The following is a 71,680-nucleotide window of genomic DNA, read 5'->3' as shown; positions in this document are numbered from 1 at the left end:
TCGCCGAAGTCGAGGATCGGTAGGATAGTCAGTTTTACTAGGGTAAGCTTGGCAGCGTGAGTGAAGGAGGCTTTGTTGCGGAATAGAAAGCCGACTCTTGATTTGATTTTCGATTGGAGATGTTTGATATGAGTCTGGAAGGAGAGTTTGCAGTCTAGCCAGACACCTAGGTACTTATAGATGTCCACATATTCAAGGTCGGAACCATCCAGGGTGGTGATGCTAGTCGGGCATGCGGGTGCAGGCAGCGATCGGTTGAAAAGCATGCATTTGGTGTCCAATGACGGGCCGAAAGTATACAGAATGGTGTCGTCTGCGTAGAGGTGGATCAGGGAATCGCCCCCAGCAAGAGCAACATCATTGATATATACAGAGAAAAGAGTCGGCCCGAGAATTGAACCCTGTGGCACCCCCATAGAGACTGCCAAAGGACTGGACAGCATGCCCTCCAATTTGACACACTGAACTCTGTCTGCAAAGTAATTGGTGAACCAGGCACGGCAGTCATCCGAAAAACCGAGGCTACTGAGTCTGCCGATAAGAATATGGTGATTGACAGAGTCGAAAGCCTTGGCAAGGTCGATGAAGACGGCTGCACAGTACTGTCTTTTATCGATGGCGGTTATGATATTGTTTAGTACCTTGAGTGTGGCTGAGGTGCACCCGTGACCGGCTCGGAAACCAGATTGCACAGCGGAGAGGTACGGTGGGATTCGAGATGGTCAGTGACCTGTTTGTTGACTTGGCTTTTGAAGACCTTAGATAGGCAGGGCAGGATGGATATAGGTCTGTAACAGTTTGGGTCCACGGTGCCTCCCCCTTTGAAGAGGGGGATGACTGCGGCAGCTTTCCAATCCTTGGGGATCTCAGACGATATAAAAGAGAGGTTGAACAGGCTGGTAATAGGGGTTGCGACAATGGCGGCGGATAGTTTCAGAAATAGAGGGTCCAGATTGTCAAACCCAGCTGATTTATACGGGTCCAGGTTTTGCAGCTCTTTCAGAACATCTGCTATCTGGATTTGGTTAAAGGAGAACCTGGAGAGGCTTGGGCGAGGAGCTGCGGGGGGGCGGAGCTGTTGGCCGAGGTTGGATTAGCCAGGCGGAAGTCATGGCCAGCCGTTGAGAAATGCTTGTTGAAGTTTTCGTTAATCATGGATTTATCGGTGGTGACCGTGTTACCTAGCCTCAGTGCAGTGGGCAGCTGGGAGGAGGTGCTCTTGTTCTCCATGGACTTCACAGTGTCCCAGAACGTTTTGGAGTTGGAGCTACAGGATGCAAACTTCTGCCTGAAGAAGCTGGCCTTAGCTTTCCTGACTGACTGCGTGTATTGGTTCCTGACTTCCCTGAACATTTGCATATCGCAGGGACTATTCGATGCTATTGCAGTCTGCCACAGGATGTTTTTGGGCTGGTCGAGGGCAGTCAGGTCTGGAGTGAACCAAGGGCTGTATCTGTTCTTAGTTCTGCATTTTTTGAACGGAGCATGCTTATCTAAAATTGTGAGGAAGTTACTTTTAAAGAATGACCAGGCATCCTCAACTGACGGGATGAGGTCAATGTCCTTCCAGGATACCCGGGCCAGGTCGATTAGAAAGGCATGCTCACAGAAGTGTTTTAGGGAGCGTTTGACAGTGATGAGGGGTGGTCGTTTGACTGCGGCTCCGTGGCGGATACAGGCGATGAGGCAGTGATCGCTGAGATCCTGGTTGAAGACAGCGGAGGTGTATTTGGAGGGCCAGTTGGTCAGGATGACGTCTATGAGGGTGCCCTTGTTTACAGAGTTAGGGTTGTACCTGGTGGGTTCCTTGATGATTTGTGTGAGATTGAGGGCATCTAGCTTAGATTGTAGGACTGCCGGGGTGTTAAGCATATCCCAGTTTAGGTCACCTAACAGAACAAACTCTGAAGCTAGATGGGGGGCGATCAATTCACAAATGGTGTCCAGGGCACAGCTGGGAGCTGAGGGGGTCGGTAGCAGGCGGCAACAGTGAGAGACTTATTTCTGGAGAGAGTAATTTTCAAAATTAGTAGTTCGAACTGTTTGGGTATGGACCTGGAAAGTATGACATTACTTTGCAGGCTATCTCTGCAGTAGACTGCAAATCCTCCCCCTTTGGCAGTTCTATCTTGACGGAAGATGTTATAGTTGGGTATGGAAATCTCAGAATTTTGGTGGCCTTCCTGAGCCAGGATTCAGACACGGCAAGGACATCAGGGTTAGCAGAGTGTGCTAAAGCAGTGAGTAAAACAAACTTAGGGAGGAGGCTTCTGATGTTGACATGCATGAAACCAAGGCTTTTTCGATCACAGAAGTCAACAAATGAGGGTGCCTGGGGACATGCAGGGCCTGGGTTTACCACCACATCACACGCGGAACAGAGAAGGAGTAGTATGAGGGTGCGGCTAAAGGCTATCAAAACTGGTCGCCTAGAGCGTTGGGGACAGAGAATAAGAGGAGCAGGTTTCTGGGCATGGTAGAATATATTCAGGGCATAATGCGCAGACAGGGGTATGGTGGGGTGCGGGTACAGCGGAGGTAAGCCCAGGCACTGGGTGATGATGAGAGAGGTTGTATCTCTGGACATGCTGGTTGTAATGGGTGAGGTCACCGCATGTGGGGAGGTGGGACAAAGGAGGTATCAGGGGTATGAAGAGTGGAACTAGGGGCTCCATTGTGAACTAAAACAATGATAACTAACCTGAGCAACAGTATACAAGGCATATTGACATTTGAGAGAGACATACAGCGAGGCATACAGTAATCACAGGTGTTGAATTGGGAAAGCTAGCTAAAAACAGTAGGTGAGACAACAACAGCTAATCAGCTAGCACAACAACAGCAGGTAAAATGGCGTTGACTAGGCAACGGGGCCGACAGATAAAACAAGCAGAATGGAGTACCGTGATTAATGGACAGTCCAGCGTGCATCAGCTATGTAGCCAAGTGATCAGTGTCCAGGGGGCAGCGGTGGATGGGGCAGGGAAGCTGGACTGGCGAGTGTTATCCAGGTTAAAAAACTAACAATGACTAAATAGCTTGTAGCTAGTTAGCTGGTTAGCTTCTGGGGGTTCTTGAGTGTGTTCTAAAAATGTTAAATAATAGCGATTCCGTATCACATTGGGTGAGGCAGGTTTCCGGAAGGTATAAACAAATTAAAAATCGGAAAGAGATAGAAAGTACACATGGGTCCAGTGAGTGTTTGGGACGCGGCGATGCAGACGGTTAGCAGGCCTGTGCTAACGAGCTAACAGTTAGCAGGCCGGGGTAAACAAGGTAGCAGTTAGCGGACCAGGGCTAAACAAGCTAGCAGTTAGCAGGCCGGGGTAAACAAGGTAGCAGTTAGCGGACCAGGGCTAAACAAGCTAGCAGTTAGCAGGCCGAATTAGCAAGCAAGGAGATAGCAAGGGCTAGAGAGTTAGCCTTTGGGGGACGTCGGGATGGGGTGAGTCTGTTTATTCCTCTTCATGCGGTGACATCGATAGACCGGTCGTGGGCCCGGGTATTGTAGCCCAGGAGTATGCTACGGTGGTAAGCACATGTGCTCTGGCCGGGCTAGCTTCAAGCTAAGTGGGTGGAAACGCTAGCCAGGAGTAATCATCCGGAGTTGCGGTTTAGCTAGATAGCTAGTTGTGAAGATCCAGCTGAAAAATGTTCCGTTTGCGGTGGGAATCCGGTGATAAAAAATAAATAGGTCCGTTATGCTCTGGTTAGCGTCGCGTTGTTCGAACTGGCGAGAGCTTTCCGAGCTAAAGGTTAGCTTATGACCGGTTAGCTGAAGACCGCTAGCATAGCTGGTGGTTAGCTGGCTAGCTTCAGTTGAGGGGTTCCGGTTCCGAAGTAAATATAAATACTTTAGGAAAAAGTAGCTACATTGGGTGAGGCGGGTTGCAGGAGAGTATTTGGAAGCTTAGGTTAAGCAAAATGTTTTTAAAATGTTTTGCTAAAGATAAGGCTGGCTGGGAAAAACTACTGAGGCTGGCTGGGGAACTAAAAGAAACAATATATACAAGGGAACTCTGTTATATGAGGCTGGCTGGGGAACTTGTTACTGTTAAACTACTGAGGCTGGCTGGGGAACTCTGTTATCTTGGATCTACTAAGGCTGGCTGGGAACTCTGTTAAACTACTGAGGCTGGCTGGGGAACTCTGCTAATCTACTAAGGCTGGCTGGGGAACTCTGCTAATCTACTAAGGCTGGCTGGGGAACTCTGCTAATCTACTAAGGCTGGCTGGGGAACTCTGCTAATCTACTAAGGCTGGCTGGGGAACTCTGTTAAACTACTGAGGCTGGCTGGGGAACTCTGTTAAACTACTGAGGCTGGCTGGGGAACTCTGTTAAACTACTAAGGCTGGCTGGGGAACTCTGTTAAACTACTGAGGCTGGCTGGGGAACTCTGCTAATCTACTAAGGCTGGATGGGGAACTCTGTTAAACTACTAATGCTGGCTTAGGAACTCTGTTAAACTACTGAGGCTGGCAGGGGAACTCTGTTAAACTACTGAGGCTGGCTGGGGAACTCTGTTAAACTACTGAGGCTGGCTGGGGAACTCTGTTAAACTACTGAGGCTGGCTGGGGAACTCTGTTAAACTAGTGAGGCTGGCTGGGGAACTCTGCTAAACTACTAAGGCTGGCTGGGGAACTCTGCTAAACTACTGAGGTTGGCTGGGGAACTCTGTCAAACTACTAAGGCTGGCTGGGAACTCTGTTAAACTACTGAGGAGGTCTGGGGAACTCTGCTAATCTACTAAGGCTGGCTGGGAACTCTGTTAAACTATTAAGGCTGGCTGGGGAACTCTGTTAAACTACTGAGGCTGGCTGGGGAACTCTGTTAAACTATTAAGGCTGGCTGGGGAACTCTGTTAAACTACTGAGGCTGGCTGGGGAACTCTACTAAACTACTAAGGGCTTCTGCTAAACTACTGAGGCTGGCTGGGGAACTCTGAGGCACATAGACAGAGCAAGTCACAGGGGGAAGGTCCTTCCTCCCTGCTCATATACGCATGCATGCAGCACGCAGGCACGGATCACACACGCACGCGCTCACACAATGGCACCTTTAGACAGTCTGTCCCTCACCTTTCAGCTACACACAGTGAGTGTTAACCCTCTGTCATCAATCGCTGGTCTGTGCAGGATGACCAGGGCAATGGCCAGTGATAATTCTCTCACCAGGAGCCATCACAGCGTTGTGATACTAACCAGAAGATAAAAAGAATGTCAGAAGAAAAGTTAAGAAAAGGAAAAATCTCAACACCCCCACCTGCTGGAAATATGTAATTGCATCTTATGATTAAAAATGTTTTCGACAGACTCATCCTTAGAAGTTGCACTATAGTAGAGAAGCCAGAAATGTTTCAGCGGACTGTATTTCATCTAAGATTTGATGCTGTCATTCTGGGGTATTGCCTCAGATAACAGCCACATTACCACTGTAATTGTCTAAATAATGAATGCGATCACTGAAAGAGAAGAAAAAAATGCAACAACTTCTACATGTTAGTATGTCTGGTCAGCTCTCTGTGTGGGCTGTGAGGTGTGTAAACATGTTAGTATGTCTGGTCAGCTCTCTGTGTGGGCTGTAAGGTGTGTAAACATGTTAGTATGTCTGGTCAGCTCTCTGTGTGGGCTGTGAGGTGTGTAACATGTTAGTATGTCTGGTCAGCTCTCTGTGTGGGCTGTGAGGTGTGTAACATGTTAGTATGTCTGGTCAGCTCTCTGTGTGGGCTGTGAGGTGTGTAACATGTTAGTATGTCTGGTCAGCTCTCTGTGTGGGTTGTGAGGTGTGTAACATGGTAGTATGTCTGGTCAGCTCTCTGTGTGGGCTGTGAGGTGTGTAACATGTTAGTATGTCTGGTCAGCTCTCTGTGTGGGCTGTAAGGTGTGTAAACATGTTAGTATGTCTGGTCAGCTCTCTGTGTGGGCTGTGAGGTGTGTAACATGTTAGTATGTCTGGTCAGCTCTCTGTGTGGGCTGTGAGGTGTGTAACATGTTAGTATGTCTGGTCAGCTCTCTGTGTGGGCTGTGAGGTGTGTAACATGTTAGTATGTCTGGTCAGCTCTCTGTGTGGGTTGTGAGGTGTGTAACATGGTAGTATGTCTGGTCAGCTCTGTGTGGGGGCTGTGAGGTGTGTAACATGGTAGTATGTCTGGTCAGCTCTCTGTGTGGGCTGTAAGGTGTGTAAACATGTTAGTATGTCTGGTCAGCTCTCTGTGTGGGCTGTGAGGTGTGTAACATGTTAGTATGTCTGGTCAGCTCTCTGTGTGGGCTGTGAGGTGTGTAACATGTTAGTATGTCTGGTCAGCTCTCTGTGTGGGCTGTGAGGTGTGTAACATGTTAGTATGTCTGGTCAGCTCTCTGTGTGGGCTGTGAGGTGTGTAACATGGTAGTATGTCTGGTCAGCTCTCTGTGTGGGCTGTGAGGTGTGTAACATGTTAGTATGTCTGGTCAGCTCTCTGTGTGGGCTGTGAGGTGTGTAACATGTTAGTATGTCTGGTCAGCTCTCTGTGTGGGTTGTGAGGTGTGTAACATGTTAGTATGTTAGTATGTCTGGTCAGCTCTCTGTGTGGGCTGTGAGGTGTGTAACTGTGTAACATGGTAGTATGTCTGGTCAGCTCTCTGTGTGGGCTCTGAGGTGTGTAACATGTTAGTATGTCTGGTGAGCTCTCTGTGTGGGCTGTGAGGTGTGTAACATGTTAGTATGTCTGGTCAGCTCTCTGTGTGGGCTGTGAGGTGTGTAAACATGTTAGTATGTCTGGTCAGCTCTCTGTGTGGGCTGTGAGGTGTGTAACATGTTAGTATGTCTGGTCAGCTCTCTGTGTGGGCTGTGAGGTGTGTAACATGGTAGTATGTCTGGTCAGCTCTCTGTGTGGGCTGTGAGGTGTGTAACATGGTAGTATGTCTGGTCAGCTCTCTGTGTGGGTTGTGAGGTGTGTAACATGTTAGTATGTCTGGTCAGCTCTCTGTGTGGGCTGTGAGGTGTGTAACATGTTAGTATGTCTGGTCAGCTCTCTGTGTGGGCTGTGAGGTGTGTAACATGGTAGTATGTCTGGTCAGCTCTCTGTGTGGGCTGTGAGGTGTGTAACATGGTAGTATGTCTGGTCAGCTCTCTGTGTGGGCTGTGAGGTGTGTAACATGGTAGTATGTCTGGTCAGCTCTCTGTGTGGGCTGTGAGGTGTGTAACATGTTAGTATGTCTGGTCAGCTCTCTGTGTGGGCTGTGAGGTGTGTAACATGTTAGTATGTCTGGTCAGCTTTCTGTGTGGGCTCTGAGGTGTGTAACATGTTAGTATGTCTGGTCAGCTCTCTGTGTGGGTTGTGAGGTGTGCAACATGTTAGTATGTCTGGTCAGCTCTCTGTGTGGGCTGTGAGGTGTGTAACATGGTAGTATGTCTGGTCAGCTCTCTGTGTGGGCTGTGAGGTGTGTAACATGTTAGTATGTTTGGTGAGCTCTCTGTGTGGGCTGTGAGGTGTGTAACATGTTAGTATGTCTGGTCAGCTCTCTGTGTGGGCTGTGAGATGTGTAACATGTTAGTGTATCTGGTCAGCTCTCTGTGTGGGCTGTGAGGTGTGTAACATGTTAGTATGTCTGGTGAGCTCTCTGTGTGGGCTGTGAGGTGTGTAACATGTTAGTATGTCTGGTCAGCTCTCTGTGTGGGCTGTGAGGTGTGTAACATGTTAGTATGTCTGGTGAGCTCTCTGTGTGGGCTGTGAGGTGTGCAACATGTTAGTATGTCTGGTCAGCTCTCTGTGTGGGCTGTGAGGTATGTAACATGTTAGTATGTCTGGTCAGCTCTCTGTGTGGGCTGTGAGGTATGTAACATGTTAGTATGTCTGGTCAGCTCTCTGTGTGGGCTGTAAGGTGTGTAAACATGTTAGTATGTCTGGTCAGCTCTCTGTGTGGGCTGTGAGGTGTGTAACATGTTAGTATGTCTGGTCAGCTCTCTGTGTGGGTTGTGAGGTGTGTAACATGTTAGTATGTCTGGTCAGCTCTCTGTGTGGGTTGTGAGGTGTGTAACATGTTAGTATGTCTGGTCAGCTCTCTGTGTGGGCTGTGAGGTGTGTAACATGTTAGTATGTCTGGTCAGCTCTCTGTGTGGGCTGTGAGGTGTGTAACATGTTAGTATGTCTGGTGAGCTCTCTGTGTGGGCTGTGAGGTGTGTAACATGTTAGTATGTCTGGTCAGCTCTCTGTGTGGGCTGTGAGGTGTGTAACCAAGCAGAATCCCTGTCCTCTGTCAAATGGATGAACCCACTTAGCAAATTAGCAGCCTTGCCCCTATCTCTCCGGACACACACACACACACACACACACACACACACACACACACACACACACACACACACACACACACACACACACACACACACACACACACACACACACACATAGCGGCCGAGATGGCTAAAGGCCAGGCCTTGAGAGCCTCACAAGGGGGGATAGAAACATGTAGAGGCCTAAGCGGAGAGGGATGAGAAGAAAGAAAGTGGGGTGTGTAGGAGGGCAAGGCAGTATGGAGAGCCCTGGGAGCAGATGTAGAGGACAGGGGTCCCCATGGAGGGACCAGCCGTGGGGCAAATTAGACCAAACCAGCATCCAGTCGGTCAGTGGGACCCAGGCAGGGGGCAGTTTCTGCCCCTGGCATGCACCCTCTCATTGGGGTCACCTAGCAGGCTGCTACACCACCTCTCGTTCTTCTGAACATCTATTTATCCACTTTCAGGAGAACTCAACTATCCTTTATCGGACCAGACCACAGGATGTTGAAAACAACAACTGAAGGATCCAAAATGTTGTAGCCATGGGTTACCAGACTGTGACATCAGGGCTGATCAAATATTTAACAGAAAATCCACATCAACATACAACTGTGTGTGTGTGTGTGTGTGTGTGTGTGTGTGTGTGTGTGTGTGTGTGTGTGTGTGTGTGTGTGTGTGTGTGTGTGTGTGTGTGTGTGTGTGTGTGTGTGTGTGTGTGTGTGTGTGTGTGTGTGTGTGTGTGTGTGTGTGTGTGTGTGTGTGTGTGTGTGTGTGTGTGTGTGTGTGTGTGTGTGTGTGTGTAAGAGAGAGGTAGAGAGCTTCCCCGGCCCTGCTGCACAGACCCCAGTAGCCATAGGGAACACAACAGGGAGTAATGGCCGAGGAGGATCAGATTGATTAAGCCCCGCGATTTTAGGAGTGATACGGCAGATTAACCTGCTAATTCATGTTTAATTTGAAGGCAGATTTAGATCAAATGTGAGAAAGCCAAAGGCCTTCAGCTTGCTTTGTTCATTGGCTTCAATGTCTTGGGTCCTAGATTATAATCAGTGTCCAAAATGGCACCCTATTCCCTACAAAGTGCACTAACTTTGACCAGAGCCCAGGGCCTTGGTTAAAAGCAGTGCACTATGTAGGGAATAGGGTGCCATGTGGGACGGTCCCCAGCTGTTGGTTTTATGAACTGTATTATTATGACAGCGGATCATCTCACTAACAACTACAGGCCCCTGCACTGCTGCCTACACATCATTAGCCATCCATCTGTCAGGATACTAACAGGTTTGCACTAACGTGGCCAATCAATGCTCACTTCACTGCATTCCTATTCACCAGAGTCGGAGAAGGGGATACACAGCGCACGCACGCACACATGCACACACACACACACACACACTCACACACACACACACACAACACTCTGCAGACATGTACCCAGGGCATCGGAGGGGAGGTAGAGATAAAGGGCTGGTGCCAATAGTCAATTGGGGATTACAGAGAATGGAGGGATGGAGGGATGAAGGGATGGAGAACGTGTGAAAGCAGTGAAGTCACTCACACTACCCCAGAGGCACAGAGCCTCACACATGCAAGCAAGCACTCAGGCAGGAAAACACACTCAGGTCAAGTCACAGGAATATATGCCCAGTTGCACAGCACACACACCTACATACTGTATACCAATACACACATTCTGAATGGACATGACAATATGGACCTGGAAATGAAAATAGTGGAAAATAACTTCACCAGTTGAAACGGGTGAAAACTCCATACGGTCATTGGGAATAACTCTATGGCAGTGGGGACAATGGACTGCGGTGAATGATCTGCCTCCCTGTGTAACCCTATCTGAGGAGGGGGAACACACCAGTGGTTGGTTAATGGGAAGGTCATTTAGAGAGAATCCCCCAGGTAGGAGGCTTGTCCTGGCCCTGACACGGCTCGTTTGTCACAGTTCAATAACTGCCACTCCAGGGAGCCCCTGTGTGGAGGCTGTGTGTGTCTGTGGACCCATTGGCCTGGGTAGGACATGACTACACAGCTGATTTCTAGGGCTGCCTGGCCCTCCATTAGAGCCCTCACACGGGGTCCCACACGCAGATAGACCTGCTCACACGGACCCTGAGCTGCAGGAATCAGTAGCCATAGCTAATAGGCTGGATAAATGTCCATTCCCCTATTCATGCAGACTGGAAGGATTAAAAACTTTTGAGGATGATGTACACTGTTAGAAAATAAAACGTACCAAAAGGGTCCTTCAGGCTGTCCCCATGGGAGAACCCTTTTGGGTTCCATGTATAACCATCTGTAGAAAGGGTTCTCCCTGTAAGCAAAAGGGTTCTACCTCCAACCAAAAAAAGGATCCTTCAAAGGGTTCTCCTATGGCAGGGGTGGGCAAGCTTTTTGGCTCGAGGGCCACATTGGGATATTGAAATTCAACGGAGGCCCGCATTTTTTGTGGGACCAATTATTTGTTAAAATCCATTTGCGGGGGCCTACCGAGTGGTGCAGCAGTCTAAGGCACTGCATCGCTGTGCTTGAGGCATCACTACAGACCCGGGTTCAATCCCAGGCTGTGTCACAGCTGGCAGTGACTGGGAGACCCATGAGGCGGCGCACAATTGGCCCAGCATCGTCCTGGTTAGGAGAGGGTTTGGCAGGCCGAGATTTCCTTGTCCCATCACACACTAGCAACTCCTGTGGCGGGCCAGTCGCAAGCACGCTGACACGGTCGCCAAGTGTACGGTGTTTCTTCTGACACATTGGTGCGGCTGGCTTCTGGTTTAAGTGAGCAGTGTGTCAAGAAGCAGTGTGGCTTTGTTGGGTCATGTTTTGGAGGATGCACAGCTCTCGACCTTCGCCTCTCCCGAGTCCGTACAGGAGTTGCAGCGATGGGACAAGACTGTAACTACCAATTGAATACCATGAAATTGGGGAGAAAAAATGTTTACAAAAAATACATACATATTTGTTTTTGTAAATGTCTTGCGGGCCGGATTGAAGTGCCCATCGGGCCGGACACGGCCCGCAGGCCATACTTTGCCCCCCCCTTGTCCTATGGGGACAGCCGAATAACCATTTAAGGTTCTAGATAGCACCTTTTTTTCGAAGAGTGTATTGACGGGGCGAAGCTCCATCACTACAACCCTTGGGATTATTTAGGGTCCGATGACATTATTGGTAATAAATGAGTTGATGACAAACAATACAGAGTAGTTGAAAATGTTAACTTGCAAGTCCAATACCTCAGGCCTATCGTTCTGTCAGACAGAGTGCTATAATTATAGTGCTGAACTGTGTATTGTTCGGAATGCCCTCTGTAACCTGTCTCTCTCTCTCTGGGTAGATAACAGTAACTAGGTGATTCCCCTGCTAAGAGAGTGAGAGAACCTTCGGATTTTCACAGATCTTATTGATCAGGAGGACAGTGAGAGACTGAGACACCACACAGCTATCCTTTCTCACTCTGAAAATCAATAGGCTTTCATGTGTTTGTTCATCCATGTGTTACCATGTCCTCAGTCACACATGCCCAGGGCACAATTTCGACATAAAACTGAGATTTAGGTTTTGGGTCGATTTTCGGTCTAGTGGGATTTGGTGGACCTATACAGTATTTTATTGTCGGTTAATGCTTAGTGCCATGAGGAGAGCAGAAAAGGTCTGTGTCTCCCTCTTGTGGTCATATTGTGAAACATTAATTTATTGTAGCCCTAATCTGAATAAAATATGTTTATTTGCACTCCCTCTTTTAAATTAGAAAAACAATACTCCATATTCCAGTGTATAAATGCAACAAAAAAAAACAGTTATGGGGACCAGTACCTTAATGTGATACTATACCCATGGGCAAGTGGCGGCACTGAGAACAGTGCCAATGAAAAATGTGTCAAACGTATACATACATGCCTTACTATGTCCAGTCCATGGGGTGTCCATTCTGAAGGATGACGCAGTCATCTTGTCATAGGTACGAGCGTAGGCTAAGCCTATTTAGCAAGTCGTTGGAAAAAATACACATCAGATGACCAGAAAATAAATATCAACGCTCTCAATTCTTGGATCGAACCTCGACATCATTCTGCCTCTTGGTTTACCTCCCTTCCCGTTGATGGCATTTTACCTGCATGGTCCTTTTCAAGAACTTGAATATTTTTAACCACAACATGTAGGCCTAATGTTTAAAGTTGTACTGCTACGTTGTTTCAACTTTCAATGTGATGGTTTGTGTATCTCCCTGAGTACACCACTAGAGGTCGGTATTTGTTAGCTGTTAAAGTTCAGTTAGTTGTCTGATGTTCACATGATGGCTTTTACAAGCAGCAGTTAATTGGAAAGCACGTACTGTGTAGGCATGTCAAACATATTATTAAACATAAATAAAAACTATATTTATACAGATATTATTTATAATACATTTTAATGTATTTGTTTAACTTTTATTTAACTAGGCAAGTCATTTAATTTAAAACAAATTATTATTTACAATGACGGCCTACCCCGGCCAAACCCGGACGACGCTGGGCCAATTGTGCGCCACCCTATGGGAATCAGATCACGGTCAGATGTGATACACCCTGGATATAATCAAACCTATGGCTATTCTTCATGAACAAGGGCACAATCTGTGCCCAATATAGTATGTGAATCCGTTTTAGGTCTGAAATTCTATATGATCAATTATTCAAATAATAATCAAAACTGTAGTTATCTACATATCTCAGCAAGGGGCTGTGTCTGTGGATAGTGACATCACAGGGTACTTCTTCCTCATTCAAGCCCAATTCAAAGTTCAACAGTGATATTGCAGTTATAACGGCTGAGGTATTCTGGAGTTGTCCTTCATATATATATATATACTTTTTTTTGGATCTCAATAAGGAATCTGTTAAACTGAAGTGGTTTATGTTTTTTGTAAACGTTGATAAAGAGGATATTAACATTCAACTTTGAGGAAGTGCATGTATAACACAGAATGACTCCCTTGCTGTATAAAGATGCCTTTTGGGTAAGTTCCCTCAGTCTACTACCATTGTCTCTTGATGTCCTGCGTTGGTGTGTGTAACTAGATATAACTAGATAGTCTACTGATAACTCATTTAAAATCTCTCTATCTATCTATCTCTATATTAGTATTTTGTTCATTCTCAACCATTTACGGACTTGAAAGTGTAGTGAGCCTTTTAAAGCAAACAGCGTTAGGTTTCTAAAATGTGACAGTTGTCTGACAGAATATGATGTCCACAGTAATAACATGCCACTGAAATTTGGAACTGAACTGAGTGCTGTGGGAAAACTGGAAAGGTCTGGGTTCAACTCTTACTGCTAACCCCTTAGATATGCACTGTAGGATATGCACTGTAGGATAGGCACTGTAGGATATGCACTGTAGGATAGTCACTGTAAGATATGCACTGTAGGATAGGCACTGTAGGATAGGCACTGTAGGATATGCACTGTAGGATAGGCACTGTAAGATATGCACTGTAGGATATGCACTGTAGGATATGCACTGTAGGATAGGCACTGTAGGTTATGCACTGTAGGATAGGCACTGTAAGATATGCACTGTAGGATAGGCACTGTAGGATAGGCACTGTAAGATAGGCACTGTAGGATAGTCACTGTAGGATAGTCACTGTAGGATAGGCACTGTAGGATAGGCACTGTAGGATAGGCACTGTAGGATAGTCACTGTAGGATAGTCACTGTAGGATAGGCACTGTAGGATAGTCACTGTAGGATAGGCACTGTAGGATAGTCACTGTAGGATAGTCACTGTAGGATAGGCACTGTAGGATAGTCGCTGTAGGATAGTCACTGTAGGATAGTCACTGTAGAATAGGCACTGTAGGATAGTCACTGTAGGATAGGCACTGTAGGATAGGCACTGTAGGATAGGCACTGTAGGATAGTCACTGTAGGATAGTCACTGTAGGATAGGCACTGTAGGATAGGCACTGTAGGATAGTCACTGTAGGATAGGCACTGTAGGATAGTCACTGTAGGATACTGGTACTGTAGGATAGGCACTGTAGGATAGTCACTGTAGGATAGGCACTGTAGGATATGCACTGTAGGATAGGCACTGTAGGATAGGCACTGTAGGATAGGCACTGTAGGATAGTCACTGTAGGATAGGCACTGTAGGATAGTCACTGTAGGATAGGCACTGTAGGATAGTCACTGTAGGATAGTCACTGTAGGATAGGCACTGTAGGATAGTCACTGTAGGATAGGCACTGTAGGATAGTCACTGTAGGATAGTCACTGTAGGATAGGCACTGTAGGATAGTCACTGTAGGATAGGCACTGTAGGATAGGCACTGTAGGATAGGCACTGTAGGATAGTCACTGTAGGATAGTCACTGTAGGATAGTCACTGTAGGATAGTCACTGTAGGATAGGCACTGTAGGATAGGCACTGTTGGATAGGCACTGTAGAATAGGCACTGTAGGATAGGCACTGTAGGATAGTCACTGTAGGATAGGCACTGTAGGATAGTCACTGTAGGATAGGCACTGTAGGATAGGCACTGTAGGATAGTCACTGTAGGATAGTCACTGTAGGATAGTCACTGTAGGATAGGCACTGTAGGATAGGCACTGTAGGATAGTCACTGTAGGATAGGCACTGTAGGATAGGCACTGTAGGATAGTCACTGTAGGATAGTCACTGTAGGATAGTCACTGTAGGATAGGCACTGTAGGATAGGCACTGTAGGATAGTCACTGTAGGATAGTCACTGTAGGATAGGCACTGTAGGATAGGCACTGTAGGATAGGCACTGTAGGGTAGGCACTGTGCTTTCACCACAATTTCCACATCTGTTATATTCTGTTTAACTTGTGAGGTATCATAGTATTTTTGCACAGATGTTCCCTGAGGCGTTGGTTGCTATGGCTCCCTTCCTGCTCACGGTGGTTACGAATTTAGCCCTCTCATTGTCCAGATAGATTTGCATCCAAGGCAACAGTTGATAATCTACCTGTCATCTTCAGACACGAAAGAGAACATATTAAATGGTTTTCTATTATACTGTCTGCAACTAAAAGTTGTTCAAAGTGAATATTCTATGGTCCTCTGGACAGTCCTCTCGACAGTTATGTCTGTTTGTAAGTACTGTAACAAGTGATGACGCAATGCACATTTCAGTGAAACGTAATATCAATCTTAAATGCTTTGTGAATTTCACCAGGTTCATATACCATGTTGTAAAGACACTAGACCCCATTCTATGGGAACCAATCCCTAAACAAATTCCAACTTCTGTGGAATCTAACTGTTCAGTATGTGCCACTAAATACAGAGACAAACCACTGGGCAGTTTGAGTCAAACGTTTATTTTGTAACTATTGTTGTGTAACTGGATTACAACACATCTCTTTCTCTCTCTGTAGGGAGTTGATTTCACTAATCATCAGGGCTATGAGGTTCTGATTCAGAGGCTATGTGATGGCAGGCGGATGTGCAAAGATGTGGAGGAAGTGCTGAAGATGAGGTAGGGTTTCTCTGACGTCATTAGAACTTCTTACAAAATGCACGCAGGGATGGTCAGCAGTGATTGCACACCGAATCGGAATGTTCATACAACTCAAAGATTGGTCTACACTCTACAAAAAACGTCCCTTTAAGCCTGCCTGTTTGTCTGTCTACAGGGCCATGGCAGAAGAGAGGTATGGGAAGGATCTGGTGACAATAGCACGTAAAGCTGGGGGGCAGACAGAGATCAGGTAAATGGCTGGTTATGTACATAGAGATGATATGTTTGGAACATAATACCTACTATGCACAAGTTAGCCAAAATGCTGTCATAACAGATACAAATAACATTGGGGGCGTTGGCTCAAATCAAATGTAATGTTCTTTTTTTTTCTTTAAATAATTTGCAATAACCTGGCGTGGCGCACCTGCTACTTGCTTATATGCCACAACCACTTCACAGGCAATATAATAGGTAGTCAATAGAATAATAGTGGTATTTTTAGAACATAATAATGATAGTCAGGCTTCAATGCCATTAAGTCACACATTCTAGCCCTCGTGGAAACATTTCCAACAGAGAGAGAGAGAGAGAAAATGTGTGTGTGAGTGCATCCTCAATCCAGTTTCCTGTTCACACAGTTAATCTTTACACCATTGCTAATAAGCCAGTCATGTGACATGGTAAAGTTGGACGAAGAGAAGAGACCAGACAAGGAATCAGTGGTTAAGGATAAACATAATAATTTACTGAGAAACAGTAGCCGCAGGATCACAGTATACTTGAAGCAACAAACACTAAGTCTTGAAAACTCACTCAGGAAATAAATGCACACAGTAAACAATTCAAGCTTCTGCAAAGGACAACAGAAAACACACCTCTTAACAGGGAAATCGTTATCGCCTTGGGTCAGGTTCTCGTGTCTGGGCTTGTCGGACCGTGTTCTCAATACTCCATATTATAGAGTCCACAATGCAGGAGCTGGGGATGATGGGCTCGGAGTCCCTCTCCTCGTTAGAGGTATCGTGTTGGTGGGACAGGGCGCCTGCTTTCTGATTCTTGGATCCCGAGCGATAGGCTTGTGTGAAAGCAAACCTGTTAAAAAAACAGAGCCCACCTAGCCTGGCGAGTGTTCAACCTCTTGGCTTCTTGAATGGAGACCAAGTTCCTAAGGGCCCACTTAACTTCCAAGAGCTCGCAGTTGAATACATTGTAGTTGCGTTCTACTGGCAAGAACCACTTGGAGAGAAAGGCGCGTGGGTGCAGTTTCTTGTTCTATTCATTCTGCTGTGGTAGGACCACCCCTGCTCCGGTGTCCGAGGCGTCCACCTCTACTACAAAGGGCAGAGTAGGATCAGGATGAACGAGGATGGGTCCAGAGGTGAAACATCCCTTAAGCTCTATGAATGCCCTGTCAACCTCAGGAGTCTAGCAAAACGGGTCTGGGACTTTAAAAAAACAATGTCAACTTTATTTAACTAGGCAAGTCAGTTAAGAACAAATTCCTATTTACAATGACAGCCTACCCCGGCCAAACCCGGACAACACTGGGCAAATTGACATGCGGGTTAGGACCGTGAGAGGCGCTGCCACTGCACCAAAGTTGCTTATAAAACACCTGTAAAAATTGTTTCACCTGAGGAACCGCGTGACCTGCTTGAGTGAGGTGGGACGGGGACAGTGGGCGACCGCCTCAACCTTTTTGGGGTCTATTTGGGTGCCTGTGGTAGAGATAATGTGACCCAGGAAGGAAACTTGGAACTCACACTTCTCGTGGAACTCACACTTCTCTATCTTGACATATAGTTGGCTCTGCAGGAGGCATCTCAGGACTTGGTGGACGTGCAGTATGTGTTCTGGAAGGGTTTTGAAGAAGATTAGGATGTTTTTGAGGTAAACAAAGAGAAACCGATTTGAGTGTCATTGATCAATGCTTGAAAGACTGCCGGTGAGTTCGATAATCCGAAGGGCATTATTAAATACTCATAGTGTCCACTAGGGGTGTTAAAGGCAGTTTTCCACTCATCTTCCTGATTCTCACCAGATTTTTAAGCATTGCGGAGGTCCAATTTGGTGAAGAATTGGGCCAACTCCTAGACGGCGGACATCAGTGGTAGGGGGTAACGATTCTTGATTATAATCCAGTTCAGCCCTCTATAATCGATGCAAGGACGCAGGCCTCCATCCTTCTTACCCACAAAGAAGCCTGCACCAGCTAGGGATGTAGAGGGGCTAATGAAACCTGCCTCTAGTGTCTCCCGGATGTAATTGTCCATGACTGCTGCTTCAGGGGTTGAGAGATAGTACAGATGGCCCTGGGTAGGTGTGGAGCCGAGTAAGAGTTCTATGGCAGTCGTATGAACGATGTGGAAGAAGGGTGGCGGCTTGCCTATTACTGCAGGCCTCAGGGAGGTCGAAGTATTCAGGAGGGAGAGTGGAGGTCTTGGACTTCAATGGATGCAGGAGGACATGGCGAGGCTCTTGGTGGGGGTCTTAGACATTTAGTCTGGCAATCCTTACCCCAGTCTAGTAGGTGTCCCTTGGACCAGGATAATAGTGGGTTATGTAGTGCTAGCCAGGGGTACCCTAGGATAAGGGGGTTCTCGGGAGCAGTGATCAAAAGAAAACTAAGAGTCTGAGTGTTTCACCCCAGCCTGCAGTAGAAAGGGCTTGGTCTGATATTCCACCTGACCGGAGCAAATGGGCCGTCCATCGAGGGCTTGAATCTGCAGAGGGACGCAGGTGATTGGTAATTATCTGGTGAATTCCTGATCAATAAAATTATCTGTGGCCCCGGAGTCCATGAAGGATTGAATCTGGTGCTGACGGTTGTCCCAGTGGAGGGTTGCGAGTAGTGACAGACGGTGACTGAGAGGTAGCTGCACAGCTCGTCAGGGTCTCCCCTTGTCCTGGAAAGCCCTGGCGTTTCCCGTCAGCTCTAGACATATAGCACGGAGATGGCCGAGACCTCCGCAGTAGAGGCGGCAGCCGTCGCGAATGCGCCTGTCACGCACCTGTGGACTCAGACGTGTGGGTCCCAGCTGCATGGGCTCCTCAATTTTGAGTTTGGGTGGCTTAAGGTGCTCAGGAAATACTGGGGTGGAGTCAAAAAGGCGATGTCTCACACATTCGAGGCGGTTGTCGATCCTGATTGCCAGTATTATCAGGGACTCAAAGTCCTCTCCCAGTTCCCGAGAGGCCAGTTCATCCTTGGAGTTTGACAAACCCTGGTGGAAAGCAGTTTCCAGGACCTCCGTATTCCACACACTCTTGGAGGCGAGGTTGTGGAACTCAATGCCGAAGTCAGCAACTGGTCTGTCCCCTTGGCAGATGTTGAACAGTCGGCTGGCTGCTTCTCTTCCGCCGACTGGGTGGTCGAAGATTTGTAATTCTGGAGCTGCAGGATGCTGGCTGCTGTTCCCACACCGCCATTTTCCATGCCAGGGCCTTGCCCGAGAGTAGAGAGATTATGTAGGCGATCATGGCCGATCGGTGTGGAACGAGGAGGACTGTGGCTCAAACACCAGAGAACACTGAATGAGGAAGGACCCCCTTGCATCCTCCTAGGTGGCCGTCATACCACTCGGGGGCTGGGATCTTGGGTTCCCAGTGCAGGTTCCCTGGAGGAACTACGGTGACATCTGTAGCACTGGGCGACATTGGCCCCTCTTGGGTTGAGGTTGGACTGTAGTTGGAGGGAGTCGGTAAGTGCCTGGAGGATCTCTGATATTTGGGAGAGTTGTTCTTGCCACCCCAGCAGTGCTCCTTGGTGGGTTACAACATTCTTGATCTGAGTGGTCTCGGCTGGGTCCATGTTTGGTGCAGAAGCTTGCTGTGACATGGTGAGGTTGGACCCAGGTGAAGAGAAGAGAACAGACGAGGAATCAGTGGTTAAGGATTAACATACTTTACTGAGAAACGGTAGCCGCAGGATCACAGTACACATGAAAAAACAACAAACACTAAGTCTCAAAAACTCACTCAGGAAACGACCGCACACGGTAAACAATTCAAGCTTCTGCAAAGGACAACAGAAAACACACCTCTTTTAACAGGGAAATCATAATGAATAAATTGGACACACCAGAGTGTCGTTAATGTCTATAGGACGGTCTCTGCTGCCCTCTGGTGACAGGTGGAACCATGACAAGTCATTGATATCTAGATACAGTTGAATGCAGGGATTTGGCAATCTGTTTATGCATACTGTGTTTAACTAGTATTTATTATGCTACACTACCTGTTATTGATTAATGCATCATTCCTATTTTTTCAGCACTCTGAAAGCCTCCTTTGATCAACTTAAAACACGTAAGTTTATCCTGTCTACTGCATCTCTCACAACAAAGCCAAATGACAGTTTACTAAAATAACTGTTTTCTTTGACAGAAATTGAAAACATGGGGAATCTGCATATCCAGCTATCCGGAACATTACGGGAAGAGATCAAGAAGATGGAAACATTCAGAGAGCGACAGAAAGAACAGAGGAGGAAGGTTTGAAATGTGTTATTGAGTGCTTATTTCATTTTGAAAATACATTTTGAAAACCTGTATTTATGAGGTGCCAGTAAATTTCAACCATGTTGTTTATCCTCGTTCAGTTTGAGGGGATTATGGAGAAAGTTCAGAAGATGAAGGTGTCCTTATACAAGAAGACCATGGAGGTAGGCATACTATTTACTCAGGGAATTACATGCTTACTTAGTAAGTCAGTTTAAGTACAGAGGTACATACACAGAAGGTAATAGAACAGTCAGAAAGTGGGACTTTATCCACACGCTTAGAAAAAAAGGTATCTAGAATTTAAGGGTGTTTCGGATGTCCCCATAGGAGACAGGTGGCAGGTTGTCTAGCATTTAAGAGCATTGGGCCAGTAACTGAAAGGTCAGTGGTTTGAATCTCAGAGCAGACTAGGTGAAAAATCTGCCTACGTGCCCTTGAGCAAAGCACTTAACCATAATTGCTCATGTAAGTCACTGAATAAGAGCGTCTGCTAAATGACTTAAATGTAAAAAGAGAATCCTTTGAAAAACCCTATTGGTTCCTGGTAGAACCCTTTTGGTTTCCATGTAGAACCCTTTCCACAGAGTGTTCTAGATTGAACCCAAAAGGATTCCACCTGAAAACCAAAAGGGTTCTAGCTGGAACCAAAAAGGGTTCTCCTATGGGGACAGCCAAAGAACCCTTTTGAAAGCCGTTTTTCTAAGAGCGCAGTGTAGAGTTCATACCCAGAAAAGAGGAAGGCTGATATTACACCCAGTAGACCAAGCTACCTCTTAGAGATTGGTGAGCTACCCAAGAGAGAACATACATCACAGTGCAGTTCTGCAAGAGGAAGAGGGTAGGAAACAAAGTATAGACACACACACACTCACACACCAACCACAGACTTTGGCCCTATTATAGTGGGGGAACTGGTAGGATAACACAGACCTTGAAAATGAACATTTTGGTCTGCATCAATACGTATCTCACCTCTCATCGTCCCATGATTTATGCTCAATTATAAACCAGATGATTAGAGCCCTGATGGCTGGTATATCAAACCGTATACCATGGGTATGACAAAAACATGTATTTTTACTGCTCTAATTACGTTGGTAACCAGTTTATAAAATATTAATAAGGCACCTCGGGGGATTGTGGTATATGGTCAATATATCACAGTTAAGGGGCTGTATTCCAGGCACTCCGCGTTGCATAGAGGGTAAGAACAGTCCTTAGCTGTGGTATATTGTCCACATATCACATCTCCTCGGGCCTTATTGCTCAAATATACATAAACTTGGGCCTATTTTTGTGAGTATCATTACAGTATCATACTTACACCCTGTATAACATCCTGTATACAGTGCCTTCGGAAAGTAGAACCCTTGACTTCTAAAATTGTTTAAATTGTTTTCTTTCCCTCATCAATCTACACACAATACCCCATAATGACAAAGAAAAAACGTTTTTTACACATTTTTGCAAATGTATTAAAAATACAAATCTGAAATATTACATTCACATAAGCATTTAGACCCTTTAGTCAGTACTTTGTGGAAGAACCTTTGGCAGTGATTACAGCCTTGAGTATTCTTGGCTATGATGCTTGGCACATCTGTATTTGGGGAGTTTCTCCCATTCTTCTCAGCAGATCCTTTCAAGCTCTGTCAGGTTGGATGGGGAGTTTGAGTTTAAAGAGAAACCAAGAAAACAAAACATAGAATGCCCACCCAAATCACACCTTGACCAAACCAAAATAGAGACATAAAAAGGCTCTCTCAGGTCAGGGCGTGACAGTACCCCCCGCCCCCAAAGGTGCAGACTCCGGCCGCAAAACCTGAACCTATAGGGGAGGGTCCGGGTGGGCATTTATCTGCGGTGGCGGCTCTGGTGCAGGACGTAGACCCCGCTCCACCTCTGGCTCACCCCACTTTGGTAGCGCCTCTCGCCGCCGACCCTGGACTAGGGACCCTCTCTGTGGGCCCCGGACTGGGCACCCTCGTTGCGGGCCCCGGACTGGAGGCCGTCGCTGCGGGCCCCGGACTGGAGGTCGTCGCTGCGGGCCCCGGACTGGAGGTCGTCGCTGGAGGCTGCGGACTGGAGACCGTCTCTGAAGGCTCCGGACTGGAGAATGTCGCTGGAGGCTCCGGACTGGAGGCCGTCGCTGGAGGCTCCAGACTGAAGGCCGTCGCTGGAGGCTCCGGACTGGAGGCCGTCGTTGGAGGCTTCGTGCCATGACTCCTCACTGGAGGCTTCGTGCCATGACTCCTCACTGGAGGCTTCGTGCCATGGATAAGCAATGGAGGCTTCGTGCCATGGATCATCACTGGAGGCTTCGTGCCATGGATCATCACTGGAGGCTTCTTGCAATGGATCATCACTGGAGGCTTCTTGCCATGGATCATCACTGGAGGCTTCGTGCCATGGATCATCACTGGAGGCTTCTTGCCTTGGATCATCACTGGAGGCTTCTTGCCATGGATCATCACTGGAGGCTTCGTGCCATGGATCATCACTGGAGGCTTCTTGCCATGGATCATCACTGGAGGCTTCGTGCCATGGATTATCACTGGAGGCTTCGTGCCATGGATCCTCACTGGAGGCTTTGTGCCATGGATCATCACTGGAGGCTTCTTGCCATGGATCATCATTGGAGGCTTCTTGCCATGGATCATCATTGGAGGCTTTGTGCCATGTATCATCACTGGACTGAAGAGATACCCAAGAGGCCTGGCTCTGGGATCAGGCACAGGGCACACTGGGCCGTGGAGGCACACTGGAGGTCTCGAGCGTAGAGCCTGCACAACCCGTCCTGGCTGGATGGTTACTTTGGCCCGGCACGTGCGAGGCTCAGGCACAGGCCGCACTGGGCTGTGCAGACGCACCGGAGATACAGTGCGCAGAGCCGGCGCAGGATATCCTGGGCCGTAGAGACGTACTGGCGGCCAGATGCGCTGAGCCGGCACCCTCCGACCTGGCTGGATGCCCACTCTAGCCCGGCCGATTCGGGGAGCTGGAAGGTAGCGCACCGGGCTGTGAACGCTCACTGGAGACACCGTGCGCTCCACCGCATAACAAGGTGCCTGACCAGTATGATGCTCACCACGGTAAGCACAGGGAGTTGGCTCAGGTCTATAACCCTACTCTGCCAATCTCCCCGTGTTCCCCCCCAAAACAATTTTTGGGGCTGCCTCTCGGGCTTCCTTGCTAGCTGTGTTCCCTCGTAAAGATGGGCCCCTTTACCAGCTGCCTCCGCCTTCCTGGCAGCTTCCACCTGTTCCCTTCCGGCCAGGATCTCATCCCATGCCCAGTCCTCCTTTTTACCACGCTGCTTGGTCCTTTTGTGGTGGGTAGTTCTGTCACAGACGTCGTTGGAAGGACACCAAGGTGCAGCGTGGTGAGCGTACATTTTCCTTTTATTTGTTAAATGTCGCCAACAAAACAACAAACGAAGAAACAACCGTGAAGCTTACAGGGCTAAGTGCCACTAACAAAGATAACTACCCACACTGAAAGGAGGGAAAAAGGGCTACCTAAGTATGATTCCCAATCAGAGACAACTAAAGACAGCTGTCCCTGACTGAGAACCATACCCGGCCAAAACATAGAAATAAAGAAACCTAGAAAACAAAACATAGAATGCCCACCCAAATCGCACCCTGACCAAACCAAAATAGAGACATAAAAAGGCTCTCTCAGGTCAGGGCGTGACACTATGCGAGCATTTACATACTGAATAGATTAGCTACATCGTTAGGCTACTCTGTGGTGAGACAAGTGACAAGAGCCAATGGCAGAGTGACATAAACGGAGCTAAAGTGGTGAAGACTGATTATCCTGTATAAGAAACAACCAATCTGAAGCCAGAAATACATATTGACCTAAATGTTTGCTTAAACTGCTAAGTGAGGACTGTACCATTCACCATTTTGACATTGCATACAGTTGCATACAGTTTTACAGAGATCCAACATGGCTACTGTTTTAATTGATTGTTACATAAAACATGACACCACAGACCACTGTGGCTGCTTCAATGATGATTCCCTGAATGTCTCTTCTGTCCATCTCCAGTCTAAGAAGTCCTATGAGCAGAAATGTAAAGAAGCAGACGAGGCAGAGCAGCTTGCTGACAGGAGCACCACAGCCACAACAACAAAACAGTCTGAGAAGGTAACACCACCTCCCCAAACCCTGGAACTATACAAACACACAGCCCCCAAGCAGTCTGAGAAAGTATTGTAATCCCCCATACCTGGAATTACACACACACAGCCACAACACCAAACCAGTCTGAGAAGGTAACACCACCTCCCCAAACCCTGGAACTATACAAACACACAGCCCCCAAGCAATCTGAGAAAGTATTGTAATCCCCCATACCTGGAATTACACACACACAGCCACAACACCAAACCAGTCTGAGAAGGTAACACCACCTCCCCAAACCCTGGAACTATACAAACACACAGCCCCCAAGCAATCTGAGAAAGTGTTGTAATCCCCCATACCTGGAATTACACACACACAGCCACAACACCAAACCAGTCTGAGAAGGTAACACCACCTCGCCAAACCCTGGAACTATACAAACACACAGCCCCCAAGCAATCTGAGAAAGTATTGTAATCCCCCATACCTGGAATTACACACACACAGCCACAACAACAAAACAGTCTGAGAAGGTAACACCACCTCGCCAAACCCTGGAACTATACAAACACACAGCCCCCAAGCAGTCTGAGAAAGTATTGTAATCCCCCATACCTGGAATTACACACACACAGCCACAACACCAAACCAGTCTGAGAAAGTAACACCACCTCCCCAAACCCTGGAACTATACAAACACACAGCCCCCAAGCAGTCTGAGAAAGTATTGTAATCCCCTATACCTGGAATTACACACACACAGCCACAACACCAAACCAGTCTGAGAAGGTAACACCACTGCCAACCCTGCAATTATACATATGTAATACCCCTCGTTATTCAGTGCATTCAGAAAGTATTCAAACCCCTTCACTTTTTCCACATTTAGTTACGTTACAGCCTTATTCTAAAATTGATTCAATTATATATTTTTGTTTTACTCATCAGTCTCGACACAATAACCCATAATGACAAAGCGAAAACAGGTTTTCATAAAATGTTTGCAAATGTATTAAAAATAACAATAGAAATACCTTATTTTAATAAGTATTCAGACCCTTTGGTATGAGACTCAAAATTGAGCTCAAGTGCATCATGTTTCCGTTGATCATCCATTGAGATGTTCCTACAACTAGATTGGAGTTCACCTGTGGTCAATTCAATTGATTGATTGGACATGATTTGGAAAGGCACACACCTGTCTATATAAGGTCCCACAGTTGACAGTGTATGTCAGAGCAAAAACCAAGCCATGAGGTCAAAGGAATTTTTCATAGAGCTCTGAGACAGGATTGTGTCGAGGCACAGATCTGGGGAAGGGTACAAAAACATTTCTGCAGCATTGACGGTCCCCAAGAACACGGTGGCCTCCATCCTTCTTAAATGAAAGAAGTTTGGAACCACCAAGACTCTTCTTAGAGCTGGCTGCCCAGCCAAACTGAGCAATTGGGGGAGAAAGGCCTTGGTCAAGGAGGTGACCAAGAACCTGATGGTCACGCTGACAGAGCTCCAGAGTTCCTCTGTGGAGATGGGAGAACCTTCCAGAAGGACAACCAGCTCTGTAGCACTCCCCCAAGCAGGCCTTTATGGTCGAGTGGCAGAGCAAAGTACAGAGAGATACTTGATGATAACCTGCTCCAGAGTGCTCAGGACCTCAGATTGGGGCAAAGGTTCACCTTCGAACAGGACAATCCTAAGCCACAGCCAAGATAATGCAGGAGTGGCTTCGGGACAAGTCTCTGAATGTCCTTGAGTGGCCCAGCCAGAGCCCGGACTTGAACTCAATCGAACATCTCTGGAGAGACCTGGAAATAGCTGTACAGTGATGCTCCCCATCTAACCTGACAGAGCTTGAGAGGATCTGCAGAGAAGAATGGGAGAAACTCCCCAAATACAAGTGTGCCAAGCTTGTAGCGTTATACCCAAGAAGACTCTTAGTCTGTGATCACTACCAAAGGTGCTGCAACAAAATCCTGAGTAAAGGATCTGAATAGTAATGTAAATGTAATATTTAAAAATAAAATATTTTTTATAAATTTGCAAAAAAAGTGTAAAAACCTGTTTTGCTTTGTCATTATGGGGTATTGTGTGTAGATTGATGACACAAAAAAACAATCTAATACATTTTAGAATAAGGCTGTAATTGTAACAAAATGTGGAAAGTCTGAATACTCTCCGAATGCACTGTAGTTATTGTTGTGCTACTGCAACTCAATTTCTCAGTATCAGAGAAGGCTATGAAACAGTTCCCTTTGCTACTGTTTTCCCACTACAAGTAAAACAGTGGTATAGTGGAGGAAAACACAAGTAAACACAGTCTACCCACTTTTTTCTTTTGCCCAACACTTCATCCACCTTTTGCAGAAAAATGCACTTTTTTCACCACGACCAGCGAGCAGAGTTTACCCACCTCTTGTTTTTTTGTTAACTAGACTGGTTCAGTGAGTCTATGAGTTGGTTATAATGCACGTCATTTACAATTGAAGGTCCAATGAAATGCTGGCAATTCCTGGAATTGAGTTATCTATTTACTAGAAATGCTTGTTCTGTGTGCGTTCTGAAAATGGAGGTCTGTAGAGGAACAGAGAGTCAGGAGAGTAAAGAGAACACATCCTGATATTTTCTTCTAAAGGAGAACTGTCTCTTTTGTTTGTTTAGCAGTCACGTTTTGATTCAGAGCATGACCAGTTCCTCTACTGCTGTCTTTCTCAGGTACAACACAAGGCCAAGCAATGCAGACAAGCCGTCACTGAAGCAGGTCTGAATCATACCATACAATATACTCTACTTTTCTTTATTGGTGATAATATCAATGGATGAATGAATCAATGAATCTGTAAATCCATTACGAATTTATTATCATTGATCTGATTATTTAAAAAACATGTATTTGTTATGGTAATCCAAGTAAAGAAGACTGCTTAGGATGCAATAAATGTAAAGTATTCCCTAACCTCTATTGTGCTCCACCTGTACAGAGAAACAATACATGTTGAATGTAGAGCAGCTGGAGAGCGTTCGTCAGGACTGGGAGGGAACACACAAGGGCACGTGTGAGGTTAGAGCTCTCTGTTACACAGCAACAACTTTTCACACCCACAACTGTTAATAGCGCAACTACGACGACCTCGCACCACGCCCCCTTCCGCCGCAGTATGTCTGAGTAGGCCTATATTTCTCAGTATAACCCCCCCCCAGCCGAAGATCCCTTTGAGGTTCTAGATAGCACCTTTCTGTTCTAACAGTGTAGTCTATGCCTCTCAAAGCACAATATTGAATGTTACCGATTGAGCAGGTAAGCCTGATGAATCCGCTTTTACAGTAGCTTGTAAAGATATTTAGAGCCTGGTTATGCCTGGTTAGCCTCCTTAATATATGCAGTCGCTTTTGAGCCAGATTGATTACTTAACAAAAATATAAACGTAACATGCAACAATTTAATTATTTTACGGAGTTACAATTCATATAAGGAAATTAGTCAATTTAAATAAATTGATTAGGCACTAATCAATGGAACACTACATGTTTTAGAGTGTCCTTTTATTGTCCCCAGCACAAGGTGCACCTATGTAACAAGCATGCTAATTAATCAGCTTCTTGATATGTCAGGTGGATAGATTATCTTGGCAAAGGAGAAATGCTCACTAACAGGGATGTTAACAAATTTGTGGTCAAAATTTTAGAGAAATACATTTTTTTGTGTGTTCGGAACATTTCTGGGATCTCATGAAACATGGGACCAACTCTTTACGTTAACATTTATATTTTTGTTCAGTGTGTATATATAGGGATAGATGATTAAGGGTTTGTACTGTATGTGTGTCTCTGCTGTTCCAGGTGTTTCAGCAGCAGGAGGTGGACCGCATCACTATCCTGAGGTGTGCCCTCTGGGACCACTGTAATCACTTCTCTGTGCAATGTGTCAAAGACGACGAGGTGAGCTCAACAATGACCACACTTCAGACAATAGGCAAATGGATTATGGATGGGTCCATGAACTACTGTCTACATTAAACTCTCTTAGTACCAGTACTACACTGCCTAACATGCAATGTATCTGGTGATCAACCAAAATGCATCCTATTTGTCAACCAGAACAATTTGAAATCAATGAAGCCTCTTTGAAGACTGAGCATGAATATGAGAAATGTTTTTCTGCAGTTTTACGAGGAGGTGAGGAATATTCTGGAGACGTGTGACATCACAGCAGATAACAACTGTTTCATAGAGATGAAGACAACAGGTTCAAGCCCACCAGGTAAAAGCTCACTGAATACAGGACAGAGCGTGAAGGGCCAGGGTTACTGTCAACATTGGCACCAATGTCGAACACTTCTTAGAGTAATTATAACGGGTTTGCACTGTGTGTCTCTGCTTTTCAAGTGTAACTTTTCCTCTGAGTAACATTTGCCATTTGAAATATTATATGCAATACACCTCTATTGGCTATGCTTAATTTCTGTGGACTTCCATCCTCTTCTCTCTAGACCCCATTGTGTTTGAGAACTACTATGAGCGGGAGCCATCACCAACGGGTGACAACAACGGCAGCGCTCGCTTCGGAGGGGGAGGGGTCAGGAAAAGGTCAGCTGGCAGAACTTGGGACTCGTAGGGGCAGTTTCCTGAAGACAATCGAGGAGTAGGCTAAATTTTGTCCAGGAAACCACCCCATAGTGTTTATGTGAAACCAGCTCTATCACTTTGTAACAGTGGAATAACAGTTGAATGCATAGGAATTCTAATATGGACATTGTATCACTACATTCTCATAACTATACATCATCAACACATTCATATATATTTGAGAATGTGACATGAAAAATATTTGTGCAGAATCTCCAATCTTCTGCCACGAAACTCTAGTTCAAAGATGAGTATGAGTGAGGGTTCAACTTCCGAGCCAGCGGCGCCACCTGTTGGTCAAACAGTGCCTGAGAGTTCAGATGGAGTGTATGCATCCATACCTGGCTTCCAGTCTGCAGCTGCAGCTGCCCTGCCTGCAGTGACAACTGATGAGGATGATGATGATGATACCTTCATGGTGTTTTATGACTACTCTGCACAGGTGAAACCTGCACACACAGTTACAGGTGTCAAGTTACAGGTGAAACCTGCACACACAGTTACAGGTGTCAAGTTACAGGTGAAACCTGCACACACAGTTACAGGTGTCAAGTTACAGGTGAAACCTGCACACACAGATACAGGTGTCAAGTTACAGGTGAAACCTGCACACACAGTTACAGGTGTCAAGTTACAGGTGAAACCTGCACACACAGATACAGGTGTCAAGTTACAGGTGAAACCTGCACACACAGTTACAGGTGTCAAGTTACAGGTGAAACCTGCACACACAGTTACAGGTGTCAAGTTACAGGTGAAACCTGCACACACAGTTACAGGTGTCAAGTTACAGGTGAAACCTGCACACGGTTACAGGTGTCAAGTTACAGGTGAAACCTGCACACACAGTTACAGGTGTCAAGTTACAGGTGAAACCTGCACACGGTTACAGGTGTCAAGTTACAGGTGAAACCTGCACACACAGTTACAGGTGTCAAGTTACAGGTGAAACCTGCACACACAGTTACAGGTGTCAAGTTACAGGTGAAACCTGCACACGGTTACAGGTGTCAAGTTACAGGTGAAACCTGCACACGGTTACAGGTGTCAAGTTACAGGTGAAACCTGCACACACAGTTACAGGTGTCAAGTTACAGGTGAAACCTGCACACACAGTTACAGGAGTCAAGTTACAGGTGAAACCTGCACACACAGTTACAGGTGTCAAGTTACAGGTGAAACCTGCACACGGTTACAGGTGTCAAGTTACAGGTGAAACCTGCACACACAGTTACAGGTGTCAAGTTACAGGTGAAACCTGCACACGGTTACAGGTGTCAAGTTACAGGTGAAACCTGCACACACAGTTACAGGTGTCAAGTTACAGGTGAAACCTGCACACACAGTTACAGGTGTCAAGTTACAGGTGAAACCTGCACACACAGTTACAGGTGTCAAGTTACAGGTGAAACCTGCACACACAGTTACAGGTGTCAAGTTACAGGTGAAACCTGCACACACAGTTACAGGTGTCAAGTTACAGGTGAAACCTGCACACACAGTTACAGGTGTCAAGTTACAGGTGAAACCTGCACACACAGTTACAGGTGTCAAGTTACAGGTGAAACCAGCACACAGTTACAGGTGTCAAGTTACAGGTGAAACCTGCACACAGTTACAGGTGTCAAGTTACAGACGTCATTACAAAACTCTGTGATGCGGCTGACATGAAATATAACTAGTTGAGATATTGATGGATCATGCTTACTATTCCACTGCTCTGTATTATACTGTATGTATGTACTGTATATGAGCCATACTGTAATTCAAAACTTCATACTTCTATTACTAACAATGTGTTCCCTGTGCTCCCAGGACCCAGATGAGCTGTCAGTGTCTAAAGGGGATGTGGTGTTGGTGATAGAACAGAGTGAAGACGGCTGGTGGACAGTGGAGAGAAACGGACAGGTTGGGCTGGTACCTGGCTCCTACCTGGCCAAAGTCTAGACATAGTCACACACACATTCATGCATGGACACACACACACACTCATGCACAGAGATTCACACACACATACTCATGCACACTCACCCATACATACTGTAGTCTTCAAAACCTTACTATGAGGACCCCTTTCTGCTTCTTACTCAGATGTTCTGATCCTTGGTTCAAGACTTCAGAGTAACAGATTCTCCAGCAGTAGAGATGACTCGCTGAACTGACTTGGAACATGAGTCATGACAGTGTGTTCCCCATGAACTATGAGGCTATGCTGCACCAGAGATTGTCAGTCTTTTCACCCAACAGGCCTACTGAACACATACAGTGATGTGAAAAAGTATTCGCCCCCTTTCGAATTCTCTCTACTGTTACACATTTTTTATACTGAATTTTATCAGATTTTCAACCAAAACCAAATATTAGATAAAGGGAACCTGAGTGAACAAATAACAACAATTGTATACTTATTTCATTTATTTCATAAACAAAGTTATGACCCTGTGTGAAAAAGTAATTGCCCCCTTACACTCAATAACTAGTTGTGCCACATTTAGCTGCAATGACTCCAACCAAACGCTTCCTGTCGTTGTTGATCAGTCTCACATCGCTGTGGAGGAATTTTGTCCCAGTAGTCCATGCAGAACTACTTTAACTCAGAGACGTGTGGGTTTTCAAGCATGAACTTCTCGTTTCAAGACCTGGCACACATCTCAATTGGGATTAGGTCTGGACTTTGACTAGGTCATTCCAAAACACATGTTGCTTTTTAGCTCTTTTCACGTTGACTTGTGAGTTTTGGATCGTTGTCTTGCTGCATAACCCAGATGCAGCTCACAGACAGATGGCCTGACATTCTCCTGTAGAATTCTGATACAGACCAGAACTCATGGTTCCTTCTATTTAGTCAACTCATCCAGGTCCTGAGGCAGCAAAGCATCCCCAAACCATCACACTACCACCATACTTGACCGTGGGTATAAGGTCCTTACTGTAGAATGCAGTGTTTGGATTTCACTAGACATAATGGAACCCATGTCATCCAAAAAGTTATACTTTTGACTCATCTGTCCATAGAACATTCAAGAGTCTTGAAGATCATGCATGTGCTTTTTTGCAAACTCAAATCAACTTTTTGGATGATATGGATCCCATTTCTATTGTTTTGGAATGGCCTAGTCAAAGTCCAGACCTAATCCCAATTTTGATGTTGTGGCAAGACTTGAAACAAGCAATTCATGCTTGAAGACCCACAAATGTCACTGAGTTAAAGCAGTACTGAATGCAAGAGTGGGCCAACATTCCTCCACAGTGATGTGAGACTGATCAACTACAGGAAACATTTGGTTGCAGTCATTGTAGCTACAGGCGGCATAAACAGTTATTGAGCGTTGGGGGGCAATTACTTTTTCACACAGGGGAATTGAATAACTTTATTAATTAAATAAGTAAAATAAATGTTAATTTGTCGTCATTTGTAATCTCCGGCCCTTTAATCTAATATTATGTTTTGGTTGAAGATCTGAAAAATATGAAAACGTAAAAGGGGCAAATACTTTTTCACAGCACTGTAGAGAATCTCAGATACCATACAGAAAACTAGTCAAACTTAAACTGTATCAATTGTAAATATGTGTGAGGATAAAATAACTGCACTGGTCTTCACCAACCTGAGAAGTGATCTACAAGAGAAAGTAGAAAAGTATGTGAATCAAGACCAACAGCTGTACTGTATTTGATGTGATATTTGATTAATAAAATATGTCATGTTTACTTTGAAGTTTCCTTAGTTTGGATACATTGAAAAGTGGTGCTTAAGTTCATCAGTGAACAATAAAACATGTTTTAGTTTAAATTTAGGAGGTTTATTTCAATCAAAGTTCTTTCCTCTCCCCAATCTATTTACATGATTTTGTTTCACATTTTCTACAATGCTACAAGTCTAAATATCAACTTCCGTTTGAAAAATAATACACAATGCCACAAAAACACAAAACAAAAGTGACTCCCTCAGTCCCAGCCCCAATTCTTTGGTGGTTTACATCAAATTCCCAGGCAGGGTTGAATCTCAATTGTATTCCTCATGTCCTCCCTCCTCAGCTTCTCAATGCACAGATCTGAGGTTTCTCCACTAGGATCTTCTCCTCCAATGCATTTTAAAAAGGAGGCAAGGAGAGAGGAATCAAGAAAATACAATTGAGATTCACCCCTTCCCTTTCATACTTGGTATTAGAACGTGTGCGTCGGAAAACACCTACATATGTACCAAGTTGTAACACAAAGCTCTATCTACACATGGGTCTTAGGTAACACTGGTAAAGTACCTCTACACTACCTATGAATGGAGACTGGAGATGGGTTGACTGACTCACAATTTAATGGTAAACTACAGGGTCCCTCATAGATAAAGGTACTAATATTCACATGATTAAATATTCCTTAAATACCTCCAGAGCTCTAGTCATGGTGCAAAATGACACGAGACAGGAGTACATTCCACATATTGCACTGAGCAGTAGTTCTTCTATAAAGAGCCCCTAATCATCCCTTGTACCCCAAAAGGGAAAAGAAAATAGGCAAGGCTGTATTTCTTGAGCAAAATAAAAACACTATCAATTCACCATTTAACAACTTTGGCCGTAGGTGTTCCATAGTGTCTAAAAAACAACAACATTTAAAATGAAAATAAAGTTACAAAGCATGTTGAATAAATAATTATTTTCACAGATCCCCCCCCTCTCACCAGTGTATACCCAATAGTTATCATGTGCAAGGTGTGCACGAGCTTACTACTGCTGAAAACTACAAATTGTGGACATGTTAGGTGAGGCTTCTTTTCTTCATTAATATTGGTGGAGCCCTTGTGTCCTCCTCATGCGTAGGTTGCGCCAGTGACCAGTAGCTCATAGGCCGGGTCGTGCCCCCTCCTGCACAGCACCACACAGGCACACAGCATCCCCAGCATCTACGGGAAGACGGAGGAGTACAACAGTACGCATAGTTAGCATCATCATCATCATCATCATCGCTGCACCCAGAATAACATTTCACGTGCACTGGCCAGCTACTCAGTCTTGTTGTGAAAGACTAGAATTTCCAGGAGTCCTGCTCCTAGAGCAACAGTAGTGCAGGGTTTCTGTCCCAGCCTTGTGCCATGCCATCACGTGATTCGATTAATTGAAGAGAACTTGGTGTGTGAAGTGAAGTTCTTCGAATGAATGAGAACAAAAAGAAGAACCAGAAGAATCATACCTACAAAAAAGGTAGAAATAAAACACAGGTCGAGGCACTCTAGTCTTCATTAACCGGGTACATTGAGCATTAACACCTGCACAATGTGACACATGCGTTCGTCAGGGCTGGTTTTTAAATGCTCTTCATGCCTGGAGAATAAAGGCTCTCTATATTAAAACCCACTAGAGTGCTTCAACCTCGAGTTTTCTACCACTTTACTCATTTTTGGTGGATATGTTTCTCCCTGATCTCCCCCATCCCAGAGGCAACCGTGGCTGTTTGGGATACCTGAAGCGTTCTACATTGTTATGACTCATGAGACTGCATTTGAACATCCATTTCATAATTACTATACATCCAGTGACTCCACAAATACATCAAGTTATCCTCACAAGGAGAAGGGAAGTGACTGGTCAGCAGGACCCATGTTGTGATGTCCCCGTAAGGTAGTGTTGAAACATTGAAAAAGCAATTTGACACAATCAGGTCAGCTTCTCAGCAGCAGCAGCCGACTAGGCTAGAGACTCCCACTGCAGGAGGACATTATTGCAGCTCTAGTTAACATGCACCTGGTACACATGGTTCAGATGTTATTACAGAAGGACTCAAATATCAGCCTAGGAACAGTGGGTTAACTTCCTTGTTCGGGGGAAGAATGACAGATTTTTACCTTGTCAACTTGGGGATTCGATCTTGTTTACCTGTATTGCAGCGAAGGTCAGAGCAGCCCAAATGACATACATCATGATTTCTTTCAGCGTTTTCACAACAAGAGCTTCACAGCCCTAGAGGAAAAAATACAAATATTAAAAACGTGTGTATGTCAGTATTTTCTTTAGGAAAGAAATGTGCGAGTCGAATGTCCAACCAAATCAAATAGATTCCCATTTGAATGCAGTGACGTGTTAGGTAATGGTGTTCTAGGAGTGCCCACTGACAATTCATTGACACCACATGCAAGTGACTACAATAAATATGCAAGGAGATACGAGGGCCTACGAAGTGAACGTTGGCTCCTTGCACAATATCCTGTTTCAGTGTTAATTTAAAAATAAATTCTGTGCCTCCATCCTTGGTACGGAAGCTAGTTAGCTATCTAGCTAACTTGATTTGCACAGTATTCAGCATTTGTAAGCTACTTGACTAGGCATTAGATTAGGAGGAAGAGGGAAGCAAAAGGACTTCATCTAAATATTCCTCCTTGGTGGACTACTCCTAAACACTATTCAGACTCACTGGCGCAGGAAACCTTGTGGGCCGGTACCAGTTGATACAATACTGTAAGTTCACTAGTGAGAGCGCAATCTCAAGACAACCAGGCATAGTAGAGATATGATGCGATTGAAAGACAACCTGAACCAATCACCATTCATAGCCAATGGGATTTGTAATAAATGCCATTTAGCTGACACTTTTATCCAAAGTGACTTACAGTCATGCGTGCATACATTTTACGTTGGTGTGGTCCTGGGATTCAAACCCACTACCCTGGTGTTAAAAGTGCCATGCTCTACCAATTGAGCTACAAAGGTCCAATTATAGACCATATTTATTTTCATTAAAGGAAACTCTTGGGTGTGCGTGTTCTCTAATACCTCTGGGTAGAGGTCGCCAGGCCGGCTCATGGTTCCAGTACAGTTGTTGATGTTGGGTTTACAGCAGCTGACTGGAACACTGTTGTTTCTGGACTCCTTGAACCAGCGAGTATTCCTCCAGTCAGAGTAGTTGTGAATGCCACAGCAGTGGAGCTATGACAGGGGAGAGGGTAGGAGAGAGGTGGGGAGAGAGAGACTTCTATAGGCACCTGCAAACTCACCTATAGTCATATTCTTTTTTTTTTTAAACATGTCAGGAGAAATAAATCCAGTGGTGTTGTTCTCACCTGTCTCTGCACATAGTCGATGGCTCGGCTGGGGGCATCTGTGTTGGTGCCATTGTATTCATCATACACCTTCTGAATGGAGTGGTTCACCTGATCTTCCACCTGAGTACAAGCAACAACATCAATTTCATCTGTGTAAGAATTGTAACATTCATATTCAATTCTAACAAACTGCATTCCCATTCGCCCTTTTTTATTGCTTTTGTGTGATAAGACACTAAGCAGTAGGGCAATACTAACCCTAGCTCTGTAGATATAGCCAATAACAACCACAACAACTTCTGTGACAAACACCAGCAGGAGAATGACAGCAAACTGCAGAGCAAAGAGAAGAGATATGATCAATTCAATATCTAGTCCAAAGATAAGAAATTACATTCACTTGCATTATACAAATGACATTTGTATCCATGTGCTTTTCAATACTTACAGCTGTTAGTCCGCAGGAGCTTTCCCGTATTGTGGCACAGCATCCAATCAGCCCAATGATAAACAGCAGAGTCCCGACTGCTATTATAATGGACGCTGGGATCAAGGTGTACACATCCTCAAAGAAGTGGTCATAGTCATCATATGTGATGAACACATAGGCTCCAATGTAACACAGAATTCCAGCTGCAGCCTAGAGAGGGGGCAGCGAGAGGGAGACAGAGCAATAAAGAGTGTGGCATGTAAACATCCAAAGTTTTTTTTGCTTATCAGAAAGAAACCCCAATATTGTGTGCAGACAGACATGGCTTTATGTGTGTTTGTTAAAACAATCTTGCACAAAATATACCCTTGCAATAACTTGTCCTCTTAAGTCTGTGAATTTAGACATATGCCATTTTTGTGATAAAGTGAGACTCTGGAGTTAAGTAATTACATTGTTTTTATTTAATGAATATGACCCATGTATTTACAATGAGGTAATATCTTATTATTCAAATAAAAAAACTACTTGAAATCTGTCCCTAAATGCAATATGTTTTATTTGAAATCCAATATTTAATAAAATATCTACATTTAGTCAATATAAAAAAAAACGATGTATTCTTACAACAATTGTAACCCCTGACATTCTATTTAATTTTAGGTACTTTGACGTTTAAAACTGTTGTCACTGGCAATTCATGTATAGGAATTTTTATTTATTGTTTAATATTTTAATGCTATTTAATGTTTCTTCAGAGAAATATACATGTGTAGTGAGTGATGTCCTATGTTTTTTGCTATTATATTACAATTGGGGGGAAAAAAAGAAGAAAAAAAAGGGAATCCTCAGTCATGTAAAGGCTAAGTGAACATTGCAGCACACTATTACCAAGCACTATCAGATGTGTCTGGCTGCCGGACTCCTTGCTCGGGCCAAACTCCACGCCCGTTAATTTCTTATCGGTAATTAAAGTATATCGCGAACGACAGAGCAGCGTAATCATTTAGAGTGAGTCGTAAAGGCCTAAACAATATGAAATACTAACTTGTTAAAACACTGATACTGCAATGAAATGTCGGGGACATCGGCGCATGGTGGCTAGGCTTTAGCTAGCAGGCTAGCTAGGTTTCTCACAGTGATACCACATTTGTTTGTCATTGCTCTCTGTGGTGATACGTTTTCTGCTAAACTGACTGGCACCAACTACAATCGTGCATATAGTCTTGCCTACCGTTATGCACTCTCTCATTAAATCTCGCTGGTTTTCATGCAACAAATTGCAGCAGTAAATGTCAGACGGTTAGATAGCTAAAAGCTAGAGCTAACAACAATGGCAAATGCCTGTCCGGCGCTAGCCAGCAGATCCGACACACTTGCTCACATTAGACTCTGACACCGCAAAACCGGCCCGGGATATGACTCGTTAAATGTACTTTAATCCGTAGATGGGAAATGCGTTGTACTCTGAATTGTCACATTTCCCAACTGTTACACTGAGAAGATTGTATAATTAAAACTAGTAGTCGTTCTCTTCCTCATGTTAGTTAGCATGTGGCAACAGCAGCCATTTACGGAAAGTGTCTTATACACAGGAATGCTGTCCTATCCACCAACGGGTCGGATCTGCTGGCGACCTGTCCTTGTTCTACCCGTACTTGCAATAACAGCAAAGTATACATTTCAGAAATAGTGTATATTTTAATAAACAACCTAGACAAGATGGTTGGAAAGCTCCACATTAATTTAGTAGAGAATTAACGTGAGCTAGCTAATGTTAGCAGACGCCTCCCTTTGCTGCAGCTAGCATTAGCTATTTCTGTTGCGTACTGTAATTAATCCCAACCTTGACTACCTTGCGTCAAATACATGTTTTGAAACAAATTCGTGATATTTTACCCAGAATATTAGATTCAGAAACACCAGGACTGTCTTTGATGAAGTAATCCCACACTGGCCCATGGTTGCGCTGGAATCCAAATATGTTACTGGAATTTCGGATGGATCATGGATGTTATGATAATAAAATGGCTGTCCTGTCCGTTCTTATTATACCTCAGTGCAGTGGTAGGTTCTGCCCCACTCACTGCCTTCTACAAAATCGCCAAACGAGCGGATGTCACGTGTGCAGATGAGATCGTCAAAACAACCCGACGGCAAACTTCTTCTGTGGGGTTTATCGGCGGATGGCATCCACTGTTATGGGTCATTATACTGCCACCTACTGCACTGAAGTGTGAGGGAGAGGAATCCGACATAAATCCTACCTGCCAGCCCTGTTTCTCCAATAAAAAATAATTATACTTTATCTAATGTAAAAACTAAATGGTGCTGACAGAGAGGGCTGCCTCACTTCTAGTCCTTAGGAAATGTAGTATTTTGTTTTTTTTGTATTATTTCTTACTTTGTTAGCTCAGAAAATCTTAAGTGTTATTACATACAGCCAGGAAGAATTATAAGATATCATAGCTGCATCAATTTACCAGCACCACGACCAAGAACCCGGACCCTTTGTACGAACTACCCAGGGAATTTGAGCTGATTCCAGAGGCTGACCCAAATGCCAGAGAAGAGGTAGATGGAGCGATCCTCTGGTCAGACTTCGGAGGTGCGCACACCAACCACCGCTTCCAAGTATATTACTAGCTAATGTCCAGTCTCTAGATAATAAGGTAGATTACATTAGGGCAAGGGTTGCTTTCCAGAGAGACATCAGGGATTGTAACATACTCTGTTTCACAGAAACATGGCTTTCTTGGGATATGCTGTAGGAGTTGATAATGCCACCTGGATACTTTGTATGTCGCGCCGACGGGAATAAACATCTCTCCGGGAAGAAGAAGGGCGGGGTGTGTTTCATGATTAACGATTCGTGGTGTAATTGTAACAACATACAGGAATTCAAGTCCTTTTGTTCACCTTACCTAGAATTCCTCATAATCAAATGCTGACTGTATTATCTCCCAAGAGAATTCTCCACGGTTATGGTAACAGCCGTGTATATCTAGCCGATACCACGACGGCACTCAAGGACCTTCACTGGACTTTATGCAAACTGGAAACCATATATCCTGAGGCTGCATTTATTGTAGCTGTGGATTTTAACAAAGCAAATTTGAGAACAAGGCTTCCTAAATTCTATCAGCATATTGACTGTAGTACTCGCACTGGCAAAACTCTGGATCACTGCTACTCTTCCGCAATGTATACAAGGCCCTCCCCCGCCCTCCTTTTGGCAAATCTGACCACGACTACATTTTGCTGCTCCCTTCCTTTAGGCAACAACTCAAACAGGATGTACCTGTGTTAAGAACTATTCAGCGCTGGTCTGACCAATCGGAAACCACGCTTCAAGATTGTTATGATCATGCGGACTGGGACATGTTACGGGTGGCCTCAGAGAATAATATCAACGTATATGCTGATTCGGTGAGTAAGTTTATAAGGAAGTGTATAGGAGATGTTGTACCCACTGTGACTATTGAAAACCTACCCTAACCAGAAACCGTGGATAGATGGCGGAATTCGAGCAAAACTGAAAGCACGAACCACCGCATTTAACCATGACTGGGATTATAGCCGAAAACAAACAGTGTAGTTATTCCCCCCACAAGGTATCAAACAAGCAAAATGTCAGTTTAGAGACAAAGTGGAGTCGCAATTCAACAGCTCAGACACGAGACGTATGTGGCAGGGTCTACAGACAATCTTGACCTACAAAAACAAAACCAGCCATGTCACGGACACCGACGTCTTGCTTCCAGAAACTAAACACCTTCTTTGCCCGCTTTGAGGATAATACAGTGCCACTGATGCGGCCCGCTACCAAGGACTGTGGGCTCTGCTTCTCCGTGGCCAACGTGAGTAAGACATTTAAACGTCTTAACCCTCGCAAGGCTGCCGCCCCAGATGGCATGACGAGCCGCGTCCTCAGAGCATGTGCAGACCAGCTGGCTGGTGTGTTTACGGCCATATTCAATCTCTCCCTATCCCAGTCTGCTGTCCCCACATGCTTCAAGATGCCCACCATTGTTCCTGTACCCAAGTAGGCAAACGTAACTGAACTAAATTACTATCGCCCCGTAGCACTCACTTCTGCCATTATGAAGTGCTTTGAGAGGCTAGTCAAGGATCATATGACCTCCACCTTATCTGTCACCCTAAACCCACTTCAATTTGCATACCACACCAATAGGTCCACTGACGATGCAATTGCCATAACACTGCACACAGCCCTAACCCATTTGGACAAATAAGAAAGCTGTTCATTGACTATAGCTCAGCATTCAACACCATAGTACCCATAGTACCCCAAGCTCATCATTAAGCTAGAGGCCCTGGGTCTCAACTCCACCCTGTGCAATTGGGTCCTGGACTTCCTGACAGGCCGCCCCCATGTGGTGAAGGTAGGAAACAACATCTCCACTTCGCTGATCATCAACACTGGGGCCCCACAAGGGTGCGTGCTCAGCCCCCTCCTTACTCCTTGTTCACCAATGACTGCGTTGCCTCCAACTCAATCATCAAGTTTGCAGACGACACAACAGTACTAGGCTTGATTACAAACAACACCGAGACAACCAACAGGGAGGTGGGGGCACTCGGAGTGTGGTGTTAGCAAAACAACCTCTCACTCAACGTCAACAAAACAAAAGAGGTGATCATGGACTTCAGGAAACAGCAGAGGGAGCACCTCCCCTATCCTCATCGACAGGACAGCAGTGGAAAAGGTTGAAAGTTAAGTTCCTTGGCGTACACATCACGGACAAACTGAAGTGGTACACCCACACAGACAGTGTGGTGAGCAAGGCGCAACAGTGCCTCTTCATCCTCAGGAGGCTGAAGAAATTTGGCTTGTCACCTTAAACCCTCAAACTTTTACAGATGCACAATTGGGAGCATCCTGTCGGGCTGCATCACTGCCTGGTATGGCAACTGCACCTCCCACAACCGCAAGTCTCTCCAGAGCGTGGTGCGCATCACCGGGGGAAAACTAACTGCCCTCCAGGACACCTACAGCACCCGATGTCACAGGAAGGCCAAAAAGATCATCAAGAACAACAACCACCTGAGCCACTGTCTGTTCACCCCGCTATCATCCAGAAGGCGAGATCAGTACAGGTGCATCAAAGCTGGGACCGAGATACTGAAAAACAGCTTCTATCTCAAGGCCACCAGACTGTTAAACAGCCGTCATTAACACAGAGAGGCTACTGCTTACATACAGACTTGAAATCATTGGCCACTTTAATAAATGGATCACTGGTCACTTTAATAATGCAACATTAATAATGTTTACATATATTGCATTACTCACACCTCATATGTACAGCAGTATATACTGTATTTTATACCATCTATTGCATCTGGGCTATGCCGCTCTGTCATTGCTCATCCGTATATTTATATGTACAGTTGAAGTTGGATGTTTACATACACCTTAGCCGCATACATTTAAACTCCGTTTTTCACAATTCCTATTATTTAATCCTAGTAAAAAATTATCTGTCTGAGTTCAGTTAGGATCACCACTCTATTTAAGAATGTGAAATGTCAAAATAATAGTAGAAAGAATTATTTATTTCAGCTTATTTCTGTCATCATATTCCCAGTGGGTCAAAAGTTTACATACACTCAAGTAGTATTTGGTAACATCACCTTTAAATTGTTTAACTTGGGTCAAACATTTCGCGTAGCCTTCCACAAGCTTCCAACAATAAGTTGGGTGAATTTTGGCCCATTCCTCCTGACAGAGCGTGTATAATGTAGTCAGGATTGTAGGTCTCATTGATCGCACACGCTTTTTCAGTTCTGCCCACACAATTTCTATAGGATTGAGGTCAGGGCTTTGTGATGGCCACTCCAACACCTTGACTTTGTTGACCTTAAGCCATTTTGCCACAACTTTGAAAGTATGCTTGGGGTCATTGTCCATTTGGAAGACCCATTTGCACCAAGCTTTAACTTCCTGACTGGTGTCTTGTGATGTTGCTTCATTATATCCACATAATTTTCCAGCCTCATGATGCCATCTATTTTGTGAAGTGCACCAGTCCCTCCTGCAGCAAAGCACCCCCACAACATGATGCTGCCACCCCAGTGCTTAATGTTTGGGATGGTGTTATTCCGCTTGCAAGCCTCCCCTTTTTTCCTCCAAACATAACGATGGATGATCATTATGGCCAAACAGTTCTATTTTTGTTTCATCAGACCAGAGGACATTTCTCCAAAAAGTACAATCTTTGTCCCCATGTGCAGTTGCAAACTGTAGTCTGTCTTTTTTTATGGCGGTTTCGGAGCAGTGGCTTCTTCCTTGCTGAGCGGCTTTTCAGGTTATGTCGATATAGGACTCATTTTACTGTGGATATAGATAACGGCTGTGTGGTCACATGGTGTTTATACTTGCGTACTATTGTTTGTACAGATCAACGTGGTACCTTCATGCGTTTGGAAATTGCTCCCAAAGATCTTTTGATTTTCCCATGATGTCAAGCAAAGAGGCACTGGGTTTGAAGGTAGGCCTTGAAATACATCCACAGGTACACCTCCAATTGACTCAAATGAGGTCAATTAGCCTATCAGAAGCTTCTAAAGCCATGACATCCTTTTCTGGAATTTTCCAAGCTGTTTAAAGGCACAGTCAACATAGTGTAGGTAAAATTCTGACCCACTGGAATTATGATACAGTGAATTATAAGTGAAATCATCTGTAAACGATTGTTGGAAAAATTACTTGTGTCATGCACAAAGTAGATGTCCTAACCGACTTGCCAAAACTATAGTTTGTTAACAAGAAATGTGTGGAGTGGTTGAAAAAAACAAGTTTTAATGACTCCAACCTAAGTGTATGTAAACTTCCGACTTCAACGGTATTTATTCTTATTCCATCCCTTTACTTAGATTTGTGTGTATTTGGTAGTTGTAGAATTGTTAGATTACTTGTTAGATATTTCTGCACTGTCGGAACTAGAAGCACAAGCATTTTTCAACACTCACAAAAACATCTGCTAACCATGTGTATGTGACCAGTAACATTTGATTTGATTTGATGATGTTCTACTTAGTATGCTCATTAAACTCAATTCCTGTATCCCCCTCTACCTCATACTGGATCTGTCTCTCTTCCCTTTCATACTGCCCACACTATATCAGCACATGCACCACTGTCTGTTTCCTGGCAAAAATCACACCTTCCTGTTGGATGCTGTCTTATGCAATCAGCTGTGTCCATCTTGAAGCCGGTGGGGACACTAGACTGGGATAAAGGAGAGATTGAATGTATCCGTAAACAGCCAGCTGGTCTACTCATGCTCTGAGTGCGCGGCTAGGGATGCCATCTTGGCCGGCAGCCTTGCGAGGGTTAACTCGGTTAAACGTTTTACCCACGTCGGCCACAGAGAACGAGAGCCCACAGTCCTTGGGAGCGGGCCGCGTCGGTGGCACTGTGTTATCGTCAAAGCGGACGAAGAAGGTGTTTAGCTTGTCTGAGAGCAAGACGTCGGTGTGGCTGGTTTTCCCTTTGTAATCCGTGATTGTCTGTAGACCATGCCACATACGTCTCCTGTCTGAGCCGTTGAATTGCGACTCCAGTTTGTCTCTGTACTGACGTTTTGCCTGTTTGATTGCCTTACGGAGGGAATAACTACCCACCACCCAAAGCTCATGTTCTCAGCATGCCTGTAGCATCCCTTTCACAGGATGAGACACCCCATGTCCCTGTAGGTTGAGCCAATCGTTAATTGCCAGCTGCTGTCTCCTAATCTGTAATGGCATCTCCCTCATCTCCACCTGACACTGGGGAGGTCCAAAAAGCCCAACTACATATTCTGAGTCCTAGTGCCTGTATGACATCTTTTCAGTGAGGTCCGGGCTGCCGAACCATACGCTCAAAGTCTATTACAGATGGAATCAATGCAACATACATGGTCCTCAGTGAGGAATACACAGCCCCCCATTCCATCCCTGTCAGACAGTGCATCACATTTAGCACCTTTTTACACTTTCCCACCACTCTCTCAATGTGTTCTGCCCAGGTCAGTCTAATGTCAAAGTATACCCCAAGGAACCTGAAGACCCCCACACTCTCCAGTTCTCTCCCGTACAACCTCATCTCCCATGTTCCTCCTGGTAAAGAACATTGTCTGAGTTTCTCTACAGAGAACCTGAATCCCCACATTAATGCCCATCGCTATACCTCATACATTTCCTCCTGTACTTCCTGACTATGTATGGTACATATCTTCCCCTCTTCCATAAGGCCCCATCATCTGCAAATAAAGACCTCCCAATATCCAGCAGTACCTGCAGACAGTAAACTGTTGGATACTGTATCATTATGAATTGATACAATGTATAACTTGTTTTGTTAAAATAGATGACAGATTAGTTTCAATTAACTCCAACATGCCTAGTAGCTTTTAATTATCAAAATATATCAATCAAACACCAAATATGACATACACACACACACACTGTACATAGTACACACATACAAGGCCTATACTAATAGCTACCATAAATGAGGGTTTAAAAATTGATAGGCAGTGAGTAAAGCAGTAAAAGATTAGAAAAACAGACAGGAAAATTATAATTCATACCAGAAGGTGGCAGTATACCCCCTCAGTTGTTAGCTTTGACTTGCATCAATTTCCGCACAATAGGAGACAAAATATTGATGCACACACACACAAAACTCCCGTGAGAGGATTGTGTGTTTCTCAAAGCACGCAGTTCCAATGTCTTTCTCAGATCCACTGGGGTTTATGTGTTGATTATATTCAAACGGTTAAAACCACATACCGGTATGGTCTCGTGAGTTTGCATGATAAAACGGATTAATTACCTCTACCTGACAGCCAACATCAAGGGTTTGAAATGAGACAGATGAATTCACCTTAGGGTCTACATTATCTCTGAGGACGTGGGCTACAGCCCTTGCCTAACGCCTTTCCTTCATTGAGCTATTAAATGCTACCTAGATCCATCTATCAGTCAGCCATAGGTATTATAAGCTGGGAGCCAAATGCATTTGTGCATCATGATAACAAGTCTCTAACTTTCACCAAGAGTTTCATTGGTATTCAGAGCGAATTTTTTTTTAAATCCGTTTAGGGCGGGAACTCTATCTAACAAGACAAACTGTTACTATTTCATTCAAATTGTCCAGGAATATGCTGTAATCTTTGTTTTACAAACATACATTTGAACCAGGAACAATTGTTGTTATATTGGAATCAGTCTACTCATCATACTGATGTCACAAACAGAAGCGTAATGATTCCTTCTCTCTCACCATCAGCATTGCAATGGCTTGACCTGTTCCTTCAGTATACTTTTATTGTGGGGGTAATTTAAACCATTCAGAAGAGGGTTAACACACACTAACAAGTTTAGGTTGTTTGTGGTGCTGGGAGTTACTGCCCTAAAATACATTTAAACCACTTCATATCTCCCTGTAAATTTAGAAAAACAAAACATCTGCCAACCCAACGTTGCAAAATTATGATTTCCTCAAAACAACTCCAAAAGCAAATAAAATTGGCATCATACAGGATATCTTTGAGTTATCTATATGAATGTGCTATCTGTGTCACTATCAAGTGATATAAGGACATGGTTTACTCTCTTAATAAAGAAGCTGTCCACCCAATCAACATCAGTGCGTCCATGAGAGCAAATGACTGCTTCCTCGGCTGTCTGTCTGCCTGTTGCCCTCCTCATCATTAACCTGTCAGCCTCCAGCTACACATGTCAGCAGATGTGTATGTGATTGTTAGAGGAGACAGATCACTGTGTATCTTCTACCACGCAAGGAAGGCAAAACTGGGACTTGAGTATTGGAGTGAGTGGGAAGCAAGGAAAGGCCATTGAGATGATAAATTCAATCTCTCTTCCCCAATGAGAGAAGGAGCATATGTCAGTGGAGATCTAGTGTTGGGGGCCGGCGGGCTGGACTAGCACGTCATACTCTAACTGGGGATGCCGCCTACTACTTACTCAATGACCAACACTGAAAACATTACAATCAGTGGTTGGTCAAAACACAGCGCACGGGACGATCCGCAGACAAACCCTAGATACACATTCGGTGCGATGTGTGCGAGGCTGCGAGCGATTAGTCACGGAAAGACAATTACATTTCGATTCAATCAACTGTTCATTGCGAAATACAATTAAGACTATAATATGATGTGCTACACTGTAGCCTATACATGGGTGGGTGTTACCTCATCTGACCATTCAAACTGTTGATTGTTTGTTTATTTATTTACTGTATCCACAAATGACATCACGATGACAATTTGAGATTTAGCATATCATTCTGAAGAGACAGCCTAATTAAATGTAAAAGCATTTCCCCAGAGGTGTCATGCATGTACATAGGCTAGTTGAGGAGCCACTGATTATAGCCAAATTCAATATTGCAGAATGAATTCTGTGTAGGAGAATGTATTCCTCCTACTCCATACTGACATACTGACGGTGTATCTGGGAGCTTTGCAAGGCTAATAATAATAACACTATGCAACACATGTTACCATGTATAATATGGTAATATTAATGTGTAATCTACATGTATAAAATATATAATGTATACTTGTGTGTCATATATTTAAGCAATAAGGCCTGAGAAGGCGTGGTATATGGCCAATATACTATGGCTAAGGGCACAACGTGCCTGGATACAGCCCTTAGCCGTGGTATATTGGCCATATACCATAAACCCAGAGGTGGCTTATTGCTATTATAAACTGATTACCAAAGTAATTAGAGCAGTACAAATAAATGTTATGTCATACCCGCAGTATACAGTATATGGTCTGATATACCACGGATGTCAGCCAATCAGCATTCAGGGCTCAAACCACCCAGGTTATAAACAGTAATTGCAACTGGGATACTTTAATCAGAAAACATTTGAAGAGGAACAATCATAAATCAACCACATGAGACAACAATTTTATTTAACTAGGCAAGTCAGTTAAGAACAAATTCTTATTTTCAATGACGACCTAGGAACAGTGGGTTAACTGCCTGTTCAGGGGCAGAATGACAGATTTGTACCTTGTCAGCTCAGGGATTTGAACTTGCAACCTTTCAGTTACTAGTCCAATGCTCTAACCACTAGGCTACCCTGCCACCCCAATGTGAGAAGAGGTGTTAGTGTATTAGAACTACACAGCTGTAAGTAATCAAGACCGAGAGGGACAAATACATTCATGCTGTGTGAACAGAACACAAGGACAATACCTAATATACTTCATTAAAAAACATCCTAATCTCATCAATCATCTAACCTCTATTATACAGAGACCTCTTTTGACTGGGTTGTAGGAATGCTTTTCAGACATTGGGTGCTGAGGATATGGCATTTATTTGTGACATAGGAGGTCACCGAACATAATGATTTAAAAAATGAAGAGTTCAAACATCAGACAGTACAGACCAGGGTAGGGGTCCGTTCCAGTCAAGTTAGGAAATACTCTGAAATTCCCATTTGAATGCTTTTCAATTAGAAAAATATGGAATTGGGATTTGGTTTACTTTCTGAATTGACTGGAATGTAAATGGAATTGACCCCAACCCTGGTTACAGAGCAGTGGAGAGATAACTGACGAATACAGAGACAAAACAATAGAACATCAGACGTCAGACATGAGGGAGGAGTCAGACAGGTGAGGACACAAAGACATCAGAGAGAACATCATTGGGTTATTTAAAAGGAATCCTAAACAGGTGTGTTCTCAGCTGTGTTTTTGAGCGTGAACAGAACATTTGAAGTGGGTCTGAACTGAAGTGGCAGATGTGTGGTGGGAGTGAGCAGATCCTGGGTGCAGACCTTACTGAATGATCAAGCACCCATAGTGTGAGATGAGGAAATGTGGCTATTGGCCACCATTTGTTCCTAACATCTACATGTATTAGATGCTGTGTGCGGTAAATGTCCTTAAACCCCACACTGTCAGTTTACAGGAACCTGGATAGAGCCCCCACTTGTCACAAACCGGCTCGAAGTCCATAACAAAAAGGGAGACAATGTGGAGATAAGGAATAGCAAAAATATTTATTAACTGAAGTAACGTAAATACAATTAACAATGGTGTGTGTAGTCAGTAATCAGTAGTGTAAGTGAGTGGTTGCGTGCATAAATGTGATAATGAGGGGTGTTGAAAGGTGCCAAAGCAAACAAACAAACAAAACGGACACAACCAAAATCTAACAGTGTGTCTGCATGGAGAGTCTCCTCAATGAATGGGGGAGAGGTATATTTATCCCGGGACACACCCAGGCCCAGGACCCCCCCTTTGTTCAGGGACACATTATTCCATTTCTGTTAGTCACATGTCTGTGGAACTTGTTCAGTTTATGTCTCAGTTGTTGAATCTTGTTATGTTCATACAAATATTTACACATGTTAAGTTTGCTGAAAATAAACGCAGTTGACAGTGAGAGGATGTTTCTTTTTTTGCTGAGTTTACATTGAGTCAGCCTTCATATATACAGTGTAAGTCCTGTTTGTTTGTGAATGATGTATCTGTTACCAAAGTTGAATGTATTACATGTCAACGGGCCACACTCTAGTAAATGTTTCATTATAGACATATAGAGTTTCAGTCAAGTAAGCTACACAGAACAAATAACAGTTTGGAAAAATGTGATACCCTGCCTACAGGAACTGTCATGACTGGCAGAACATATTGGTAAATGTCATTGAAATACAGTGGGCTAATGTTATTGATTCAGTTTATAATACAATGGATTGTCTCAGGGTAATAAAGGTGAAATATATTACATTGCCATTATTGATTGAGAAGGCCAGAGATCATCCCTTCATGCAAAAAAAGCCAGATAATAAAAAATGAGTTGGATAATAAGAGATTGAATACTTAGAGACTGGACAATACTGAGAGAAATGGTGAATGTGTGTTCCATATTGATTTTTTTTTCAGTTTGAAGACAAGATTTAAACATTAAATCATGAATATACATTATTTATGTAAGGCGCCCACATGTAGTGTTTATGTAAGTAAGTGTTGCTTGCTTCAACTTGGTTTTTAGTACACACTTGTTATATTTCCTCGCATAAAAAGCAAGTTATTTTCTCTCACTCACGCTGTGAGTACAATCTGTTGATTTCTCAGTCCTGCTATAGCCTGAGGAAAAGTGAAGCTTCTCTTCCCTGGCTGACTAAAGTAATCTGGTATAGGCCCCTATGGAATATCAGTCAATATCAGTGTTAAAGGGGGCAGAAACTGACAGAATTAATATCTATCCACTTGTACTGTTTTGTGCATTTTTAATAAACCCGGTTTCCACAACATAATGGGATTTTAATTCTCAAGGATAGAATCAAAATGCTTATTTATTAGTCAGAGCATTATGGTGATAATGTGATTTATTCTATTCTCAAGTACAGAATCTTTGTGTTAAAAAATAAAAAGTTATTTATCAGTCAGATCAATTTGGAGTTTTCTCTGTTTCTTCAATTAAAGCTTCAGGAGACAAACACATGAGAATGTAATCAATTAGTAGACTGGTCTTCCAGTCAACAAGTAGTAATGAGATGATTTTAAGTGAAGAATGGGTCTTGTTCATATCTCTCTGTGTCACGGTTTTCATATGGTGAAGGAGAGTCGGACCAAACTGCAGCGTGTCGATTGCGATTCATGTTTATTTAAACAACGTAAACACGAATAAACACAAACTCTACAAAACAATAAACGTAGTGAAAACCAAAACAGCCTTAACTGGTGCAAACTAACACAGACTAAGGACATCAAGACACAGGACAATCACCCACAATACAACCAAAGAATATGGCTGCCTAAATATGGTTCCCAATCAGAGACAACTATAAACACTTGTCTCTGATTGAGAACCACTTCAGACAGCCATAGACTTTCCTAGAACACCCCACTAAGCTACAATCCCACTAAGCTACACACCACATACAAAAACCCATGTCACACCCTGGCCTGACCAAATACATGAAGAAAAACACAAAATACTTCGACCAGGGCGTGACACTCTGTGTTATTAAATACCTTTATGGGTCTTCTGAAGTGCCTGTTGATATCATGCCTGGAATTTCACATTGTGGAGTGATTATTACGATGGTATGCTGCGTTCCCCTTAGTTTTTGGTCTATGTGTGTAGGCTATGAGGGGACGAGGCATTATTTTTGTCAGATAAACTAAAGGATTCCATTCTTACAATTCCCTGGAGTATTTAAAGAAATAAAAAATTATTCACCTTTATTTAACCAGGTAGGCTAGTTAAGAACAAGTTCTCATTCGCAACTGCGACCTGGCCAAGATAAAGCAAAGAAGTTTGACACATACAACAACACAGAGTTACACATGGAGTAAACAAACATACAGTCAATAAAACAGTAGACAAAGTTTATATACAGTGTGTGCAAAGGAGGTAGGATAAGGGAGGTAAGGCAATAAATAGGCCATGGTGACTAAGTAATTACAATATAGCAATTAAACACTGGAATGGTAGATGTGCAGAAGATGAATGTGCAAGTAGAGATACTGGGGTGCAAAGGAGCAAGATAAATAAATAAATACATTATGGGGATGAGGTAGTTGGATGGGCTATTTACAGATGGGCTATGTACAGGTGCAGTGATCTGCTCTGACAGCTGGTGCTTAAAGCTAGTGAGGGAGATATGGGTCTCCAGCTTCAGTGATTTTTGTAGTTCGTTCCAGTCATTGGCAGCAGAGAACTGGACGAAAAGGCAGCCAAGGGAATAATTGGCTTTGGGGGTGACCAGTGAAATATACCTGCTGGTGCACGTGCTACGGGTGGGTGCTGCTATGGTGACCGTTGAGCTGAGATAAGGCGGGGCTTTACCTAGCAGAGACTTGTAGATGACCTGGAGCCAGTGGGTTTGGCAACGAGTATGAAGCGAGGACCAGCCAACGAGAGGGTACAGGTCGCAGTGGTGGGTAGTATATGAGGCTTTGGTGACAAAATGGATGGCACTGTGATAGACTGCATCCAATTTGTTGAGTAGAGTCTTGGAGGCTATTTTGTAAATGACATCGCCAAAGTCAAGGAACGGTAGGATGGTCAGTTTTACGAGGGTATGTTTGGCAGCGTGAGCGAAGTTAGATTGAATTTTGGATTGGAGATGCTTAATGTGAGTCTGGAAGGAGAGTTTACAGTCTAACCAGACACCTAGGTAGTTGTAGTTGTCCACGTATTCTAAGTCAAAACCGTACAGTATACAGGACATACACTCTGCAACCCTGATAAATTGTTCATACCTCAAGTATGAAAACCTTAACTTTTCCTTTTTGGAACCTTTTAATAATTTCATGTACAGTAAATGTCAAAGAATTTGAAAATATTTGTTTTTATTGAATATAAATAATTTAATATCAAGAATACAATGCAGCACATCCTCAAAATGATAAATACACATGTACATTTGATTCACCCTTCATTTCAGATCTGGTGACATTGCAAATAGCATTTTGGTCAACTGTAAACTGAACAGACATGTTACAATCATGTTAAAGCATATGAGATTTGATTCCATATTGACCAAAACCTTTATAGACATAGACTGGATGACTTCAACTTGGTTATAAGGAACATTATGATAGACTTCTGCATCACTTTCTGTTGTTTTGAATGTAGCTCTCTAATATCTTCATCAATAATCCAGTCTCCTATGGGATATTAAGAGAATGCCATTAAATAATGCAGTAGACATGCATTTTCTACTGCACAGTTAAATCTCTTGTCAGACCGGTTAAGATAATGCCATTAAACAATGCAATTTTGACACAAGATAGTCTCATTATAAATTGTATAGATAAATCTATGGTCATATAGAGGTTGATGTTGTTGATAGCTCACCTGGTTTTTAGAGCGGTTCTCTGTGTCATCTCTGAGTTGGGCTTGCAACGCGACCCTCAGCACATCTTGGAAGAGATTTCCCATCCCGTTCTGTTCCTGACTCAAGGCGACCTCGAACGCATCAACAGACTGCCCATCGGGAGACTGGAGCAGAGGGCTATCCATGACACTCTTCTTGCCCATAAAATGACCTTGGAGGTAAGAGAAAGTTATATTTTGGTCATTTGATTCTCAAGTGAAATGAAATATTTCCTAACATGTTGAAAGTCTATATTTTGAAAGAGTAAAAATAGCTTTCTGCGATAAGAGCTAGACTTAATACATTGCTTTAATTAGGAATAAAAAATATATAATTGCCAGATTTTACTTTCACAATTGTATGCTGTGTTGTAGATGAGATTGAGAATAGCCTTCGCATGCCTTACCTGTTGCCCAAAGATTCCCTCTTTGATTAACTTTAATTTTCGCAACTTTATTTCCGAGTTCGGTTAAATCAAAACTCACCGAAGTGGTTACAGAAATGTAAGAAAAAAGCACAAGGTAGGTAAAAAAACCAAGTTGGCAAACGTTCAAAAAAAATCCGGACATCTCTACGGAAGAAATGGGCTATAGAACCCTCCTCCTGGACGCAAAATTTCCAAATGGCAATAGAAGCGCAGTTATTCGTGACAGACTTTCAAACCCAATGCGATGCTGCATTTATACCATGCTGATCTGGGTGGGCTCTCTTGCGTGACACTGACACGAAGTCAGGGGGATTTTATGCAGAGCAATTCACAAGCATGGTTGTTCACCAAACCCAAACTGTCAGTCATTCTCACAGTTTAAATCGGTCACAACGTAATGATTCGTGCGTAATCTTTTAATCTATATATTTGTGTAAATTACGGGCGATTAGATCGAACAATAGTTGGCTTTAACATAGCCTATCAGTGTCAACACCTATGTGGAAACATGTCAATGATTTCATAATGAATTAGTCTATAGTAAACTCAATTAAGGGCACTGCAGGGGTTTAGAAGACTAATCTATAGGTGAATAGGCCTATTTTGGAGAACTCTGCAATGCAACTATGGAAGTGGTTGATCATATTACAGACGGGTTTATCAGTCCGCTAATACAGGATTGGTAAAGGCACTACTTTTTTGGATAAAAAAAAAAACTTTAAAACAACAACATTTTATTCATATTTTTGTATTATTCAGATGTTTCTGGGGGTGATGCAGCAGCTCTACTAATGTCTATTATCAACAGAGAAGTCAGTATTAGCCCCTTGAGATAAATGTATATCTTAGGAGAAATGATTGGAGGTGTAAATTAGGTCCATTATCAGCTCTGCCCACAACAGATCCCTTCAGCTTTCCTTACATCATGGATGCATGGCAGGAAATTCAGGCCAACACATTGGATGCATCACAAATGGAACCCTATACGTCGTGCACTACTTTTGACCAGAGCACTATGAGCTATGTAGGGAATAGGGTGCCATTTGGGATGCAAACATTATTTCCTGCCAAGACACCCCCGAGGCCTTAGTTCCACATGAGTAGCCTGACATTTGGCTGTCAGTTGTGGCACACAGGCAGTCGTGGTAACTGGACCGGGGTCTCAGTCCTGCGGACCTCAGCCTCCGGTTTTAGGACAGGAGGGCTTGGACCCCAAATGGCACCCTATTCCCTATGTAGTGCAGTACTTTTGACCAGGGCCCGTAGTGCACTGATCAAAAGTAGTGCACTATGGAACCGGGTGCCCTTTGAGATGCAGAAGAGGACTTGCTGATTCTCACCCTAGAATTAAATCTGTTGAGACAGTGTCCTTTTTGACACTTCAGGGTGCTAACTGGGAAGTTAAGTAAGACAACTAGGCCTACTACTTGGTATTGTCCCCTGTCTAACCTTTGACATCCAAGACTCCAGTCACGCTGTTCCTTCATTTAGCTTGGGTGCCGTGGGTTTGTGTGACAGAAATGAGGATATTATGAATGGACTATCAAGACAACCAAGTGCATTGTTGAAGGAGTTTGATGCAAGAGAGACAAAGTTCAGACATTTGGGGCGGATTCTCAGGGCAAAGATTAAGCCTAGTTCTGGAATAAAAGCATGGTCAATGTAAAATCTCCATCAAATCAAATCAAATTGTATTAGTCACATGCGCCGAATACAACAGGTGTAAACTGAACCGTGAAAATGTTTACTTACGAGCCATTTTCAATAACACAAAGGGAATAAAATGGCTTACAAGTTGCTTCGTTGTCCAGGACTAAACTTCATCTGTGACCGGGAAACTGTCTCTTAATAAATTAAATTACTTGACAAGGACAATACTTGAAAGGTTGATTGAGGTCTATGGTCGATCTGGACTCGACTCGCATGGAAGCCATGAATTTGAAGGGCTCAAGGATTAGAGGTTATTTCATCTTAAAGTGCCTGAAGGATGTGTGAAGTACCTACAGACTGAGTCAATGCAGGTAATTCCCTAGAGACCTGGAAAGTGTTGGTGTCCCACAAACATACCTGATTAACCCTTTGATGGGGATTAGACTATGTTGGAGGGATTTCCAGTATTCTATATAAAGACCTATAGGATTCACCATTAGATAAATTAGAAACGGTATAAGCAAACCACATCTAGACTGCATGTCCTTTTAAGATTGTCTGAATGTGAAGTAAAACAAATTGCGGTAACTGCTGTGCTTTAAAATCCCAGTCTACCACCATCAAACCTTCTATCACTCTACATTAGCAACATCCTCCAGAAATGCAAGATGATTTTAAGACTGTGACCCCCCACGGTTAATTAGAATTTTAACTCATACCATCAGGGAAAGGGTCCATCAAATGAAGACTGTGAGCAAAATCTGCCTTAATATCTGTTAATAAATAATGCATAAAATATGGTTGTATTTATTTTATTATTGTGTAACAATTTTAACGGTGTGGGAGGAATACTGTTTGACCACGTCTCAAGAATATTTGGATGCTGTACAGTGTTTATTGAATAAGGCCCTTTGTCAGGACCCAAAGCTTTAAAACACTTCATTTGAAGAGGCAAATATTTATCCTTCATGACATCTTCATAGTAACTTTGTTTATTCTTAGTTCTTCCTCCCCACCATGAGAGCATACACAGTGTCTTCAGACCGTATTCACACCCTTTGACCATACTTTGTTGTGTTACAGCCTGAATGATTCAAAATGGATACAATTTAGACTTTGCATCACTGGCCTACACACAATACCCCATAATGTCAAAGTGGAATTATGATTTTAGACATTCTTACAAATTCATAAAAAATGTAATTCTGAAATATCTTGAGTCAATAATAATTCAATCCTTTAGTTATGTACGACAAGCCTAAATAAATTCAGGAGTAAAACTTTGCTTAACAAGTCACATAATAAGTTGCATGGACTCACTCTGTGCGTAATAATAGTGTTTAACATGTTTTTTTTAATGACTACCTCATATCTGTACCTTCATATATAATTATCTGTAATTTCCCTCAGTCGAGCAGTGAATTTCAAACACAGATTCAACCACAAAGACAAGGGAGGTTTTCCAATGCCTTGCAAAGAAGGGCACCTATTGGTAGATGGGTAAAAATAACAAAAGCAGATATTGAAAATCCCTTTCAGCATGGTCAAGTTATTCATTACACTTTGGATGGTGTATCAATACACCCAGTCACTACAAAGATACAGGCGTACTTCCTAACTCAGTTGCTGGAGAGGGAGGAAACCACTCAGCGATTTCACCATGAGGCCAATGGTAACTTTAAAACAGTTACAGTTTAATGGCTGTGAAAGGAGAAAACTGAGGGTGAATCGACAACATTGTAGTTACTCCACAATACTAACCTAAATGACAGTGAAAATAATGCAGTCTGCACAGGGAGTTTGTTTAGGATAAAAATAAACGGAATAGAGCTAAGCACAGGCAACATCCTAGAGGAATACCTGGTTCACTCTGCTTTCCAACAGATACCAGGAGACAAATTCACCTTTCAGCGGGACAATAACGTAAAACACAAGGGCATTGAATTAAAGTTTCTTACCAAGATGCCATTGAATGTTCCCGAGAGACCTAGTTAGTCTTTACTTAAATCGGCTTGAACAACTATGGCAAGACTTGAAAATGTCTGTCTAGCTATGATCAACAACCAACTAGACAGAGCTTGAAGAATTAAAAAAATAAAATCAAGTGCAAATATTGTACAATCCAAGTGTGCAAAGCTCTTAGAGACTTTCCCAGAAAGACTCACAGCTGTAATCGCTGCCAAAGGTGACTAACATATCAGGGGTGTGAACACTTATGTAAATTAAACATTTCTGTATTTTCTTTTCAATAAATGTGCAAACAATTTTTTAAACATGTTTTCTCTTTGTCATTATGGTATTATTGTGTGCTCAGGCTGTAATACAACAAAATGTGTAAGAAGTCAAGGGGTACGAAAACTTTCGGAAGGGACTGTATGTCAAAAGAGCAAACATCGGTTCAGAATATTGTAAAAAAAATAAAAAAAATAAGTTGTGTATATACAGTGGGGCAAAAAAGTATTTAGTCAGCCACCAATTGTGCAAGTTCTCCCACTTAAAAAGATGAGAGGCCTGTAATTTTCATCATAGGTACACTTCAACTATGACAGACAAAATGAGAAAAAAAAATCCAGAAAATCACATTGTAGGAATTTTTATGAATTTATTTGCAAATTATGTTAGAAAATAAGTATTTGGTCAATAACAAAAGTTTATCTCAATACTTTGTTATATACCCTTTGTTGGCAATGACAGAGGTCAAACGTTTTCTGTAAGTCTTCACAAGGTTTTCACACACTGTTGCTGGTATTTTGGCCCATTCCTCCATGCAGATCTCCTCTAGAGCAGTGATGTTTTGGGGATTTTCTATGGGGTTGAGATCTGGAGACTGGCGAGGCCACTCCAGGACCTTGAAATGCTTCTTACGAAGCCACTCCTTCGTTGCCCGGGCGGTGTGTTTGGGATCATTGTCATACTGAAAGACCCAGCCACATTTCATCTTCAATGCCCTTGCTGATGGAAGGAGGTTTTCATTCAAAATCTCACGATACATGGCCCCATTCATTCTTTCCGTTACACGGATCAGTCGTCCTGGTCCCTTTGCAGAAAAACAGCCCCAAAGCATGATGTTTCCACCCCCATGCTTCACAGTAGGTATGGTGTTCTTTGGATGCAACTCAGCATTCTTTGTCCTCCAAACACGACGAGTTGAGTTTTTACCAAAAAGTTATATTTTGTTTTCATCTGACCATATGACATTCTCCCAATCTTCTTTTGGATCATCCAAATGCTCTCTAGCAAACTTCAGACGGGCCTGGACATGTACTGGCTTAAGCAGGGGGACACGTCTGGCACTGCAGGATTTGAGTCCCTGGCGGCGTAGTGTGTTACTGATGGTAGGCTTTGTTACTTTGGTCCCAGCTCTCTGCAGGTCATTCACTAGGTCTCCCCGTGTGGTTCTGGGATTTTTGCTCACCGTTCTTGTGATCATTTTGACCTCACGGGGTGAGATGTTGCGTGGAACCCCAGATCAAGGGAGATTATCAGTGGTCTTGTATGTCTTTCATTTCCTAATAATTGCTCCCACAGTTGATTTCTTCAAACCAAGCTGCTTACCTATTGCAGATTCAGTCTTCCCAGCCTGGTGCAGGTCTACAATTTTGTTTCTGGTGTCCTTTGACAGCTCTTTGGTCTTGGCCATAGTGGAGTTTGGAGTGTGACTGTTTGAGGTTGTGGACAGGTGTCTTTTATACTGATAACAAGTTCAAACAGGTGCCATTAATACAGGTACTCATTCTAGGGTGTTTCTTAATTTGAACTATTTTCTACATTTTAAAATAATAGTGAAGACATCAAAACTATGTTAACGTGTTAAACAAATCAAAATGATTTTATATTTGAAGTTCTCAAAGTAGCCACACTTTGCCTTGATAACATCTTTACACATTCTTGGCATTCTCTCAACCAGCTTCATGATGTAGTCACCTGGAATGCATTTCAATTAACAGGTGTGCCTTGTTAAAAGTTAAATTGTGGAGTTTCTTTCCTTCTTAATGCGTTAGAGCCAATCAGTTGTGTTGTGACAAGGTAGGGGTGGTACACAGAAGATAGCCCTATTTGGTAAAATACCAAGTCCATATTATGGAAAGAACATCTCAAATAAGCAAAGAGAAATGACAGTCCATCATTACTTTAAGACATGAAAGTCAGTCAAGCCAGAACATTTCAAGAACACTTTCTTCAAGTGCAGTCGCAAAAACCCTCAAGCGCTGTGATGAAACTGGCTCTCATGAGGACCGCCACAGGAAAGGAAGACCAAGAGTTACCTCTGCTGCAGATGATAAGTTCATTAGAGTTACCAGCGTCAGAAATTGCAGCCCAAATAAATGCTTCAGAGTTCAAGTAACAGAGACATCTCAACATCAACTGTTCAGAGGAGACTGCGTGAATCAGGCCTTCATGGTCAAATTGCTGCAAAGAAACCACTATTAAAGGACATCAATAAGAAGAAAAAGAAACGACAACTAAAAGACACTAATAAGAAGAAGAGACTTGTTTGGGCCAAGAAACACCAGCAGAGGACATTAGACCGGTGGAAATATGCCTTTTGGTCTGATGAGTTCAAATCTGAGATTTTTGGTTCTAACCGCCGTGTCTTTGTGAGAAGCAGAGTAGGTGACTGGATGATCTCCACATGTTTGGTTCCCACCGTGAAGCATGGAAGAGGTGTGATGGTGGTTTGCTGGTGACACTGTCAGTGATTTATTTAGAATTCAAGGCACACTTAACTAGCATGGCTACCAAAGCATTCTGCAGCGATACGCCATCCCATCTGGTTTACGCTTAGTGGGACTATAATTTGTTTTTCAACAGGACAATGACCCAACACACCTCCAGGCTGTGTAAGGGCTATTTGACCAAGAAGGAGTGATGGAGTGCTGCATCAGATGACTTGGCCTCCACAATTTCCAACCTCAACTCAAAGAAAATAAAATCTCTTGAATAAGTAGGTGTATCCAAACTGTTGACTGCACATATATAGTGAACCAAAATAGAAATGCAACATGCAACAATTTCAAAGATTATAAAGTTCCAGATCATATCAAGAAATCAGTCAAGTGAAATAAATGAATTAGGCCCTAATCTATGGATTTCACAACTGGGAATACAAATCTGCAACTGTTGGTCATAGATACCTTAAAAAAAAGGTAGGGGCGTGGATCAGAAAATGAATATCTGGTGTGATCACCATTTGCCTCATGCAGCGTGACATCTCCTTCGCATAGAGTTGATCAGACTGTTGATTGTGGCCTGTGGAATGTTGTCCCGCTCCTATTCAATGCTGTGCAAAGTTGCTGGATATTGGAACACACTGTCGTACATGTCGATCCAGATCATCCTAAACATGCTCAATGGGCGACATGTCTGGTGAGTACGCAGGCCATAGAAGAACTGGGACATTTTCAGCTTCCAAGAATTGTGTACGGATCCTTGCTACATGAGGCCATGCATGATCATGCTGAAACATGAGGTCGGTGGTGGATTAATTGAACGACCATAGGCCTCAGGATCTCGTCACAGTATCTCTGTGCATTCAAATTGCCATCTATAAAATGCAATTGTTTTTGTCTGTAGCTTATGCCTGCCCATAACCCCATCGCCACCATGGGGCACTCTGTTCACGTTGACATCAGTTAACACCATACACTTGGTCTGTGGTTGTGAGGCCGGTTGGATGTACTGCAAGATTCTCTTAAACAACGTTGGAGGCAACTTATGGTAGAGAAATTAACATTCAATTATCTGGCAACAGCTCTGGTGTACATTCCTGCAGTTAGCATGCCAATTAAACACTCCCTGAAATCTGGCATTGTGTGGTGATAAAACTGCACATTTTAGAGGTCTGTTTGTCCCCAGTACAAGGTGCACCTATGAAATGACCATGCTGTTTAATCAGCTTCTTGATTTGCCACACACATCAGGTGGATGGAATTAACTTGGTAAAGGAGAAATGCTCACTAGCAGCAATGTAAACAAATTTGTGGACAATAATATTGAGAGAAACAAGCTTTTTTTTGCATATTAAACATTTCTGGGATCTTTTATTTTTGCTCATGAAACATTGGACCAACACTTTACATGTTGCGTTTGTATTTTTGTTGTGTATATAAAAAAAGTGCCTTCCATAAATAAGATATGCGGTTGTCCCACCTAGCCATCTTAAGATGAATGCACTAACTAAGTCGCTCTGGAAAAGTGTCTGCTAAATGACTCAACTGTAAATGTCATATTTAGCCTGCATGTAAAATAATGGCATTTTGAAAATGCACAAATGTGTTTTAGTGAAGTTATGCTTGATGCATAAGTTACCAGAATGCAGGATAGAGGGTAACAGATGTCATATTTAATGTCACAAACATATCACTTGTCATTCAATATTTCAAGCAAAGCCCAATTAAAAAGTGAAAACAAATTACACAATTAACCATCTAAAATGTTGGATTCATGTTCTGAAAAAACTTTTAATAAAGAAACCGCTCTTTATTCTACTTAACTTATATCTAATTTCCCTCACAAAAATAATGAATGCTTGTTTTTATACAATGTAAACACTATCCACATTTCTAGACACAATTCAAAACATATGGTACAGAAAAAGCACCTTAATTTGACATATTCAACATAATTCTGTCTTGAAAGGCATGGTGGGGTGGGGATTTCCAATTCTTCCTCCGTGGCAGATAGTGAGGGAGTCTCTTCCTCACTCCCGATGGACCAGGACAAACAGACCCAGCAGGAAGAGAACAGCGTACTGGGAAGAACAACAAAATATTAGTATCCCTGTTCCGAGGATCTGAAACCAGCTGCTTTCCGTCTGCCAGTTGCTCTCCCACTGTTTAGTGTATGGCTGCTGGTCAGGCTCTCTAACCTTTAGAGTACCTGCATAACGCCCCCAATAAGGCTGAATTTAGTAAACAATTCATAAAACCTTAGTTGATTTTCCTTCTAATGATGACGATGTAAAATATCTTACCTTGAATTTGGGATAGTCGTTCATCAGAATGGTAACGATTCCGATGTATGGCACAAACCTGGAGACAAAAATTGACATTCAACATCAGATGACATGTTCATGACAATGTCATGTCGCTGTTATGATGTACAATTCAAGTAAATTATTACCCAACATTACATCTTCAATAGTTAAATACAGTGGTGGGAAAAGTACTCAATTGTGGTACTTGAGTAAAAGTAAAGATACCTTAGAAAATGACAAGTAAAAGTCAGCCAGTAAAATACTACTTGAGTAAAAGTCTAAAAGTACTTGGTTTTAAAAATATTTAAGTATAAAAAGTAAATGGAATTGCTAAAAATGTACTTAAGTATCTAAAGTCAAAGCATAAATCATTTCAAATTCCTTATATTAAGCAATATATGGATAGCTAGGGGCACACTCCAACACTCAGACATAATTTACAAACAAAACATTTGTGATCAGAGGCAGTAGTGATGACCTGGAATGTTCTCTTGATAAGTGTGTGAATTGAAAAATGTTTGGGTGTCAAGGAAAATGTATGGAGTAAAAAGTACATTATTTTCTTTAGGAATGTCCCAGGCCCTCCCAGGCACTCTCATTTGTTGACTTCTGTAATCGAAAAAGCCGTGGTTTCTTGCATGTTAACATGAGAAGCCTCCTCCCTAAGTTTGTTTTACTCACTGCTTTAGCACACTCCACCACCCCTGATGTCCTTGCCGTGTCTGAATCCTGGCATAGGAAGGCCACCAAAAATTCGGAGATGTCCATGCCCAACTACAACATTTTCCGTCAAGATAGAACTGCCAAAGGGGGAGGAGTTGCAATATACTGCAGAGATAGCCTGCGAAGTTGTCATACTTTCCAGGTCTATGCCCAAACAGTTCGAGCTTCGAATTTTAAAAATGAATCTCTCCAGAAATAAGTCTCTTACCGTTGCCGCCTGTTGTAGACCACCCTCAGTTACCAGCTGTGCCCTGGACACCATACGTGAATTGATCGCCCCTCATCTATCTTCAGAGTTCGTTCTGTTAGGTGACCTAAACTGGGATATGCTTAACACCCTGGCAGTCCTACAAGATAAGCTAGATGCCCTCAATCTCACACAAATCATCAAGGATCCCACCAGGGACGACCCTAAATCTGTAAACATGGGCACCCTCCTAGATATTATCCTGACCAACTTGCCCTCCAAATTAGAGGTCGACCGATTAATCGGAATGGCCGATTAATTAGGGACGATTTCATGACAATCGGAAATCGGTATTTCTGGACACCAATTTGGCTGATTTAAAAAATGTTTTACACCTTTATTTAACTAGGCAAGTCAGTGACTTAAATGTAAATGTAGTGAAGAACACATTCTTATTTTCAATGACAACCTAGGAACGGTGGGTTAACCTTGTTCAGGGGCAGAATGACAGATTTTTACCTTGTCAGCTAGGGGATTCAATCTTGCAACCTTACAGTTAACTAGTCCAACGCTCTAACCACCTGATTACATTGCACTCCACGAGGAGACTGCCTGTTACGCAAATGAGGTAAGAAGCAAAGGTAAGTTGCTAGCTAGCATGAACCTTTTCTTATGAAAAACAATCAATCATAATCATTAGTTAACTACACATGGTTGATGATATTACTAGTTTATCTAGCGTGTCCTGCGTTGCATATAACCGATGCGGTGCGTATTCGTGAAAAAGGACTGTCGTGATCCAATGTGTACCTAACCATAATCATCAATGCCTTTCTTAAAATCAATACACAAGTATATATTGTTAAACCTGCATATTTAGTTAATATTGCCTGCTAACTTAGCTCGTTGCGAACTCTGTGAAGACTATTTCTTCCTAACAAGGACAGCCAACTTCGCCAAATGGGGGATGATTTAACAAAAGTGCTTTTGCGAAAAAAGCACAATCGTTGCACGACTGTATCTAACCATAAACATCAATGCCTTTCTTAAAATCAATACACAGAAGTATATATTTTTAAACCTGCATATTTTGCTAAAAGAAATCCAGGTTAGCAGGTAATATTAACCAGGTGAAATTGTGTCACTTCTCTTGCGTGCACGCAGAATCAGTGTATATGCAACAGTTTGGGCTGCCTAATTTACCAGAATATTACGTAATTATGACATAACATTGAAGGCTGTGAAATGTAACAGGAATATTTAGACTTATGGATGTCACAAGTTGGAATGGTTCCGTATTTCACTGAAAGAATAAACGTCTTGTTTTCGAGATGATAGTTTCCGAATTCGACCATATTAATGACCTAAGGCTCATATTTCTGTGTGTTATTATGTTATAACTAAGTCTATGATTTGATAGAGCAGTCTGACTGAGCGATGGTAGGCACCAGCAGGCTCATAAGCATTCATTCAAACAGCACTTTTGCCAGCAGCTAGTCGTTGTGCTTCAAGCATTGAGCTGTTTATGACTTCAAGCCTATCAACTCCCGAGATTAGGCTGGTGTAACCGATGTGAAATGGCTAGCTAGTAAGCGGGGTGCGCGCTAATAGCGTTTCAAACGTCACTCGCTCGCGAGACTTAGAGTGGTTGTTCCCCTTGCTCTGCAAGGGCCGCGGCTTTTGTGGAGCGATGGGTAACGCTGCTTCGAGGGTGGTTGTTGTCGATGTGTTCCTGGTTCGAGCCCAGGTAGGGAAGAGGAGAGGGACGGAAAATATACTGTTACACTGCAATACTAAAGTGCCTATAAGAACATCCAATCGTCAAAGGTATATGAAATACAAATCGTATAGAGAGAAATTGTCCGATAATAACTACAACATCTTACCTGGAAATATTGAAGACTCCTGTTAAAAGGAACCACCAGCTTTCATATGTTCTCATGTTCTGAGCAAGGAACTTAAATGGTAGCTTTTTTTTATTTTTTTTTATTTTTTTTTTTTTACATATATTGCACTTTTACTTTCTTCTCCAACACTGTTTTTGCATTATTTAAACCAAATTGAACAGGTTTCATTTTATTTGAGGCTAAATTGATTTTATTGATGTATTATATTAAGTTAAAATAAGTGTTTATTCAGTATTGTTGTAATTGTCATTATTATAAATAAATAATAAAATAAATACAAATCGGCATCGACTTTTTTTGGTCCTCCAAATCGGTATTGGCGTTGAAAAATCGTAATCGGTCGACCTCTACTCCAAATACACCCCTGCTGTTTTCAATCAGGATCTCAGCGATCACTGCCACATTGCATCCGCTATGGATCCGCAGCCAAACGCTCCCTAAAACACTTCTGCCAGCAGGCTTTTCTAATCGACCTGGCCCGGGTATCCTGGAAGGATATTGACTTCATCCCGTCAGTCGAGGATGCCTGGTCGTTCTTAAAAAGTAATTTCCTCACCCTCTTAAATAAGCATGCCCCATTAAAAAAAATGTAGAACGAAGAACAGATATAGCCCTTGGTTCACGCCAGACTTGACTGCCCTTGACCAGCACAAAAACATCCAGTGGCGTTCTGCATTAGCATCAAATAGCTCCCGCGATAGGCAACTGTTCAGGGAAGTCAGGAACCAATACACGCAGTCAATCAGGAAAGCAAAGGCTAGCTTTTCAAACAGAAATTTGCATCCTGTAGCTCTATCTCCACAAAGTTTTGGGACACTAAAGTCGATGGAGAACAAGAGCACCTCCTCCCAGCTGCCCACTGCTCTGAGGCTAGGCAACACGGTCACCACCGATAAATCCATGATAATCGAAAATGTCAAGAAGAATCGCTTTCCACCTGGCTACCCCAGCCCCAGCAAACAGCTCTGTCCCCCAGCAGCTACTTTCCCGAGCCTCCCCAGCTTCTCCTTCACCCAAATTGCAGATGTTCTGAAAGAGCTGCAAAACCTGGACCCGTACAAATCAGCTGGGCTAGACAATCTGCACCCTCTATTTCTAAAACTATCTGCCGCCATTGTTGCAACCCCTACTACCAGTCTGTTCAAACTCTTTCATATCATCCGAGATCCCTAAAGATTGGAAAGCTGCCGTGGTCATCCTCCTCTTCAAAGGGGGTGACACTCTAGACCCAAACTGTTATAGACTTATATCCATCCTGCCCTGCCCTTCTAAAGTCTTCGAAAGCCGAAGTTAATAAACAGATCACTGACCATTTCGAATCCCACCGTACCTTCTCCGCTGTGCAATCTGGTTTCCGAGCTGGTCACGGGTGCACCTCAGCCACACTCAAGGTACTAAATGATATCAAAACCACCATCGATAAAAGACAGTATTGTGCAGCCGTCTTCATCGACCTAGCCAAGGCTTTCGACTCAATCACCGTATTCTTATCGGTAGACTCAATAGCCTTGGTTTCTCAAATGACTGCCTCGCATGGTTCACCAACTACTTCGCAGACAGAGTTCAGTGTGTCAAATCGGAGGGCCTGTTTTCCAGACCTCTGGCAGTCTATGGGGGTACCACAGGGTTCAATTCCCGGGCCGACTCTTCTCTCTATATATATATATATATATACATATACGAGAGAGAAAAGATATATATCAATATCAATGATGTCGCTCTTGCTGCGTGTGATTCCCCGATCCACCTCTATGCAGACGACACCATTCTGGCCCTTCTTTGGACACTGTTAACAAATCTCCAAACGAGCTTCAATACCATACAACACTCCTTCCGTGGCCTCCAACTGCTCTTAAACACTAGTAACACCAAATGCATGCTTTTCTACCATTCGCTGCCCGCACCTCTCCGCCCGACTAGCATCACTACTCTGGACGATTATGACCTAGAATATGTGGACAACTACCTAGGTGTCTGGCTAGACTGTAAACTCTCCTTCCAGACTCATATTAAAAATCTCCAATACAAAATCAAATCTAGAATTGTCTTTCTATTTCACAACAAAGCCTCCTTCACTCACGCCGCCAAACCTACGCTAAGTAAAACTGACCGACCTACCGATCCTCGACTTCAGCGATGTCATCTACAAAATAGCTTCCAACACTCTACTCAGCAAACTGGATGCAGTCTATCACAGTGCCATCCGTTTTGTTACCAAAGCCCCTTTTACCACCCACCACTGCGACCTGTATGCGCTCATCGCTACATATTCGTTGCCAGACCCAATGGCTCCAGGTCATCTAGAAGTCTATGCTAGGTAAAGCTCTGCCTTAGCTCACTGGTCACGATAACGACACCCACCCATCGCACTCGCTCCAGCAGGTATATCTCACTGGTCATCCCCAAAGCCAACACCTCCTTTTCTTCCAGTTCTCTGCTGCCAGTGACTGGAACGAATTGCTAAAAAAAACAATATGGGGATGAGGTAGGTGCAGCTGTAAATTCGGCCCGGGATTTAAAAAAAAAAAAAATCTCATATATATATATATATATATTTATAAAGATAATATATATTTTTTAAATAAATAAAAAAACATCTCTGGAGACTTATATTTCCCTCACTAACTTTAAACATCAGCAGTCCGCTTCCTTAGGGTGTCCGGGGTCCACCCTGGGATCATTTGTAAGTAGAAGACTGAGAAGCTCAGTTCTGGTGACTTTTTAAAGGGACATTCTACTACAAAATGAAACTAAAATTATGCTGAAACCATTTCAAATTAAATTACCACCTTTAGAAATTTGTCCAATAAAATATTGGTAAAATCATATTGGACCATGTATATATAGCCTATGCATGGTCTATATTATCAGATATGCTATAAGCAATATCACCTGTAGCCCAACTGATGCAGCATTGTGACTATAAAATGTACATAGACAAACTCCATGCTTCAGCCTATCTGTATTTACCCATTGGACACAACATCCTGATCGTTATTAATAACTATACTTTTATTATAAATATATCAATTAATTATTATTCACTCAAAGATATTTTTGGTTTCTATTACAAACGGTCATTGTCCATTTAAGACACCGTTGCCCCTTTTAGAGCTGTTGCATATTGATTCAGAGTCTTTTCGGTCCTTTCATCAGTAGTGCTTAGAAATTTACATAAAACCATGAAAAATGGTCAACCCCTAATTTAAAGCCAAAAATGTTACCTACCATTATGTCAGATCGTGAAATTTGAGTTCAAATACATTTTTACCTGACCAAATTATTAGATGGCTTTCAAAAATAAAGACAAAAAAATGTCAAGCACTGAAAAAAATGGCATCGTGCAGAATGAGGGTCTCTCCTCACAGTATGGTTCCTGCACTGAGGAATTAGCATCTTCAGAGAATATTTTGTATAATTTATCTGCAGATAGTCGATGTCTGGAGATCAAAAAGCAGCAGTATGCACATCAGGGAGTCCAATAAACTGGAGAAATTAGTTTTTGCAAAAAACAACCTAATCCTTTTAAAAAAGCAGCTTGTTCGCAAACTACCCATCACTACTTTGCGCAGAAGTACCTAAACCATTCTCTGTTGTAACCAGAGCATTTCTGAAATGATGCCACTCGCATTATTGAAGGAGTAAGAAATAAACGTGGTAGCAATGGAAAACTGGGCTCCTCCTCTTTAAAAGAAAAAAATATATTAAAAAAGGCCAAATCCGCTTTCAGAATACATTTGCCAAAACTCCTCTGCCAACTTGAATGCGCCACGAGTGTATGGATGTGACAAAAATTATTAACTTTTAAACTGCCATTTTCATCTGAACATCCGAGTGTCAGCAACAGTATGTCAGTTCAGTACACACAGCATAACAGAGAAAATAACATATTTGATAATACATTTATTTGGGAAAATATTACTTCATATTAGGATATGTGATCTCGAGATCAGCCCCCACCCCACTCCTTTCCCCCCCGAGGCTTTTATGCGGATCTACACGGAATCTCAAATCTGTCACTGTGATGGAGAACTTTAAACCATGCTTGAGCCCTTCCACTACTACAGGCTAGATGAGCGCAGACTCAAGTTCAGTTTAATTTTGCACGAACTAATATCTCAAGGGAAATGGTATCATATAAATGCAGTGAAGTGAAGCATGAGACTGAAGTCATACAGCAGACTAAGCCTAGTATCACTCTGGTGGAATGAGATAAATGCTCACCCTCTGGCTCGTCCCACCACGTCTTTTTTCTCTAGCCAGTGCTGTCCCGGCTTGTATAGCCCTCTGTCATCGACAGAGTTGTTGTCACCTTTGGTCAGGAACTTGATTTCGCCATTTTCCCTGGAGATAAACAACATTTAGATTTAGTTTAGATGTCATACATCGATTTCCTGGCCCCCAGAGCGGCTTATGAAGTTGCTCTGACAATGACATTGATTCAGTTACCCAGCAAAAAAAAAAAAAAACATATACGAGGAAAGAAATATTACAGAATATTTAGAGCCTAGTTTGAGTGTTATGTAGCAATACAAACTTTTTGGGGGAAGTAGCCTTCTAAAACTTGTAACAAACAAAGAACTATCCCGAGAGAGAACTAGTGCATTTCAATAACTACAGAAACATCATAGACTAACTTTTCATGAATCTTTAGTACTCTGTGTACTATGGGGATCTCTCTGCCCTCTATCCTGAAGACCACAATCTCTCCGACTCTGATGGGGTCCTCGACCCGGTTTGTCAGGAACAGAAGGTCTCCTCGATGGAAAGCAGGTTCCATACTTCCACTGAAACCAAGGACATGTTACAGTCAAGTATAGACAGGTTACTGAAAATTAGCAGATGCGCTTCAGACAAACAGCAGGTATGTTGGTGCAACACTTTATGTGTGAAAGTGGCAAATTTCCCCTTACCTTGTAAAGCGCTTTGAGTGTATTGAAAAGCACCCCATCTACATAAATCCAACACCAATGCTTTACCTGAGGACGACAACAATAGGGCTCTCGCTGCCTGTCACGACCATCAGTCCTTTCCAGATCATCAGGGCTGAGGACACTATCATACCAAAATTAAGCACCTGGTAGTAGAGCTGAAAACAAATAAGACAGGTTGTCAGGCTGAGACGAGGATAAGCTAGTGTTCGCTTATAACAACGTCATAATAACTATATCTACCAACAGCTGGTCCTGAGGACTAACAAGGTGTGCAGGCTTTTGTCCCAACCCAGTACTAATACATATGTTTCAGTTAATAAAGGGTTTGGTGATCAGCAGAATCTAGTAGAAACTAGTAACTTAGGCTGGAATAAAAGTCTGCACACTTTGTAGGTCCTCAGCGCCAGGTTTGAAGAAGACTGAAGTAACACCATATTTAGGCAGAGAGGAAATTGTACGGGCTGAAGCTACATTGATTTTGCAAGGTTGCTAGCTAGCTATTTTGACAACCCAGTTTATCATGCATGTTCAGTAGGCGATGTAACGTATATAACTAGCAGGGTCATTTCTTTATACATGATAAAGACCATACGGAAAGCTGGGTAGCTAGTTAGCATAGACGACTTGACATTTTAAGCAACGTGTTATTAACCAGCCGACTAATGTTGCTAGCATAACTAGATAGCTAGCTAACTAGCCTTGGAAGAATCCGTCACATTCACACAACAAAAACAATATTATCGTACCTACCTGGCGCTTATTCATCCGCCGCACATCATCAAGGAAATCTAAAGACAACATCGTCCCGGTATTGAGTTTATAAAATGACCGAAATGAAATAAAAACCAGTGATCGATATATAAAAAGCGAACATATGGTAAACGTCCGAGAAACTTGCATCCAAATCTTCCGGGTACACTCAGCCGGAAGTTCCGCCCACATTCAAAATATTTTGTCGAGGTGTCGCTTCTCGATACGGGGGCTGGCAGACAGAAGGTTTGGATATGCACATTTTAAGAGCTTTCATTCACTTATGTAGTGAACACCCGATTAAATTACAATCAGTCGATCTAATCGACAACTATCATTAGAAATCAAGCGATGTGAATCAGACAGTGGGGCGCCGCCTGCAATGAATGTATGAAAACTGCAATGAAAGCATAAAAAACTATGATGTCTGAAATATAACAAAACAAGATAACTTTCTACAGGCTGACACACGTTATTATAACATTCACCAGAGAGACAATCACTAGGAAGATTGCTATGTATTGGCCAATGAGAGGCTTTAAAGCCCCCAGTCTGTCATATTGTAAGAGACAGTTAAATCCACCAGCACAGAGAGAAAACTCTTCACTAGTGACCTAAAGAGAGAATACCCTTATCCAGTGACCTAAAAGTGAGAATACCCTTATCCAGTGACCTACAGAGAGAAAACCCTACTCCAGTGACCTACAGAGAGTACCCTACTCCAGTGACCTACAGAGAGAATACCCTTATCCAGTGACCTAAAGAGAGAAAACCCTCATCCAGTGACCTACAGAGAGAAAACCCTTATCCAGTGACCTACAGAGAGAATACCCTTATCCAGTGACCTACAGAGAGAAAACCCTTATACAGTGACCTACAGAGAGAATACCCTTATCCAGTGACCTACAGAGAGAAAACCCTTATCCAGTGACCTACAGAGAGAAAAACCTACTCCAGTGAACTACTGACAGGTCCCATCATCTCTCTGTCTGACTGAGCAGGGTTTCTGTCACAGGACAGAGGGAGTGAGGCAGGGTAGTAGAGGAAGGCCAAGGGTAGGAGGAACAGCCAGAAACATTGCACCACTTATAGCTATAATGATCTATATGAGCTATACTATCTTGTCTCATCCGATACACAACCCAACCAGCCATACTGCTTCTTAACACAGCACGCATCCAACCCGGAAGCCAGCCGCACCAATGTGTCGGAGGCTACACCGTGCAACTGGCAACCTTGGTTAGCCCGGCCCGCCACAGGAGTCGCTGGTGCGCGATGAGACAAGGACATCCCTACTGACCAAGCCCTCCCTAACCTGGACGACGCTAGGCCAATTGTGCGTCGCTCCACGGCTTCTCTACAGAGAGAACACAAAGGGAGATAATGATGGGGGAATAGAACAGGGCACACTGCTTTTCTACAGAGGGTACACAGGGGGATAATAGCCTAGCGCAGTGGTCACCAGCCGGTCATTTGTGATCGTCTGGTTTATCTCTAAGGGATTCCTAGTCAATCACCAAATATTTCTGTAAAAAACAACAACGATAAAGCCTTGCATTCCAACGTCTTTTATTTGTTTCGGACTGTCGGCGGTAGGTGCACTTGATTCAGCAACCCCAGCTCTGGGAAGGCAAAGTGTTCCCATTTTGAACCATTTCATGTGTCAGAAGGTAGAAAGTAACTGAAGGTAACCGCTGGCCAATCAGATAGCCCAGATCACCTTGTCTGCACAGTTTCCTCGCGCCATAGATGGTA

At 43.3% G+C, this 71,680-nt stretch overlaps 3 protein-coding genes and 1 long non-coding RNA gene across 20 annotated transcripts; 1 reads left to right on the top strand and 3 right to left on the bottom strand.

Annotated features, from left to right (window-relative positions):
* Positions 1-13,032: 13,032 nt before the first annotated feature.
* Positions 13,033-32,721, top strand: LOC118375495 (proline-serine-threonine phosphatase-interacting protein 1-like). 3 transcript variants are annotated; one of them, XM_052515806.1, is made up of 14 exons: positions 13,035-13,269; positions 15,663-15,763; positions 15,921-15,995; positions 20,022-20,056; positions 20,135-20,241; positions 20,349-20,411; positions 24,310-24,408; positions 27,100-27,145; positions 27,366-27,445; positions 28,225-28,323; positions 28,549-28,645; positions 28,875-28,971; positions 29,251-29,452; positions 30,826-32,721. In XM_052515806.1, exons 1-14 carry the CDS (start codon positions 13,237-13,239, stop codon positions 30,955-30,957), a joined length of 1,266 nt encoding a protein of 421 aa, XP_052371766.1. In that variant the 5' UTR covers positions 13,035-13,236; the 3' UTR covers positions 30,958-32,721. The 3 variants fall into 3 exon arrangements, with proteins under 3 accessions (XP_052371767.1, XP_052371766.1, XP_052371765.1); XM_052515805.1 differs by having other exon boundaries at positions 29,221-29,452; XM_052515807.1 differs by lacking the exon at positions 24,310-24,408 and having other exon boundaries at positions 13,033-13,269; positions 29,221-29,452.
* Positions 29,467-30,819, bottom strand: LOC127928654 (uncharacterized). 14 transcript variants are annotated; one of them, XR_008131719.1, is made up of 4 exons: positions 30,154-30,819; positions 29,887-30,114; positions 29,694-29,847; positions 29,471-29,576 (listed from the first exon to the last, which is right to left on the bottom strand). It is a non-coding gene; the product is annotated as an uncharacterized LOC127928654 (long non-coding RNA). The 14 variants fall into 14 exon arrangements; XR_008131721.1 differs by having other exon boundaries at positions 29,733-29,847; XR_008131728.1 differs by lacking the exon at positions 29,471-29,576 and having other exon boundaries at positions 29,676-29,847; positions 30,154-30,268; positions 30,306-30,819.
* A 70-nt stretch (positions 32,722-32,791) lies between the features above and the next one.
* Positions 32,792-38,600, bottom strand: LOC118375496 (tetraspanin-3-like). The gene is made up of 7 exons (XM_052515808.1): positions 38,376-38,600; positions 36,495-36,686; positions 36,305-36,379; positions 36,065-36,166; positions 35,778-35,930; positions 34,884-34,967; positions 32,792-33,913 (listed from the first exon to the last, which is right to left on the bottom strand). The coding sequence occupies exons 1-7, from the start codon at positions 38,436-38,438 to the stop codon at positions 33,821-33,823; spliced, it is 762 nt and encodes a 253-aa protein (XP_052371768.1). The 5' UTR covers positions 38,439-38,600; the 3' UTR covers positions 32,792-33,820.
* A 22,169-nt stretch (positions 38,601-60,769) lies between these two features.
* LOC118375494 (signal peptidase complex catalytic subunit SEC11A-like) lies at positions 60,770-70,149 on the bottom strand. 2 transcript variants are annotated; one of them, XM_035762071.2, is made up of 6 exons: positions 69,922-70,149; positions 69,221-69,330; positions 68,879-69,028; positions 68,466-68,585; positions 61,422-61,479; positions 60,770-61,199 (listed from the first exon to the last, which is right to left on the bottom strand). In XM_035762071.2, the coding sequence occupies exons 2-6, from the start codon at positions 69,301-69,303 to the stop codon at positions 61,149-61,151; spliced, it is 462 nt and encodes a 153-aa protein (XP_035617964.1). In that variant the 5' UTR covers positions 69,304-69,330; positions 69,922-70,149; the 3' UTR covers positions 60,770-61,148. The 2 variants fall into 2 exon arrangements, with proteins under 2 accessions (XP_035617964.1, XP_035617963.1); XM_035762070.2 differs by having other exon boundaries at positions 69,926-70,146.
* Positions 70,150-71,680: the final 1,531 nt, after the last annotated feature.

Source organism: Oncorhynchus keta, unplaced genomic scaffold, assembly GCF_023373465.1.
Source record: "Oncorhynchus keta strain PuntledgeMale-10-30-2019 unplaced genomic scaffold, Oket_V2 Un_scaffold_3114_pilon_pilon, whole genome shotgun sequence".
Classification (NCBI taxonomy): domain Eukaryota; kingdom Metazoa; phylum Chordata; class Actinopteri; order Salmoniformes; family Salmonidae; genus Oncorhynchus; species Oncorhynchus keta.
Note: the sequence above shows the minus strand (reverse complement) of the source record. Positions and strands in the feature narration are given on the sequence as shown.

Excerpts from the sequence above, each read along its gene's own strand:
- LOC118375494 (XM_035762070.2), bottom strand. The coding sequence starts at position 70,117 with ATGTGGGCGGAACTTCCGGCTGAGTGTACCCGGAAGATTTGGATGCAA. Across the intron at positions 69,331-69,925 it reads GGCGGATGAATAAGCGCCAG|CTCTACTACCAGGTGCTTAA; the intron begins GTAGGTACGATA and ends ATTTGTTTTCAG. Across the intron at positions 69,029-69,220 it reads CCTATTGTTGTCGTCCTCAG|TGGAAGTATGGAACCTGCTT; the intron begins GTAAAGCATTGG and ends CCTTGGTTTCAG.
- LOC118375495 (XM_052515805.1), top strand. The coding sequence starts at position 13,237 with ATGACTCCCTTGCTGTATAAAGATGCCTTTTGG. Across the intron at positions 13,270-15,662 it reads TGTATAAAGATGCCTTTTGG|GGAGTTGATTTCACTAATCA; the intron begins GTAAGTTCCCTC and ends CTCTCTCTGTAG. Across the intron at positions 20,242-20,348 it reads AGAAAGAACAGAGGAGGAAG|TTTGAGGGGATTATGGAGAA; the intron begins GTTTGAAATGTG and ends ATCCTCGTTCAG.
- LOC118375496 (XM_052515808.1), bottom strand. The coding sequence starts at position 38,438 with ATGGGCCAGTGTGGGATTACTTCATCAAAGACAGTCCTGGTGTTTCTG. Across the intron at positions 36,687-38,375 it reads TTCTGAATCTAATATTCTGG|GCTGCAGCTGGAATTCTGTG; the intron begins GTAAAATATCAC and ends CCCCCTCTCTAG. Across the intron at positions 35,931-36,064 it reads TCGACTATGTGCAGAGACAG|CTCCACTGCTGTGGCATTCA; the intron begins GTGAGAACAACA and ends CCCCTGTCATAG.